At 37.8% G+C, this 72,089-nt stretch overlaps 1 long non-coding RNA gene across 1 annotated transcript; it reads right to left on the bottom strand.

Moving 5' to 3' along the window:
* Window positions 1–22,439: 22,439 nt before the first annotated feature.
* Window positions 22,440–56,004, bottom strand: LOC129635267 (uncharacterized). The gene is made up of 3 exons (XR_008706194.1): window positions 55,539–56,004; window positions 23,434–23,570; window positions 22,440–22,821 (listed from the first exon to the last, which is right to left on the bottom strand). It is a non-coding gene; the product is annotated as an uncharacterized LOC129635267 (long non-coding RNA).
* Between the last annotated feature and the right edge of the window lie 16,085 nt (window positions 56,005–72,089).

Below are 72,089 nucleotides of genomic sequence, written 5' to 3'. Positions count from 1 at the left end.
GCTTGTCTGTAAAGCTTTTGATTTCTCCTTCATATTTGAATGAGATCCTTGCTGGGTACAGTAATCTGGGCTGTAGGTTATTTTCTTTCATCACTTTAAGTATGTCCTGCCATTCCCTCCTGGCCTGAAGAGTTTCTGTTGAAAGATCAGCTGTTATCCTTAGGAGACTCCCCTTGTGTGTTATTTGTTGTTTTTCCCTTGCTGCTTTTAGTATTTATTCTTTGTGTTTGATCTTTGTTAATTTGATTAATATGTGTCTTGGGGTGTTTCCCCTTGGGTTTATCCTGTTTGGGACTCTCTGGGTTTCTTGGACTTGGGTAATTATTTCCTTCCCCATTTTAGGGAAGTTTTCAACTATTATCACCTCAAGTATTTTCCCATGGTCTTTCTTTTTGTCTTCTTCTTCTGGGACTCCTATGATTCGAATGTTGGGGTATTTAACATTGTCCCAGAGGTCTCTGAAATTGTCCTCATTTCTTTTAATTCATTTTTTTCCCTCTCTGATTCATTTATTTCTACCATTCTATCTTCTATCTCACTAATCCTATCTTCTGCCTCCATTATTCTACTATTTGTTCCCTCCAGAGTGTTTTTCATATTATTTATTGCATTATTCATTATATATTGACTTTTTTAATTTCTTCTAGATCCTTTTTAAACCTTTCTTGCATCTTCTCAATCCTTGTCTCTAGGCTATTTATCTGTGATTCCATTTTGTTTTCAAGATTTTGGATCATTTTCACTATCATTATTCAGAATTCTTTATCAGGTAGATTCCCTATGTCTTCCTCTTTTGTTTGGTTTGGTGGGCATTTATCCTGTTCCTTTACCTGCTGGGTATTCCTCTGTCTCTTCATCTTGCTTATATTGCTGTGTTTGGGGTGGCCTTTCTGTATTCTGGCAGTTTGTGGAGTTCTCTTTATTGTGGAGTTTCCTCACTGTGGGTGGGGTTGTACAGGTGGCTTGTCAAGGTTTCCTGGTTAGGGAAGCTTGTGTCGGTGTTCTGGTGGGTGGAGCTGGATTTCTTCTCTCTGGAGTGCAATGAAGTGTCCAGTAATGAGTTATGAGATGTCAGTGGGTATCGAGTGACTTTGGGCAGCCTGTATATTGAAGCTCAGGGCTGTGTTCCTGTGTTCTTGGAGAATTTACATGGTATGTTTTGCTCTGGAACTTGTTGGCCCTTGGGTGGTGCTTGGTTTCAGTGTAGTTATGGAGGCGTTTGATGAGCTCCTGTCGATTAATGTTCCCTGGAGTCAGGAGTTCTCTGGTGTTCTTAGGACTTGGACTTAAGCCTCCTGCTTCTGATTTTCAGTCTTATTTTTACAGTAGCCTCAAGACTTCTCCATCTATACAGCACTGTTGATAAAAGATCTCCTTTTGAAGACAATGGGCTGCTTTTCTGGGTGCCTGATGTCCTCTGCCAGCATTCAGAAGTTGTTTTGTGGAATTTACTCAGCGTTCAAATGTTCTTTTGATGGATTTGTGGGGGAGAAAGTGGTCTTCCCATTCTGTTCCTCGGCCATCTTAGGACCACCCCTGGATCTTGTGTTCTGAATATGCATCTCAATGTTCATGAGGAGGAGAACTCTGGAAGAACCTCTTGACAAGCAGTTGAAAGTTCTATTTCAATTACAATTACAACTGCTATCACTGAGTGTCAAACATGTGAGATATGCCTCTGGAGGTAGCAGACCCCTCACCTCCTCAAACATCAGCAGCCGTGACAAGACAGATCAGAAAGAGGCAGTTGCTTTCAGTCTTTTAAAATACATAGGATAGTCACATTCATACCAAATGATTTAAAAAAAGATTAATGTTATTCAATTCAGCATCCGGAAATTAATCATTTCAGCATTATTTTAGGGTGAACAAGACACTTTAGTGGAATCATTTGACAAAGACTATTCACATTAAATCAAGAGGAGAGGCACAGATGTCAAAAGCTAATTAGCAGTGAATGAATTCTACAAAGGATTATGAGCTAAGTCTTAGAAACAGACTCTTTGCTTTTGGAAATCTCTTTACATGACTTTATCTGGTCGAGGCCTTTCTTCGCTCAGTGAGCTATCAAAACCCAACCAGAATATGTCATCTACCTTGATACTCCTATTTTATAAAAAGGTACATTAGGAATCCAATTAAAAAATCATTATCACAGACATGGTTTTTGAACAATTACAGTGTTATAGGAATTGTGCTTAGAACATTATATTACATTTTAATACCATTATTATCCCCATTTTTAGCTAAAGAAAATACAGAGAAGAGAGGTAAAGTAATTTGCTCCAGATCAGGTTATTTAGGCAACAACTGGTTGCTTTCTTATAGATGAAAAATTTCAATTCTAATGCTATTTCAGCATTAGGACTGTGTGTACTCAGTAGCTTTTGAGTCTTTGCTACCCCATTGACTGCAGCCCACCACACTCCTCTGTATCCTTCTATTAAGACATATTCTATTTTCAGAGGACATCAAACTCAAGTTTCTCAAATAAAATACAGAGTGAACCAGTAGGCAATGCAATTTAATTTTGAGGAAAGAACCACATATTCATAAAATACTGTATTTCTCAGTTCTAGAATTTCCATTTTGTTGTTTTTTAATCATCATTCTCTGCTGTGGTTTTCTGACTTTTGATTCATTATGAGCATATTTTTCTTTGTCTCATTGAGCAGTTACAATAGTTACATTAGTTATTGTCTTCTAACACCCAAAAAAGATGTCCTTTTCATTATAGGGGACTGGAATGCAAAAGTAGGAAGTCAAGAAACACCTGGAGTAACAGGCAAATTTGGCCTTGGAATATGGAATGAAGCAGGGCAAGAGTTTTGCCAAGAAAATGCACTGGTCATAACAAACACCCTCTTCCAACAACACAAGAGAAGACTCTACACATGGACATCACCAGCTGGTCAACACCGAAATAAGATTGATTATATTCTTTGCAGCCAAAGATGGAGAAGCTCTATACAGTCAACAAAAACAAGACCAGGAGCTGACTGTGGCTCAGATCATGAACTCCTTATTACCAAATTCAGACTTAAATTGAAGAAAGTAGGGAAAACCACTAGACCATTCAGGTATGACCTAAATCAAATCCCTTATGATTAGACAGTGGAAGTGAGAAATAGATTTAAGGGCCTAGATCTTATAGATAGACTGCCTGATGAACTATGGAATGAGGTTCATGACACTGTACAGGAGACGGGGATCAAGACCATCCCCAGGGAAAAGAAATGCAAAAAGGCAAAATGGCTGTCTGGGGAGTCCTTGCAGATAGCTGTGAAAAGAAGAGAAGCGATAAGCAAAGGAGGAAAGAAAAGATATAAGCATCTGTGCAGAGTTGCAAAGAATAGCAAGAAGAGATAAGAAAGCCTTCCTCAGCGATCAATGCAAAGAAATAGAAGAAAACAACAGAATGGGAAAGACTAGAGATCTTTTCAAGAAAATTAGAGACACCAAGGGAACATTTCATGCAAAGATGGGCTCAATAAAAGACAGAAATGGTATGGACCTAACAGAAGCAGAAGATATTAAGAAGAGGTGGAAGAATACACAGAAGAACTGTACAAAAAAGATCTTCACGACCCAGATAATCATGATGATGTGATCACTGACCTAGAGCCAGACATCCTGGAATGTGAAGTCAAGTGGGCCTTAGAAAGCATCACTACAAACAAAGCTAGTGGAGGTGATGGAATTCCAGTTGAGCTATTTCAAATCCTGAAAGATGATGCTGTGAAAGTGCTGCACTCAATATGCCAGCAAATTTGGAAAACTCAGCAGTGGCCACAGGACTAGAAAAGGTTAGTTTTCATTCCAATCCCAAAGGCAATGCCAAAGAATGCTCAAACTACCACACAATTGCACTCATCTCACGTGCTAGTAAAGTAATGCTCAAAATTCTCCAAGGCAGGCTTCAGCAATATGTGAACCATGAACTTCCAGATGTTCAAGCTGGTTTTACAAAAGGCAGAGGAAGCAGAGATCAAATTGCCAACATCTGCTGGATGACGGAAAAAGCAAGAGAGTTCCAGAAAAACATCTACTTCTGCTTTATTGACTATGCCAAAGCCTTTGACTGTGTGGATCACAATAAACTGTGGAAAATTCTGAAAGAGATGGGAATTCCAGACTACCTGACCTGCCTCTTGAGAAATTTGTATGCAGGTCAGGAAGCAACAGTTAGAACTGGACATGGAACAACAGACTGGTTCCAAATAGGAAAAGGAATATGTCAAGGCTGTATATTGTCACCCTACTTATTTAACTTCTATGCAGAGTACATCATGAGAAACTCTGGACTAGAAGAAGCACAAGCTGGAATCAAGATTGCCGGGAGAAATATCAGTAACCTCAGATATGCAGATGACACCACCCTTATGGCAGAAAGTGAAGAAGAACTCAAAAGCCTCTTGATGAAAGTGAAAGTGGAGAGTGAAAAAGTGGGCTTAAAGCTCAACATTCAGAAAATGAAGACCATGGCATCTGGTCCCATCACTTCATGGGAAATACATGGGGAACAGTGGAAACAGTGTCAGACTTTATTTTGGGGGGCTCCAAAATCACTGTAGATGGTGACTACAGCCATGAAATTAAAAGATGCTTACTCCTTGGAAGGAAAGTTATGACCAACCTAGATAGCATATTCAAAAGCAGAGACATTACTTTGCCAACAAAGGTCCGTCTAATCAAGGCTATGGTTTTTCCAGTGGTCATGTATGGATGTGAGAGTTGGACTGTGAAGAAGGCTGAGTGCCGAAGAATTGATGCTTTTGAACTGTGGCGTTGGAAAAGACTCTTGAGAGTCCCCTGGACTGCAAGGAGATCCAACCAGTCCATTCTAAAGGAGATCAGCCCTGGGATTTCTTTGGAAGGAATGATGCTAAAGCTGAAACTCCATTACTTTGGCCGTCTCATGCGAAGAGCTGACTCATTGGAAAAGACTCTGATGCTGGGAGGGATTGGAGGCAGGAGGAGAAGGGGAAAACAGAGGCTGAGATGGCTGGGTGGCATCACTGACTCGATGGACGTGAGTCTGAGTGAACTCCGGGAGTTGGTGGTGGACGGGGAGGCCTGGTGTGCTGCGATTCATGGGGTCGCAAAGAGTCAGACATGACTGAGCAACTGAACTGAACTTTAATGTTTGGATAATTTGGATAATTTGGCTTTTTTTTTCTGATTTTCTTAAACTGAGTATCTGTTTTCTTAAATTGAGTATTTATTGTATATTTCTGGTTTTTTTGTATGTTGAGTAATTTTTAACTACATCATGGTTATTATGGGTGTTATGTATAAGTTGGCCATTCTGGATTCTGCTATGCTATCTGGATTCAGAAGAATGGTAGCTTTGTGCTTTAGCAAGTACTTAACTTAGTTGAGCTCAAAGTACAAATCTGTCTCTTGGACAAATGAAAACTAATCTTAGTTCTTTTATTCTAATATTGGTTGCTTGGTGTCTGTTCCATACAGATATCCTTTGGGGAAGCAGAGATTTGGATAGAGAATTAGCAGATTCTGCTCTCTCTCTCCTTCTCATACTTCGCTCCCATTGCTGTTCCAAAACTTTCCAGAGTTTGTGAATGTCCCAAACTCTGTCCTCCTGTTTTTTAGGCAAGAAATATCATGGGTTTCAATCACAGTTCTAGGTCATTCTACACGACCCTGAATGTAAACTGCCCTTAGCTTAAAGAGAGAGAAAGCACGTATTGAGTGCTATCTATCCCCAAGTTTTGACTCCTTTCTAGAATCTTTTTTTGTTGTTGTTCACTCTTAGCGCCTTTAGAAAGTCATTTTTTTTTTTGTATAGTGTCCAGAGTTTACAGTTGTTGTATATGGGAGGGTAGGCACTTGTTTAGCCATACTAGGATTTCCCTTCAAGAGCATAAACAAGTTAGAAACTTTTTCCTAATAAATATAAATGTTTCTCATGCAAATGGGTATATGTATTCACACATATACAACTTAGCCAGCAGTTCTTGGAAGTTAACTGCATCTCTGGAAAATGAACATATAGTAGATCTCAGGTCAAAATTCTCTGATAGGAGGCAGAGTCAAGATGGCAGAGTAGGAGGACATGCAGTTCATGTCTCCTCATAGCTTACAAGGTCTTGGTTCCCAGGCAGGGGATGGGGTCTGAGTCCCTGTGGTGTGACCACCAAGTTTTACCACTAGACTAACAAGAGAACTTCAGACCCTGGGAACATTAATCAATGTAACCTCTCCCAAAGGTCCTCCTCTTGGAACTGAGACCGGGTCCATCCAACTGCTTGCAAAGTTCAGTGCTGGACGCCTCAGGCCAAACAAGTAAGACAGGAACACAGTCCCATTCATCAACAAAAATGAGACAACAGAGGAATATTTACAGACAAATGAGCAAAATGAGCAAAGTAAAGACGTACAAGAGCAAACAGACCAAATAAATGAAGAGGAAATATGCAATCTGCCTGAAAAATAATTCATAATAATGATAGTAAAGATGATTCAAAAATCTCAGAAATAGAATGGAGGCATGGACCAAGAAAATATAAGAAATGTTTGACAAGGACCCAGAAGAACTAAAAAACAAGCAAACAGTGATGAACAACACAATAACTGAAATGAAAAATATACCAGAAGAAATCAATAGCAGAATAACTGAGGCAAAAGAATAAGTGAGCTGGAAGACAGAATGCTTGAAATAACCACTGAGGAGCAGAATACACAAAAAAGAATGAAAAGAAATGAGGACAGTCTCAAAGACCTCTGGGACAACATGATATGCATCACCCTTCGAATTACAGAGGTCCCAGAAGAAGAAAAGAGAGAGGATCTGAAAAAATATTTGAAGAGATTATAGTCAAAAACTTAACTAACATGTGAAAGGAAATAGCCACTCAAGGCTAAGGAAGCACAGAGAGTCCCACACAGGATAAACCCAAGGAGAAACATGCCCAGACACATATTAATCAAACTAATTAAATAAAAAATTAAATTCAAAGAAAAAGCATTACAAGCAATAAGGGAAAAGCAATAAATAACTTAAAAGGGAAACCCCATAAGGTTATCAGGTACATTTTCAGCAGAAACACTTCAGGTCAGAAGAGAGTGGAAGGATATATTTAAAGTGATGAAAGACGAAACCTACAACCCAGATTACTCTACCCAGCGAAGATTTTACTCAGATTCTACAGAGAAATCAAAAGCTTTACAGACAAGCAAAAGAGAACTCAGCATCACCAAATCAGCTTTACAATAAATGCCAAAGGAACTTTTCTAGGTGAGAAACAGAAGAAAAAGACCTACAAAAACAAACCTAAAACAATTAAGAAAATGGTAATAGGAATATACATATCAGTAAGTGCCTTAAATGCTAATGGATTAATTGCTCCAACCAAAAGAAACAGACTGGCTGAAAGGTTATAAAAGCAAGACCCATATGTATGTTGTCCACAAGAGACCTGTTTCAGACCTAGGGATACATACAGACTGAAACTGAGGGGGAGGAAAAGATATTCCATGTAAATGGAAATCAAAAGAAAGCAACACTCCTATCAGATAAAATAGACTTCAAAATAAAGACTGTTACAAGACAAAAAGGAGGACACTAAATAATGATCAAGGGATCAGTCCAAGAAGATACAACAGTTATAAACATTCTGCACCCAATGTGGCAATACCTCAATACATAAGCCAAATGCTAACAGCCATTAAAGGGTAAATCAACTGTAACACAATAACAGTAGGGGACTTTAACACGGCAGTTACACCAATGGACAGATCATCCAGACAGAAACTTAATAAGGAAACACAAACATTAAATGACACATTAGACCAGAAAGACTTAACTGCTATATACAGGACATTCCATCTGAAAGTAGGAGGATACACTTTCTTCTCAAGTGCTCACAGAACATTCTCCAGGATAGATCACATCTTGGGCCACAAATCAAGCCCCAGTGAATTTAAGAAATTGAAATCCTATCAAAGATCTTTTCTTACCACAGTGCTATATGAGACTAGATATCAACTGCAGGGGGAAAATGGTAAAAAAAATACAAAAATACATGGAGGTTAAACATTATGCTACTAATAACCAAGAAATCCCTGAAGAAATTAAAAAATTACATAGAACCAAATGACAACAGAAACACAATGACCCAAAACCTATAAGATGCAGCAAAAGTTGTGAGTCTAAAAGGAATGTTTACAGCAATACAATTCCACCTCAACAAATGAGAAAAATCTCAAATAACCAAACTTTACACCTAAAGCAGCCAGAGAAAGAAGAACAAACAAAGGCCATAATTATTAGAAAGAAAGAAAGAAAAAAATTAAAGCAGAAATAAATTCTAGAAATGAAGAAAACAATGGCAAGGATCAATGAAACTAAAAGCTGGTTCTTTGCGACAATAAATAAAACTGATAAACCTTTCACCAGATTCATCAAGAAAAAAGGGAGGAAACTCAAACCAATAAAATCAGAAATGAAAAAGGAGAAATTACAACTGATGCTACCAAAATACAAAGGATCGTAAGAGACTCCTACAAGCAAATATATGCTAATAAAATGGACAACCTGGAAGAAATGGACAAATTCTTAGAAAGGTACAACCTTCCAAGACTAAACCAGAAAGAAATAGAAAATATGAACGGACCAAACACAAGGACTAAAACTGAAACTGTGATTTAAAAACTTACAGCAAACAAAGTCCAGGACCAGGTGGCTTCACAGGTGAATTCTAACAAACATTTAGAGAATAGTTAACACCTATCCTATGAAACTGTTCCAAAAATTGTAGAGGAACGAACACTCTCAAACTCATTGTATGAGGTGACTACAACTCTGATACCAAAACCAAAGACACTGCAAAAAAGGAAGATTACAGGCCAGTGTCACTGATGAACATGGATGCAAAAATCCTCAACAGAATACCAACAAACAGAATCCAACAATATAGTAACTCTAAGATATTGATGAAAGAAATCAAAGATGATACAAACAGATGGAGAAATACACCATGTTCCTCGATTGGAGGAATCAATTTTTCAAATCAAAGATTGTGAAAATGACTGTATTACCCAAAGAAATCTATAGATTCAATGCAATCCCTATTAAATTACCAATGGCATTTTTTACAGAAGTAGAACAAAAATTCTACAATTTGTATGGCAACACAAAAGACCCTGAATAGCCAAAGCAATCTTTTATTTCCTCTTAAAAAAATCAGCTTTATTGAGATGCAATTTAAATACAGCAAAATTTACTGCACAAACACAAATTTTCATTTAATCCTTGGAATAATTAAAAAAAAAAAACATTCAAGTATTTCCCTGTTACAGTTTAGGAAACTGAGTCTCCCAGAGACATGGGGCAAGCCAAAACTAGAAATCCCAACTCTAATGGAATCAGTTCAGTTCAGTCACTCAGTCGTGTCCAACTCTTTGCAACCCCATGGACTACATGCTTTCCTGTCCATCACCAACTCCCAGAGCTTACTCAAACTCATGTCACTCAAACTCATGTCCATCGAGTCAGTGATGCCATCCAACAATCTCATCCTCTGTCATCCTCTTCTCCTCCTGCCTTCAATCTTTCACAGCATCAGGGTCTTCTCCAGTGAGTCAGTTCTCTGCATCAGGTGGCCAAAGTATTGCAGTTTCAACTTCAGCATTAGTCCTTCCAAGGAATATTCAGGACTGATTTCCTTTAGGATGGACTGGTTGGATCTCCTTGCAGTCTAAGGGACTCTCAATAGTCTTCTCCAACACCACAGTTCAAAAGCATCAATTCTTCGGTGCTCAGCTTTGTTTATAGTCCAACTCTCACATCCATACATGACTACGGGAAGAACCATTGACTAGATGGACTTTTGCTGGCAAGGAAATGTCTCTGATTTCTAATATGATGTCTAGGTTGGTCATAGCTTTTCTGTCAAGGAGCAAGCGTCTTTCAATTTCATGGCTGTAGTCACCATCTGCAGTGATTTTGGAGCCCCCCAAAATAAAGTCTGTCAATGTTTCCATTGTTTCCCCATCTATTTACCATGAAGTGATGGGGCCAGATGCCATGATCTTCATTTTCTGAATATTGAGATTTAAGCCAGCTTTTTCACTCTCCTCTTCCACTTTCATCGAGAGGCTCTTTAATTCTTCTTCATTTTCTGCTATAAGGGTGGTGTGATCTGCATATCTGAGGTTATTGATATTTCTTCCAGCAATCTTGATTCCAGCTTGTGCTTCACCAAGCCTGGCATTTTGCATGATGCACTCTGAATGTAAGTTAAATAAGCAGGATGACAATATACAGCCTTGATGTACTCCTTTCTCAATTTGGAACCAGTCTGTTGTTCCATGTCCGGTTCTAACTGTTGCTTCTTGACCTGCACACAGATTTCTCAGGAGGCTAATGGAAAAGACTGTCTCAAAGTAACATCTTCCCATCTCTAGATGTATACATGCATACAACCAAAGGACCAGCTGTCAAAACCATTGGCCAAAATATTCTAAAACTTCTTCCAAATCCAACCATTTACAAACACCATGAAAAGATTCAGTAATGAACAGTCCTCTAGAATACAAGTCTCATGAGGGTATGGACCTTGTCTTTCTTCATTGCTATATTCCATTCCCTAAAACAGTACCTAGCATATAATACTTGCTCCATAAATATTTGCTAAATACAAACAATCCTAAGCACACATATCACTGCTCTGTAATAAATATAAAATATATATAGCACTATTAGATAGCAATGGACCACACCAAAGTATCCAGCAACTAAAAAGCCCAATAAGCAGAATGTTGCTGCTAAGTCACTTCAGTCGTGTCCGACTCTGTGCGACCCCATAGATGGCAGCCCACTAGGCTCCTCTGTTCCTGGGATTCTCCAGGCAAGAATACTGGAGTGGGTTGCCATTTCCTCCTCCAATGCATGAAAGTGAAAAGTCAAAGTGAAGTCGCTCAGTCATGTCCGACTCTTCGCGACCCCATGGACTGCAGCCCACCAGGCTCCCCCATCCATGGGATTTTCCAGGCAAGAGTACTGGAGTGGGGTGCCATTGCCTTCTCTGTCCAATATACGTTAGGTACAGATAAATATGGTTTGATTTCACTTAAACAAAATACCTAGAATAGTTAAATTCAGAGAGTCAGAAAGTAGATGCCAGGGGGTGGGGGGAAGTGGGGCGGGTGACTGGGTAGTTACTTCATAATCGAAACAGAGTTTCAGTTTAGGAAGGTGAAAAATCTGAGAGATGGATGATTGTGAGAGTTCCACAATTATGTGAATGTACTTAGTGCCACAGAACTGAACAGTTAAATATGGTTAAAATAGTATGTTTCTATTACGTGACTTTTATCACAATAAAACACACACACACACACACACACACACACACACTTAAAAAAGATTTCCTGATGGCTGTGCTTGGTACTAAGATTACAAAAATTGACCAAGATGTAGTCTCTGCCCTCAGAGTCCTTGTTCTTGACCATGTGTGTGCTCACTCAGTCACGTCTGACTCTTTGCGACCCCATGGACTATAGCATGCCAGCCTCCTCTGTTTATGGGATTTTCCATGCAAGAATACTGGTGTGGGTTGCCATTTCCTCCTCCAGGGGATCTTCCCGATCCAGAGATTGAACCTGTGTCTCCTGAAGCTCCTGCATTGAAAGAGAATTCTTTACTGCTAAGCCATGGGGTCAGAAAAGTAGCAAACTTTTTTCTTAAACAGCAAGATGGTAAAAATGTTAGAGTTGTGGGTTAGTCATTTGACCTCTGTCACCACTTCTTAACACTATCATTACAATGTAAAAGCAGCCATAGACAATGTATAAATGGTGGGTATGGTATATTCCAGTAGGATTTTTCAACAGAAAAACAGGCTACAAGCTAATGGGCAATAAATAGTTCACTGATCCCTTTTCTAGAAGAGAGAGGAACTATAAAGAAAAAAGTGAGAGATTAAGTGTTAAAGAGAAATACAAAATAATAAAGCAAGAGAGACTGTAATTATCGGAGGAGGATGCTGACATTGTATCTTAGTTAAAAAGCAAAAGAAAATAGCAGAAACTTCATTTAAAAATGTTTCATCTCCTTAGAGCCAAGACTCAGACATCAAACAATCAACCCTTCCCTGGTTTATGAACAGAAGTCACATCTTCATCAGTTCTGCAAAACTCAAACTCCAAATCTAGTTGTGAATTAGCTTTGACATTCTATTTCTCAGTGTTTGTAGCTATTAATTTACAGTCCTTTTCCCCACTGGAACGTGGGTTCATGGTAAGGGTGGTGGGTGGCTTGTCATTTACTAATTTGCTTATGTGGCCTTATATTCAGTGTGATAATCAGATAGTATTCACTAAATATAGAAAATAATTTACTAATAAATTAATATCCATACTGCAGGGTAGTAATCGCTTCCTAAAAGACATACACAGTGCATTAATGTTTCACTAGGATGAAAATCACAAGATCACGCCTAAGCATAAGTAATAATTCCACTGGGAAAAATATTTAAGTTATGTTCTGAAGGATGGATAGACTAAAAAAAACATTCTTTTTATTTTCTTCTCTGTCCATCAAAAGGACACATGTTTACATGGGGAAGAAGATTCCTCAATTCTGTCTTTATAACCCAAGAATACTTCTATTCTTTGTTGACTTCTGTTCTTATCATCTCTCATTCCACTTGAGGAGGAGGAAATAATAATTGGATATGTGAGCTAAGTCGCTCAGTCATGTCCGACTCTTTGCAACCCTATGGACTGCAGCCCACCAGGCTCCTTTGTCCATGGGATTCTCCTAGTAAGAATACTGGAGGGGTTGCCATGCCTTCTTCCAGGGGACCTTCCCAACCCAGGGATCAAACCTGAGTCTCTTATGTCTCCCCTGCATTGCAGGCAGGTTCTTTACCACTAGCACCACCTGGGAAGCCCCATAGACATCTACCATTAGTATCATCCAGCTGTGGAGTTTCTATTAGGGCTACTTTGAACCTGTAGGGGTCACCGTGGAGCAACGGTGTGGGAAAACGCCATAGAAAATTTAAACAGTAAGAAAATGGTGGGAATCACAGAAGCAAAATTTTCGATGTAAAACTTACTCTAAATTTACTAGAAGTCCCTTGAAAAATCATTAGTTGAATGCATGAGAATATCTATGCAACAGATCAGCAATCACATCTTCCCTCGCAGCAGATAAGGCTGTATAAAGAACAGTCTCAGAAACTCAAAGAGATTTGGCTTCTTTTTTTTTTTTTTTTTATCTCCTGGAGACTAGAAAAGTAAGTATATCAGCTAAGATTTAAGAAGTACTGAGAAATGAGTGCCTTTCAGAGAAAACAACTGATTTTCACAAGATTGGGGAAAACATCAGAGTGTTCCAACCTTAAATCCAAAGATTCTTGCATTTCTAGTAGTCAAAGTATTCAGTGACTAGACGTTTTGTGACATTTTGTAAGAGTTACTGAAAGTCAGTGTTAACTTCTCTTCCGATTCTGGTCCATAAAAGGCTTATACATACTTTGATCAGTTGATCAAACTGTGGTGTATGAATTGCCTGCATCTGAGATACTTGTTAAAAATGCTGGCATCTATTTGTCATCCTAGACCTCCTGAATAAAATCTCAAGGTGGAGGTGCAATGTATAAGAATCCAAACATTTTAACAAGCATAGGAGATGATTTTAAAACCTAGGAACACTGGCAGCAACTGTTTAGATCTATGCTTAAACTTTGTCAGTTTTGTTGCATCATATATTCTCAAAAAATCATTGGAATACAGGTTAATGTATTAAGCTTGGGCTAATAAGGTGTTGTAACTAACTGGAATCTAAAGAAATGTTAAATCTAAAGCATGTTAAAGAAATTAAAGCTTTTTTCTTTTCTTTTCTCTGCCCAAGATAAAACATGTAGCATTATAAAATAAGTTTTTGTTTCATTAAATGTAAAATGGGTGTCTTGTATAGAAAGCTTATTTTATTGTCAAATAATAGCCATTTTGAAGCTTCAAGGAAGCAGGTGGGAATGTACAGCACAATCTACAGGAAGATGACAACCTAAAAATTTAATCATCTCACATGAAGACATCCATTAATACCACTGTGGTGATATCATTGCTTATTGGGATGTCTGTATAAATATGTATAAATATGAATACTTCTGCAAGTCTTAAAGCTCCCATTCAACTTTGCCTTGGCAGAATAAAATAGGAATTTACAATATCTGATATAAATGCACTTAGAGTTTGATGACACACTTTTAAACATGACTGTCAAAGAATCAAATCAGAGTATAGATAAGTGACTTTATGGTGGTACCTGTAAAGGCAAATTAAAGTGGGAGGGAGTAAGAATTTTCTGAATAATTTATTCAAGTGAGAGAAATATATAGTTTGGGTTCTGAATTATTTATTCAGCTTTCTATGTTGATTTATCATGGTTATTGCTCAATCCTACTTTTCCTATGTAGCTGAAGGCTGTGGTATATTTCTTCTAGTTTGATTCACAGTTAATGGTGTGATTGGGAATTCCTGGTCGCCTCATTTGTATGCAGTGATAATTATGGTCGTAGTCAACATTTATTGAAACGTTTATGTGACAATCATAGCTCTCATTACTTTACTGCTCATTCATCCTTTGTAACAGTTCTATAAGGTGTATATTAATAATTCTATTTCAGAGATTTATGAAAGGAACTAAGGCACCGAGCATTTAAATAACTTGCACATCTAGCAAGTAGAAGATCCAAGACCAAAAGTTACCCCTCTAATTATAAAGACCTGCTTCTGTCAACTACACTATGCTGAGAGCTTTGAAAAAGAGGTTTGAGTCAAAGGCAACCTTGATATTGCTTTTGCTTCCCATTGTATGGCTTGATTAATAACAACCAGAATGTAAGAGAAAAAGACTGGGACTTAATACAAAATACTGGGTATGGGATCTAGTTTCCTGAGAGACCTCAGAGGAGGACATTTTGCAAGTATGTGAGGAATGGAGGAGGTGGAAGGAACCACGCAGAATAATTTCCCTTCCTTCTTCTCTACCATGGATCATGTCCTGAAGAAACTGCATGGGGCAAGCCAACATATTTGACTGTCCTGCTGATCTCTTAGTAGCCTGTAGTGAAGTGGTTCCTGGCATGGGCATACACTTTTCACATCATTTTCTTTGCTTACTGAGGTTTTTTTTTTCAATCTCACCTTCACTGTCCTGGTTTTACAGTTCACAAATGAAATATCAGCATCTGAATGGGGCTACTTAATAGGCTGACTCAGGAAACCCTTCTTAGAGGTGCTGGGTTAAAACAATGGTCAATATATACATAGAATTTCCATGTGCCAGATTCTGTTCTCAACGCTTCAGACACTTTAACTCATTTAATCTTGGCAACCACCCAGTGAGATATCATCACTGTTTTGTAGTTAAGGAAATTAAGATAAAGAAAGATTAAGTCCTTCTATGGGATCCTGCTTTAAAGAAAAGGTTCTGTACATGTTTGTCACACATGAATACATAAATGAGTAAATGAATGTAAACTTGCTCAAGAGAATGAAATAATTCGGAAATTTTCCTTTTTAATATTCACTGGGTGTTGCCACCTACATTATTCTACTTGTTGGAAAAATAATTATAGCCACACATCTAGCAAAATGCATTGCATAAGATAGATATCCAACATTTGTTTGTTAAAGGAATATATTCAGTATTTCCTAGTTCAGGGTTTTTTTTTTTTTTTTGACAACATCCAAAAATATTTCTCTATGCACAAAAATCAAGGAAATTGAATAGCCATGCTGTTGTATGGTTCAAGGAGCTTAGATTATGAGGAAAAATAATAGTTGGGAAACTCACTTGGGAAATACCTTGCCACACCTTTGTTTTACCTGATATAGAGCTGAGTTGCTGGAATTCCAAGTTCCTTAGCGTTTCAAGACCAATGATAAATAAATTATAAATTAAAGATTCTGCCATGAAAATCAGTGAGGTACCCAGAAAAATGAACAGCCAAGAAATGAGCATCTCTTTTGTGCTCCATGAATCTCCTAGGCATGAATTGATTTTTGTTGATGGTCTTTGTTTCTTATTCATTGTGACTGCTTATGGTGCAGTGGCTTCTGTTCAACTATCGAAAAGAGCTTCAAGAGACTTGAAAAAGGTAAAAGATTTGATGAGGACTAGAAACAAATAACTAAGGAATTAAAATGTTACAACACTGTGGATTGTTAACCCAAAGACCTGGGTCTCTAAAATGGATGGTGTCTCAGATTTCCTTAAGTATTTCTGCATTTTTCTTCCTTTTTCCAGTTATAGATATTTTTGAAGCAGCAAACCAATCTATAAATAAATCGATTTTATGTGAAGAATAGAACACCAGAGTTTGGTATTCAATTAAGCCCCATTTATTTCACTATACTAAGCTGTTTCTTGAAAATCCTTTACAACCTAATATTAAAATTTTAAAATCACACTATTTTTCATTGTAGGGCTTCCCAAGTGGCTTAATGGTAAAGAATCTACCTGCCAAGCAGGAGATATGGCTTTGATCCCTAGGTCGGGAAGATCCCCTGGAGGAAGAAATGGCAACCCACTCCAGTATCTTGCCTGGGAAAGCCCAAGGACAGACAGCCTGGTGGGCTACAGTCCATGGGGTTGCAAAGAGTCAGACACGATTTAGCAACTAAATAACCACATTTTCCACTGCACTGTAATCAAACATCTAACTGACAACCACTTCTACACTGACGTGTATGGGAAACGTTGAGTGTTTTCGTTTCACTTTTGGGGAACTCTCACATACATCTATTGTTAACTTCCAGTTGTATCTTACAGTTTTAACATAAGAATGTGATCTATAAGTCTTTGGATGACTACAACAAACCTCCTCACCCCTTCTTGGAAGGTTTGAGAAATGGCTTTCCTACTGATAATGCTGACTGTGGCTGTAACTCCTTCAAGGACCTATACGAGGCTTATTTGTGTGATTGCATTATTCCATTGTTCTGGTGACTGATTGGACAATTGGCAAGCTTCCAAAATTATAAGCCATCGTATCCTAACTGCTATTATTCTGCTCAAGTTAGTAGAAAAGGCTGTAGAATACTCTTATAACCATATATCCATCCTTGAATTTAGTAATCTGTCAAATTAAAAGTTTCCCATTTATTCAGGCAATTTCTCTTATTTATATTTGTCTAGGTATTTATTTTATTCAAGTTTCAAATTGGTTGGCATACATGGTTCAAATTATTTCTTATTATTTTTAATGTCTGCAGGATCTGTAGTTGTGCTTTTCTTTCAGTACTCTTTTCTTTCAGTACTCATATCATTTAAATACATCTCCCTACTCTCTCTTCCAATTTTGTTAATTTCAGTTGTCTTTGTAAAGAACCAAATTTTGGCTTTCTTGAGAATTTTATCACTTTGTATACCATTTCCATGCTCTAAATTCTGTTACTTTTTATTTTTACTTTTATTAGTTTTATACAATATCTTATTTGGTAATATTTGAGTGGATATTAAATATATTCATATTTAGGTCTTTTTATTTTCTACACTACATAAAGCTAAACATTTATCTCTAAGCACAGACTAACATGACATCATTTTTCTATGCTGTTACCATGCAGTGAAACTTTTTCTAATTTCCATTGTGATTTCTTATTTAGCTCATTAATTACCTAAAGATTGATTCTTAATTTCCAAAACTACATATTTTTCCCAAGTTTCATTTTTATTGGTTGATATTTTGTTTATATTGTGATTTACATGTGTGTGTGTAATATGTTAATGATTTAAGTGTGTTTTAAAAGAATATATATACTGTTACTTTAGTTCAGTGTCCACCATTTATATTTCCATAAAACAAGGTTTTTAACTGAGTTGATCAAATCTTATATATCTTTTTTTTCCTTTTTTCTGTTTATTTTTCTTCTTTTTGGCTTTCTTGTTCTATCAGTTATTAATAGAAATGAGAAAAAGCTTTCTACTATGATGGTGGATTTGCCTAGTTTATATTTTAACTTTTTATTTTAAAATAATTACAGGTTCACAGGAAGTTGTAAAAATAGTATAGAGAGATCCCACCTATACCTGACCCAGTTTCCTTGATGGTTACATTTTCATAACGACAGAATACTATCAGAACCAGGAAACTGACTGTGGTGCAAGATGTGCATAAAGACCCATGGTGTATAACCACATGCATAGATTCATGTAACACCGATTCCACTGCAATCAGGTTACAACACTATCTTAGCACAACCTAACTCTCTGCCTTAAACCAGAAAAAGAACAAACTGAGACCAAAGTTAGTATAACAAAGGAAAAACTAACAAATTTTTAGCCTGACTAACCAAGCAGGAGAGGACTCAAATCAACAAAATCATAAATTAAAAAAAAGATAAATTACAACTAATATCACAGAAATACAAAGGGTAATAAAGATACCATGAACGTCTATGTGCCAACAAACTGGATAATAGAAGAAATGGGAAAAAAAAAATTCTTAGAAATGTACAACCTACCAAGACTGAAACAGGAAGAAATATAAAACCTAAACAGACCAATTACTAGTAAGAAAATGGATCAATAATCAGACATCTCTCAAGAAAGAAAAGCCCCAAACCAGATGATTTTAGTGATGAATTTTACTTAATATGTAAAGCTATCTACAGATTCAATGAAATTCCTGTTGAACTACCAATGGCATTTTTCATAGAATTAGACAAAAATCTCATAATCTGTATAAAAACATAAGAGATCCTGATTAGCCAAAGCAATCTTGAGACAGAAAAACAGAGCCAGAGGAGTCAGGTGCCCTGACTTCAGACTATACTACAAAGTTACAGTCATCAAGACAGTGTAATACTGGAAAAAAAACAGAAACATAGATTTGTTTTTGGTACAGGATAGAAAGACCAGAGATAAACACACGCATTTATGGTCACCTGTGGCTCAGACGGTAGAGCGTCTGCCTGCAATGTGGGAGACCCGGGTTCAATTGTTGGGTCAGGAAGATCCCCTGGAGAAGGAAATGGCAACCCACTCCAGTACTCTTGCCTGGAAAATCCCATGGACAGAGGAGCCTGGTAGGTTATGGTCCATGGGGTCGCAAAGAGTCGGACACGACTCAGTGACTTCACTTTTACTTTTCAATTTTTGACAAAGGAGGCAAGAACCTACAAAGAGAAATGACAATCCCTTCAATAAGTAGTTCTGGGAAAACTGGACAGCTTCATGTAAAAGAATGAAATTAGAAGACTTCCTGAGCTTCCCAGGTGGTACCAGTGGTAAAAGAAGCTGCCTGCCAATGCAGGAAATGGAAAAGATGTGGGTTCAGTCTCTGGGTCAGAAAGATCCTCTGGAAAAGAAAATGGCAATCCATTCTAGTATTCTTGCCTGTAAAATTCCATGGACAGAGAGCCTAGTGGGCTACAGTCCATGGGGCTGCAAAGAGTCAGACATGACTGACTGACTCAGTACACACACACAGAACAATTCCGAACACCATACACAAAAATAAAATAAAAATGGATTAAAGACCTAAATGTCAGACTGGACACTATAAAACTCTGACAGGAAAACAGGAAAAACATTCTTTAACATGAATCATAGCAACAACTTTTTAAATTTACCTCCTAGAGTAACAAGTGAACTCCGGGAGTTGGTGATGGACAGGGAGGCCTGGTGTGCTATGATTCAGGGGGTCACAAAGAGCTGGACACGATTGAGTGACTGAACTGAACTGAGAGTAATGGAAAAAATAGACAGATGAGACCTAATTAAACTTAAAAGCTTCAGCACAGCAAAGGAAACCATAAACAAGATGAAAATACAACCCACAGAACAAAAGAAAATATCTGCAAACAAAGCAACTGACAAGGGATTGATCTCAAAAATATACACACAACTCTTGCAACTCAATATCAAAACAACAAACCCAATCAAAAAAATGGGTGAAACACCTAAAGAGATATTTCTCCAAACAAGACATATAGATGGCCAACATGCACAAGAAAATATGCTAAACACCCCTACTTATCAGAGAAATGCAAATCAAAACCACAATGAAGTATCTCCTTACATTGTCATCATCAAAAAACCTTCAAATAAATGCTGGAGAGGGTGTGGAGAAAAGGGAACCCTCTTACACTGCTGGTGGGAGTGTAAATTGATACAGCCACTATGAAGAACAGTATGGAGGCTCTTTAAAAAAATAAAAATAGAGTTTCCATATGGCCCAGAAATCTCACTATGGGGCATATACCCTGGGAAAACCATAATAGAAAAAGACACACATACGCCAATGTTCACTGCAGCACTGTTTACAATAGCCAGGACACAGAAGCAACCTAGACATCCATCAGCAGAGGAATGGATAAAGAAGATGTGATACATGTATACAATGGAATATTACTCAGCCATAAAAAAGGAAGGGAATTGAGTCAATTGTGAAGACTGGATGGACCTAGAGTCTGTCATACAGACTGAAGTCAGTCCGTGAAAAACAATGATCATATATTAACTCACACATCTGGAATCTAGAAAAATGGTGCAGATGAACTTATTTGCAGGGCAGGAATAGAGATGCAAATGTAGATAATGGACTTGTGGATAAAAGTGGGGGAGAGGAGGGTGAGACAAATTGGGAGATAAGGATTGACATATATATACTACCATGTATGTGGGATAGGTAGTGGGACTCTGCTGTAAAGCACAGCGAGCTCCGTTCAGTGTTCTGTGATGACCTAGAGGGATGGGAAGGAGGTCCAAGAGGGAGGGCATATATGTGTACATATAGCTGATTCGCTTCTTTGCACAGCAGAAACTAATGCAACATAGCAAAGCAATTATACTCTGATAAAATTAATTTCTTAAAAAGAACATTAATGCCAGTCCTTTTCAAACTTCAAAAAAATTAAAGAAGTAGGATGATGATGAGGAAGGTTGCTCAGTTGTGTCTGACTCTTTGCAACCCATGGACTACAGAGTCCATGGAATTCTCCAGGCCAGAACACTGGAGTCACTAGCCTTTCCTTTCTCCAGGGGATCTTCCCAACCCAGGGATAGGACCCAGGTCTCCTGCATTGTAGGCAGATTCTTTACCAGCTGAACCACAAGGGAAGAGGTTGGAGCACTCTGAAATTCACTATATAGGCTAACATTACCATGATACCAAAGCCAGGAAAGGCCATGATCCCAAAGGTGTTAGGCCAACATCCCTAATGAATATAGATGCATAAATTCTCAATAAAATACTGCAAACTCACTTTAGCAGCACAATAAAAGGATCATTCACCATGATCTCCAGAATGCAAGAATGGTTTAACAAATGCAAATCAATAAATATGATATTCACGGGTCCCCAACTTCTGGGCTGTGGACCAGTATCTCCTGTCTCCTGTCAGATCAGAGATGATATTATATTAGAAATAAAGTGCACATTAAATGCTATGTGCTTGAATTATCCTGAACCCTCCCATCCCAGTTCATGGAAAAAGTGTCTTCCATGAAATTCATATCTGGTGCCAAAAAGGTTGGGGACCACTGTAATATATCATGTTATTAGAATTAAGGAAAAAAATCTTATGATTATCTCAATATATTCAGAAAAAGCATTTGACAAAATTCCAAATTTCTTTATGATAAAAAATAATCTCTTAGCAAATTAGATATAGAAGGAACATAACTCAACATAATAAAGGTCACATATGACAAGGCCACAGCTAACATTATACTCATAGGTAAAAAGTTGAAAAGCTTTTACTCTAAGATTAAAAACAACACAAGTGTGCCCACTCTCACTCCTATTTTCCACAGTACTGGAAGTTTTGCCACAACAATCAGGTGAGAAAAAAGAAACAAAGGCATCCAAATTGGAAAGTAAAAAGTAAAACTGTCTTAATTTGTAACTGACAGGATTTTATATACAGAAGATAGGTAAAAACTCCAAAAAACATGACAGATATAACCAATGAATTCAGTAAAGTTGCAGGACACAAAATTGACATATAAAAATCAGTAGCATCTCTTCAAGAGAACAACAAATTGTCTGAAAAAGAAATATAGAAAACTATTCCACTTACAATAGATCAAAAACAACAAAATGCATAGGGAAAATTTCATCAAGCATTGGACAATCTCTACTCTGAAAATAAGACATTGATGAAAGAAATCAAAGAATATACAAATAAATGCAAAACTCTCAAGTTCGTGGATTGCTAGAAATACTATTTTTAAAATGTCCTCACTAATGAAGACACTCATAGATTCAATGCAATCCTTATCAAGATACCAACAACACTTTTTTATAGCAATAGAACAAATCATCCTAAAATTTATATGAAACCACAAAACACCCCAAACAACCAAAACAGTCTTGAGAAACAACAAAACCAGAGTCATCACAGTTTCTGATTTCAACCTATATTACTATACAGCAATAATAATCAAAACAATGTGGCACTGGCATAAAAACACACACAGACCTGTGGAACAGATCATTAGCCAGAAATAAGCCTGAGCATATGTGGTCAACTAACATTTGACAGGAGAAGGCCATGGCACCCCACTCCAGTCCTCTTGCCTGGAAAATCCCACGGACGGATGAGCCTGGTAGGCTGCAGTCCATGGGGTCGCTAAGAGTCGGACATGACTGAGCGACTTCACATTCACTTTTCACTTCCATGCATTGGAGAAGGAAATGGCAACCCACTTCAGTGTTCTTGCCTGGAGAATCCCAGAGGCGGGGGAGCCTGGTGGGCTGCCGTCTGTGGGGTTGCACAGAGTCAGACACGACTGAAGTGACTTAGCAGCAACATTTAACAAGGGAGCCAAGAACACTGGATGGAGAAAAAGTGTCTTCAATAAATGTACAGGGAGAATTGGATATTTACATCTTAAAGGACAAAACTAGGCCCCCATATTATGCCACTCATAAAAATTAACTTGAAATTGATTAAAAACTTAAGTGTAACACCAGAAACTATGAAACTCCTAGTAAAAAGCTAAGAAAAAAAAAAAAAAACACATCCTTAACATGGGTCTTGGTAATGATTTTTTGGACATAACAGCAAAATATAAGCAATGAAATATAAAGTAAATTAGCTATATTATAACCAACTAAAAAGCTTCTGCACAGCAAAAAAAAAAAAAATCAACAAAATGAGAAAGCAGCCTATAGAATGGGAGAAAATATTTGCAAGTCATATATCTGATAAGGGACTAATATCCAAAATACATAAACAACTCAACAGCAAAGAAACAAAATATCCAATTTAAAAATGGGCAGAGGAATAAACAGTCTTTGAAAGAAGATATACAAATGGGCAACAGGTAAATAAGAAGATGCTCAACATCGTTATTCATCAGGGAAATGAAAATAAAAACCATAACAAAATACCACCTCATGCCCATTAGACTGGCCATTATCAAAAAGACAAGAAGTAACAAACCTTGAGGATGTGGAGGAAAGGTAACTCTTGAGCATTCTTGGTAGGACTGTAGACTGGCGCAGCTACTATGGAAAACAGTATGAAGGGTCCTTGAAAAGTTAAAAGTAGATCCAGTAGTTCCATTTCTGATAACATACCTGAAAGAAACAAACATACTATGTTGAAAAGATAACCAAACACTCATATTCATGACCTTATCATTTAGAACAGCCAAGACATGGAAACAACCTAACTGTCCATCAATGGATGAATAGATACATACAATGGAAAACTACTCACTCATAAAAAGATGAAAGTTTGCCACTTGTGATAGTGAAAGTTGCTCAGTCATGTCTGACTCTTTGTGACCCCATGGACTACACAGTCCATGGAATTCTCCAGGCCAGAATACTGGAGTGGGTAACCTTTCCCTTCTCCAGGGGATCTTTCCAACCCAGGGATCAAACCTAGCTCTCTCACATTGCAGGCAGAGTCTTATACCAGCCTTGAGATAGTATGGATGGATTTTAAGGGAAAGGTCCGTCTTGTCAAGGCTATGGTTTTTCCTGTGGTCATGTATGGATGTGAGAGTTGGACTGTGAAGAAGACTGAGTGCCGAAGAATTGATGCTTTTGAACTGTGGTGTTGGAGAAGACTCTTGAGAGTCCCTTGGACTGCAAGGAGATCCAACCAGTCCATTCTGAAGGAGATCAGCTCTGGGATTTCTTTGGAGGGAATGATGCTGAAGCTGAAACTGCAGTACTTTGGCCACCTCATGCAAAGAGCTGACTCATTGGAAAAGACTCTGATGCTGGGAGAGATTGGGGGCAGGAGGAGAAGGGGATGACAGGGGATGAGATGGCTGGATGGCATCACTGACTCGATGGACGTGAGTCTCAGTGAACTCCGGGAGTTGGTGATGGACAGGGAGGCCTGGCGTGCTGCGATTCATGGGGTCGCAGAGTCGGACACGACTGAGCGACTGAACTGAACTGAACTAAGTGAAGTAAGTTGGACAGAGAAAGACAAATTCTGTAAGATCTCACTTGTTTGTGAAATCTAGAACAAAACAAACCAGAATCAGAGAAAAAGAGATCAGATTCAGTGGTTTCCAAAGGCAGGGTTGGGGGAAAGGGGAATTAGAAGGGGTGGTCAAAAGGCACAAACTTATAAGAGAAATATATACTAAGGACATAATGTACATGATGACTACAGTCACATTGGTGTAAGATACATATGAAAAATTTTTAGAGTAAATTGTAAGAATTCTTATCACAAGGCAAAATAAATCTCTCTTTGTATCTATATGAGATGTTGGTCAATAACTAAATTTATTATGGCAATCATTTCATGATATATTTAAATCAGATTACCATGCTGTACATACTAAATTTATTAACTGCTACATATCATTTCAATAAATCTGGAAAAAAGAAAAAACTTTTATTACTACTAAGATCTTTCCCCTGCTATTCATTTATAGACACAGCCAGCCCTAACCCCTGGCAACCAATAAACTGTTTTCCAATCTAAACAATTTTTTCTGTTTTGAGAATGCTGTATAGCTTGAATCTTAAAGTATGCAACATTAAGAGATTAGCTTTTTAAATTCAGCTTAATGTCTTTGAGGTCCAACCAAATTGAATGAATTAACACTTTGTTATTTTTCTGCTGAGTAATATTTTTTGGTGAGGGTTTACTGCATTTTGTTTAACCATGCAAGTATTGAGGAGCATGCTGTCAGTTTTTGACTATTCCAAATGGAGTTGTTATGAGTATTTGTGTGAATCTTTTTGTATGAATATACATTTCTTTTCTCTGATAAATGCCCAGAATTGTGATTACTGGATTATAGAATAATTTTGAAAAAAACTATATAGTTTCTATATAGTTTTCAAAGAAACTGTCAAAATATTTTCCAGAGTATAGTTCCATTTTGCATTCCATGAGAAAATGGATGAGAGATCCAGTGACTTAGCATCATTCTCATAATTTTACACTGTCAATATTTTTAATTTTAGCTGTTCAAAGTAAATCTCATCATGGTCTTTAACATATAGTGACATTTAACATTTGTTTCATGTGCTCATTTGCCATTTGTATATCCTCTTTGGTAAAATATCTCGTTATCTGTTGATGTTCTAATTGGATTGTTTGATTTTTACTGCTGAGTCTTAAAGAATTCTTTATACGTTCTAGACATGAGATCTTTGTCATATATACGGACTGCATCTAGTTTCTCCCAGTCTGTACCTTATCTTCTCATCCTCTTGATATGGTCTTTGGAAGGTCAGATTTTTAAAATTTTGATGATATACAATTTTTAAACATTTTTTTTCTTTTATGGAATACGTTTTTGTTTCTATGTCTAAGAATTCCTCACTGCACTATAGGTCTCAAAGATTTTTTCCCATGTTTTCCTCTAGTAACATTATAGTTTAGTTTGACATAAAGATCTGTAATCCATTCTGAATTAATTTCGCAATAACGTGTGGGTTTCAGATTGAGGGTTTTTGTTTGTTTGTTTGCCTATAGATATACAACTGCTCCAGTACCAGCTGTTAAAAAGACCATTCCTCCACTGAATTGCTTTTGCATCTCTTCAAAAAATCAGTTGGTTTTACTTGTGTAGATCTATTTCTGGGTTTTCTTTTTATAATTCCATTAATTTTTGCTTTAATATATTTGAAGGTAGATTTGGAATTGTTATGTCATCCTATGTAACTATCCGTTTTCTTCTGTATAGTAGTTACTGTCTTAATTTCAGATATTTTTTATGTTCAATTTGTTTTATAGTAATACAGGATTTTAGCTTTTTAAGTTTTATGCTTTCTCAATACATCTTTCTGCTTTTCTTAGTTACTAACTTTTGTTTCTAATTATTTTGATCTGCGTCTTGTAGCACTGTGCGCGTGCTCAGTCATGTCCTAATCTACAACCCCACGGACTGCAGCCTGCCAGGCTCCTCTGTCCAGGGGATTTTCCCAGAAAGAAAACTGCAGTGGGTTGCCATTTTCTTCTCCAGGGGATCTTCCTACCTAGGGATTGAAGCCGCAACCCTGGCGTCTTCTGCACTCCAGGCAGATTCTTTACCATGAGCCACTTGGAATCCCCTATAAACACCATGCTTCCCTGGTAGCTCAGCTGGTAAAGAATCTACCTGCAATGCAGGAGACCCTGGTTTGATTCCTGGTCAAGAAGATCTCCTGGAGAAGGGATAGGCTACCCACTCCAGTATTCTAGGACTTCCCTGGTGGCTCAAACGGTAAAGAACCTGCTTGCAATGCAGGAGACCTGGGTTTGATACCTGGGTTGGGAAGAACCCCTGGAGAAGGGCATGGAGACCCACTCCAGTATTCTTGCCTGGAGAATCCCCAATGGACAGAGGAGCCTGGTGGGCTACAGTTCACGGCAGTCACAAAGAGCTGGGCACAACTGAGTGACTAACACATTCACTTGCATAAACACCATACAACCCCAAATTTTTTTTCATTCACTTGGACAATCTGTGTTTTTAAACTAAAACATTTAATCCATTTATAAATTGCTGATATTTGGGGATTTTTTTTCTATGATCTTATCTTACGTTTTCTACTTTGCCCTACATTTTATTTTCTATTCTTGTTTTCTTTGCCTTCTTTTATATTTTCTTTCCTGAATTCATTTTTCCTTCTACTTGTTTGCAAGTTAAGAGTTTTCATTCTGTTACTCTAGATTTTAACATCTACACCAGTTCATTAAACATGAAGGTCATGATTATCTTTACCCCTTCCTCCAAACACTAAGTCCTTAGAACATTTAAACAATTTTTTTTCTCTCTAAATTTACACACTATTGCTTCATTTGCTATTATTTTTTAACTATATAAGATTTTGTTGTATATAATCAATGTTTTGTTTAATTTGTTTGCTATTCACATCATTCATTACAATTTCTATAGTACAGGAGATTTTTGTGAATTCTCCTGAATACAGATTCACAGGTAGCAAACACATCTTTTTATACATTTCAAAAGATGCTGATTTCATCTATGTTTAAAAAGATATTTTTCTTTAATTGAAGTATGTTTGACTTAAAATGTTAGTTTCAGGTGTACAAGACAGTGACCCAATTTTATACATCACAAAATAATCACCACTGTGTGTCTAGGTAAAACCTGTCACAACACAGTTACTACAATAGTGTTGACTGTATTCCTTACACTGTATTTTACACCTCCATGACTCATTTATTTTATAAATATAACTCTGTACTTCTTAATCTCCCTCATCTACTCTCATCTCTCTACTCCCTTCCTCTCTGACAAGCACCTGTTTGTGAGCCTGTTTGTCTCCCTTGTTTTGCTTTTCAGTTTTCACATATAAGTGAAATCATTTCACTTAGCACAATAGCCTCTAGGTCTATCCACATTGTCACAAACTTCTATATCTTGGCTATTGTAAATAACGCTGCAATGAAGACATATCTTTTTGAATTAGTGTTCTGTTTCCTTTGGGAAAATACCCAAAAGTGGGCTTCCTGGATCATATGGTAGTCCTATTTTTAATTTTTTGAGGAGTCTCCATACTGTTTTCCTGGAGAAGGCACTGGTGATCCACTCCAGTACTCCTGCCTGGAAATTCCCAGGGACGGGGGAGCCCGGTGGGCTGCCATCGATGGGGTTGCACAGGGTCGGACACGACTGACGTGACTTAGCCGCAGCACAGTGTTTACTACGGTGGCTGTACCAGTTTACATCTCCACCAACAGTACAAGCTTTCCCTTTGTTCCACATCCGCACTGACAATGATATTTTTTTTTCTTTTTCTTTTTTACAACAGCCATCCTGACAGGTGTGAAGTGATACCTCACTGTGGTTTTGATTTGCTTTTCTCTAATGACTACAGATACTGAGCATTTCTCAGGTATCTGTTGGGCATTTGTATTCATTCTTGGGGGAAAAATGTCTTTTCAGATCTTCTGCCCATTTTTAAATTGGATTAAAAGATTATTTTTGCCATTGAGTCTTACAAATTATTTATATATTAATATGTGGGACATTAGCACCTTATAAGATACATGATTTCCAAATATTTTCTTGCATTCAACAGGCCATCTTTCATTCTGTTGATAGTGTTCCTCCCTGTGAAAAAGCTTGTTAGTCTGATGTAGTCACAAAAATTTATTATTGCTTCTATTTTCCTTGCCAGATGAGACATACCACCCCCCTCCCCCTAAATACTAATGTCAAAGAGAGAGCTGCCTATGTCAACTTTTAGCAACTCTACAGTTTCAGGTCTTACACTTAAATCTTTCATCTATTTTCAGTTTATTTTTGTATATGATGAGAAAGTAGTCCAGTTTGACTTTTTTGCATATAGCTGTTCTGTTTTCCCAACACCATCTATTGAACATCCTGATTTCTTTTTTCCCCAGTGTCTATTTCTTACCTCCTTTGTTGTAGACTGACTAACCAGATCACTGTGGGTTTATTTCTGGGATCTCTGTTCTGTTGTATTGATTTATGTATCTGTTTTCTGCTAGTACCATACTGTTCTGATTGCTGTAGCTTTGAGTATAATTCCAAACCAGGGAGCTAGATGCCTTCAGCTGTGCTCTTTTTTCTCAAAATAGCTTTGGCTATTCAGGATTTTTCATGTTTCCATACAGATTTCATAATTATTTGTTTTGTTCTGGGAAAAAATGTCACTAGTATTTTAGTAGGAATTGCATTTCATCTGTAGATCGCCTTGAGGACTGTGGCTATTTTAACATTAATTATTTCACTACACGAGCAAGGCATATCTTTCCATTTGTTTTGTCTTCAACTTCTTTCATTCTGTCTTCTATTTTTCCAAGTACAGGTCTTTTTACCTCTGTTGCTATATTCTTCCTAGGTATTCTTGATGTAACTGAATTGGACAGTTTTCTTAATTTCTTTAATAGTTTGTTGTCAGTATACTGAAATGTAACAGTGTTGGTGAGGATGTGCAGAAAATAAAACCCTTGGTCACTGTTGATGGGCTTGTCAGTTGATGCAACCACTATGGAAAACAATATGAAGGCTTCTTAAAACTTAGAACTACCATTTGACCAGCAATTCCACTTGTGGCAACATATCTGAAGGATGTGAAAACACTATGCTGAAGACATCTGAATGCCCATGTTCATAGCCAAGACATGGAAACAACCTAAGTGTTCACTGATGGATGAATGGATAAAGAAGATATGGTGTATATCTAAACACATATACATATCCATATACATGTGGATAAAGAAGATATGGTGTATACCTAAACACATATACCTATACCTACACATAGGTATACATGTATACCTAAACACATAAACACATGTATGTATGTATATATGTGTATACTACTACTACTAAGTCGCTTCAGTCGTGTCCAACTCTGTGCGACCCCATGGACTGCAGCCCACCAGGCTTCTCCGTCCATGGGATTCTCCAGGCAAGAACACTGGAGTGGGTTGCCATTTCCTTCTCCAATGCACGAAAGTGGAAAGTGAAAGTGAAGTCGTTCAGTTGTGTCCAACTCTTAGCGACCCCACGGACTGCAGCCTACCAGGCTCTTCCATCCATGGGATTTTCTGGGCAACAGTACTGGAGTGGGGTGCCATTGCCTTCTCCCATATATGTGTATACACATATATACACATATGTATACTCACACATATATGGATATATACACAGATGTATATGTATACACACATATGTGTATATATATAACGTGTTTATATAGGTATATTCATATATACATATACATACAATGGAATATTATTCAGTCCTAAGAAAGAAGGAAGTTATGCCATTTGTAATGACATGGATGGACCTTCAGATCATTATGCTAAGAAAGTTAAGTATGGGATCATCTCATTTATATAAGGAATATAAAACAAAACAAGCATAATGAGGAGAGACAAAAGCAAAGCAGCTCGTGGATACAGGGAATACATAACTGGTTAGCAGAAGTTGGAAGGTAGAGATTAGGGGTGGGTGAATAGGATTTAAAAGTAAAAAACTCCCAGGTATAAAATGTAATCCATGTTAATGTAAAGAATAGCATGGGGATTACTATTAATAATAGTCCTACATTATTGAAAGTTTTTAAGAAAGTAGATTTGAAAAGATTGCATTGCAAGAAAAGAACTGCAACTATATATGTTGATAGATGCAAACTAAATTTGTCATGGTGACTATTCCACAATATATACAAATATCGAAGCATTATGTTGTATATGTGAAACTCATTTAATAATACAAGTTAAGTATATCTAAATAAAAAAAGACATTTGTGATGAACATACTATTCTGCTGCTGCTGCTAAGTCACTTCAGTCGTGTCCGACTCTGTGCGACCCCATAGATGGCAGCCCACCAGGCTCCCCCGTCCCTGGGATTCTCCAGGCAAGAATTCTGGAGTGGGTTGCCATTTCCTTCTCCAATACATGAAAGTGAAAAGTCAAAGTGAAGTCACTCAGTCATGTTGGACTCTTAGCGACCTCATGGACTGCAGCCTACCAGGCTTGTCCGTCCATGGGATTTTCCAGGCAAGAGTACTGGAGTGGGGTGCCATTGCCTTCTCCGACATACTATTCTAACTACTCTCTAAATATTCATTCTGAAGATATTATTACACTCCTTCTAGGTTCCTCTTTTGTTTCCAAGATATCAACTGCCAGTTCAATTGCCATTCATTGAAAATATGTCTTTTCTCTCTAACTGAATTAGATGCTTCTCTTTGTCTTTGCATTCTGCAATTTTCAATATGGTGTATAAACAGAGGTGGACTCTATTAAATATTTTTCTTTCTTTTTTTGGTATTATGGAATCAATAAATTGTCTTTTGTTTATTCTGAAAAATTATTTGCTATAATCTCCTCTAATATTGTCTTTTCATCATTCTTTATCTCCTCTCCTTTTGGAACTCTGATGAAATGTAATTTATATATTTCAATTCAAATATTTGGCCCTCTTTTTAATTATTTTCTATTACCATAAATTCTATTAGGTTCTCTTTTTTTCTCAAAAATTAAATTTTCTGAGGTCTCTTATACTGATTCATATTTTCAGTTTCTTACTTCATTCAGCATATTTATCATTTTCTTTTATAATCTATATTTTGTAATTGCAATACAGGTTTCCTTTATTAGTCTATTTCTGCTGGTTCTTGTTCTAGTGCCATCCTTTCTGTTTCAGGATCTTTCCTCAACTTTATGAGAGCTTTTGAAGCCTTAGTTGAAAGTGAATCATCTCAGAAAATTCAAATTTGTTTCATACAAGTACCTGGATAGCACCAATAGCCTAGGAAGATTTTATTAGACTTGAGGATTTTAGGATCAAGTAGGAGGTAAAAACTGGGCTTCAAATTCACACGGGTCTAACTTGGGTAAATAAAACATCAGAGTGAATTTCTTTCTTTCCAATACTTTGCAGTTCATTTTAAAATGGGCAGTTTTCTTTGCAGCCCCCTGCAAGGTTAGGCTGACTTCACCTTGACCCCCATAGGAGGGCTCTAGCTTAATAAAGAAGGTTCCCTTTAGACTCTGCTTTGTTCTAATTACTTAGATGGGGCTCATTCTGTCCTGTTAATCTGAGAGGCTGTGACACTTGAACCTCAGGTTCACCAAGTTTAGTCCAAGACCCTCAAGTTTAAAGTCAACTTTTCAGTCTCTGCTTTTATTAAGATTTTGGTCTTTTGAATATTCTTTACTTTGTTTCAGTTTACTAATACCTTTTTTTTTTAAATTTAATTTTATTTTTAAACTTTACAATATTGTATTAGTTTTGCCAAATATCGAAATGAATCCGCCACAGGTATACCTGTGTTCCCCATCCTGAGCCCTCCTCTCCCCTCCCTCCCCATACCCTCCCTCTGGGTCGTCCCAGTGCACCAGCCCCAAGCATCCAGTATCGTGCATCGAACCTGGACTGGTGACTCGTTTCATACATGATATTATACATGTTTCAATGTCCTTCTCCCAAATCTGCCCACCCTCTCCCTCTCCCACAGAGTCCATAAGACTGTTCTATACATCAGTGTCTCTTTTGCTGTCTTGTACACAGGGTTATTGTTACCATCTTTCTAAATTCCATATATATGCATTAGTATACTGTATTGGTGTTTTTCTTTCTGGCTTACTTCACTCTGTACAATAGGTTCCAGTTTCATCCACCTCATTAGAACTGATTCAAATGTATTCTTTTTAATGATTGAGTAATACTCCATTGTGTATGTGTACCACCGCTTTCTTATCCATTCATCTGCTGATGGACATCTAGGTTGCTTCCAAGTCCTGGCTATTATAAACAGTGCTGCGATGAACATTGGGGTACATGTGTCTCTTTCCCTTCTGGTTTCCTCAGTGTGTATGCCCAGCAGTGGGATTGATGGATCATAAGGCAGTTCTGTTTCCAGTTTGTTAAGGAATCTCCACACTGTTCTCCATAGTGGCTGTACTAGTTTGCATTCCCACCAACAGTGTAAGAGGGTTCCCTTTTCTCCACACCCTCTCCAGCATTTATTGCTTGTACACTTTTGGATCGCAGCCATTCTGACTGGTGTGAAATGGTACCTCATAGTGGTTTTGATTTGCATTTCTCTGATAATGAGTGATGTTGAGCATCTTTTCATGTGTTTGTTAGCCATCTGTATGTCTTCTTTGGAGAAATGTCTATTTAGTTCTTTGGCCCATTTTTTGATTGGGTCATTTATTTTTCTGGAGTTGAGCTGTAGGAGTTGCTTGTATATTCTCGAGATTAGTTGTTTGTCAGTTGCTTCATTTGCTATTATCTTCTCCCATTCTGAAGGCTGTCTTTTCACCTTGCTAATAGTTTCCTTTGTTGTGCAGAAGCTTTTAAGTTTAATTAGGTCCCATTTGTTTATTTTTGCTTTTATTTCCAATATTCTGGGAGGTGGGTCATAGAGGATCCTGCTGTGATGTATGTCGGAGAGTGTTTTGCCTATGTTCTCCTCTAGGAGTTTTATAGTTTCTGGTCTTACGTTAAGATCTTTAATCCATTTTGAGTTTATTTTTGTGTATGGTGTTAGAAAGTGTTCTAGTTTCATTCTTTTACAAGTGGTTGACCAGTTTTTTAAAGGTTTTAATTAAAGTATTTGATCCACTACTTCAAAAACTGGAAACAACCCAAGTGCCTTTCACCAAAGGAATGGAGAAATACACTGTTATATACATACACTATAAACACACTATTAACAATGAAAAGGAATTAACTATGCAGAACAGTCAATTACACACAGCAACAAAGAGCATTTTTACATTTTGTTCAGTAGGGAAAACAAACACTGAACACAAAGAGTATGTACTGCATAATTCTACTTATATGACAGGCAAAAGGAATCAGTGTTAAGAGAAGCCACATCAGTAGTTAGTAGGATTAGGGGGACTGCCATTAGTCATTCAGTCGTGTCCAACTCTTTACAACTTCTTGGACTGCAGCTGCCAGGTTTATCTGTCCATTGAATTATCCAGGCAAGAATACTGGAGTGGGTTGCAATTCCCTTCTCCAGGGGCTTTTCCTGACCCAGGGATTGAACCTGGGTCTTCTGCATTGTAGGCAGATTCTTTACCATCTGAGCCACCAGGAAAACCCTTTGGGGGTTGTGGGGCTGGTTATTGACTAGAGAGGGCCATGAAGGAACTTTGTGGCGCTCTGGAAATGTTCCATATCTTGATCTGGGTGGTGATTATACAGGGATTAAAAACTCATCTAACTGTATGCCCAGGGTTAGTGCATTTTACATGCTGTAATGTATGCACGTTACACCTCAATAAAATAAAATTATCCTCCAATTTTAGTTGCTTTGGCCAGGGTACCTCACCTGTCTTACTACTGCAAATAAAAACCCAAGTGCTTTACAAATATATAAGGGATTTATATTCATTACCTACATTACCAGAGTGAAGTAGAAGATCGGGTAGTTATTTAGAGAAGGCAATGAAAATACAAAACTGCCACTTCTCCCTGTTTGCCAATAAGGTTTTAAATTTTTTTTATCATAACTTAAACTCCACATTTCACTTTGCTTTTATAGTCAGTATCTGAATGAGTGGAAACATCTCATAGAGAAAATGTATTGGAACAAAATATTAAGTAATATAATTGCAGATATAATTTCTAAGGGTATAGTAAAGCTATCATTTTTGTAACAAAAGTCCTGAAAATAAATGTGCTTTTAATTCTTTAATAAACACCACCATGAAGACCACTGGCAGTTAGATCCGAAGGATTGTGATTAATTTTTCTAGTGTCTCACTTCTAGATACCTATATCATTTTTAGCACTGCACACTCAGGGCATGTTTTTCATGTCTAAGTGCAATTCATCTATAAACTACATTTGTGCACAGAAGTTTATTAATAGAGAAGATTTATTTTATTAGCAAAAGGAAAGAGGTAGTGAAATGGATGTATTTATGCTTTAATAGCCACTGTTAACACATTTACTAACAGAATCATTCTCTTTGCAAATGAAGAGAATGAAGTAGATAACACATTATAGATGACTCAAGATATTTATCCTCCACATAGTGAATTTCGCAATTAACACTGTACTGTTGGAATGACTCCTATGTCTTTATACATCTTTGCCTTCTTCAGCAAGTTTAGCCAAGCCTTAACATAAAACAGGATCCCACCAATGCTTGTCAGATAAATAAACAATAATGACAACTTACCCCTTTTTTTTAAATTATTTTTTACTTTACAATATTGTATTGGTTTTGCCATACATTGACAGGAATCCACCATGGGTGTACATGTGTTCCCCATCCTGAACCCCCCTCTTACCTCCCTCCCCATCCCATCCCTCTGGGTCATCCCAGTGCATCAGCCCCGAGCACCCTGTATCATGCATCAAGCCTGGACTCACAGTAAACTAATCATAACATCATTCTTTAATACCTCTCAAGTAAGTTTCACAGTACTGTGATGGGAAAAGAGTAATATTGTAACCATTGTTCTAATGAATCAAGTATAAGCTTGCTATTATTTTTTTCTAATACAAAAAATGCTTCAGTGGATATGAGAGAATGTGTATAATGACTGGAAATTAATTGTTAACCACTTGATTCCTAAGCATCAAAAACTGAAATAAACAAATATTCACTAAGGGCAATATTCACAAGGTACTCCCCTGAAATGCTGCTGCTAAGTCCCTTCAGTCGTGTCCGACTCTGTGCCACCCCATAGACGGCAGCCCACCAGGCTCCCCCATCCCTGGGATTCTCCAGGAAATGAGTAGATCCTAAAACTCCTAAGACATTACCTCAATCTACTTGGGAACTGGCCCCTTGATATTAAATGCTTTGAAAGACACTTTTGGTGTGATGCTCTAAGGGGATCCTAGAAAAAACAGATGAAGCTCTTTGACTTAGCAACTAGATGGCTAGGACAGACCCTAAGGAATTCTGCAAAAATGTTAATGGAAGTAGTCAGTATTTTCCCCGTTAATTTGTTTACTTCTGTTTGGTTATTTCCTCACATTACTCCAGGCAAACAGGGTTTTCCTTTGTGTTTTGCTACATAATTTCTTCATATTCCTTTCATTCCTCAGAAGCCAAAGATATGGATATGGTTACCTGCCTGGTGAAAACTTAGAAGTACTGGTTCTGATGTAGTAGAGGGGACTCACTGTGTTCAAGGAGAACACATCAAATGACCATTCATAAGACATAATTTGTGGGACTTCTCTGGTGGTACAGAGGTTAAGCATCCGCTTTACAATGCAGGGGAACTAAGATTCCACATGCCGCAGAGTACTAAGCCCATGTGCTACAACTACTGAGCCCACAGACTCTGGAACCAGAGTGCCACAACTAAAACCCCAACTGTATTAATTAATTAATTTCTACATCCCTTGGTATTCATCACCTAATATTAAAAATTTAGGTTGACAACAGTATTGATCTCGCAGGGTAGTTATTCTAATGCAACAAGATTATAATCTATGTCAAGTATCTTGCACTTTGCTTGAAACACACACACACACACACACACAATGCCAAACACACATTGGCTATCATTGCTACTGTCTTCCTCTTCATCATCATTTATATTACTAAGTCCTGGATAAGAGTCTAGATTTTGAAGTCAGGCCTGAGATCTTGTCCCAGAACTGTCACTTGATGGTTAAACAACCTTAAAAATGACTTCACATCTCTTATCCTCAGTTTTTCCACCTTTATATTAGGAATTAGCCCTTAATGCATTCAATTGCTCCAATCATCACCTGGTGTGATGCCTGCGATAGTTCAGTTCATTTGCTCAGTCATGTCGGGCTCTTTGCGACCCTATAAAGCTCAACATTCAGAATACAAAGGTCATGGCGTCCGGTCCCATTACTTCATGGGAAATAGATGGGGAAACAGTGGCAGACTTTATTTTTGGGGGCTCTAAAATCACTGCAGATGGTGACGGAAGCCATGAAATTAAAAGACACTTACTCCTTGGAAGAAAAGTTATGACCAACTTAGACAGCATATGAAAAAGCAGAGACATTACTTTGCCAACAAAGGTCCATCTAGTCAATGCCTGCCACAGAGTAACTGTCTAATCAATGAACATGATGATTATGCCATCTCTCTACAGGACGGTATCTCCAGGGCAGACTATTCATCTCTATTATACGGTTTATGTGTGAATTCACAAGGCAAGGCACTGATGAAGAGATTTAGAAGGGATATGCAATGTGAGACAGCATTTTGTATCATGGGAGCAGACTTTAAGATCAAGGAAATAAGGGAAGGAGAGGAGGCAAGAGCTTGATTTGAGTGACAGGGCCTTGTAAAGGATTATTTATTACAACTTTTTCTAGTCCAAGGAAGTATTGCAGGGTCCTTCACTAGAGGAGTTTTCCAAATCAGCCAGGCTTAGAAAATATTAGTGATAAAGAAATTGAATTTCAGTAGCTTGTTGGAAAAACATACCGAAGGATCAATACATCTGTGAGGCCATTTTAAATTCAAGACTAACTTAGCTTGAATTACCTAGATATCTGCCCTAGTATCTCACTTAAAATCTCCACATTCTGAATGAAAGCCCTGTGAACTAGTTAAGCGTAAGTGTACTTTGAACCTGCAGAAATACTGGCACTGAAGACTCTGCCAAAGGCAACAGAAAAACAAGGACTAATGAACTCAAATCTGGGGAGTCAGTCATTCCTGCCAGTCCCTGGTCTTTCATTATCCTAGCAAAAGGCAATTTACATAAAATTTTAGTTGTCCTTTATGTTTACATTCTTTGCTTGAAACTATCATCTTCTGGGTTTTTGTCTTAATGGCAAAATGCCCTCTTCCATGGCCTTAATAACACTCCTGTCTCTTCTTCCTCCAAATATGCTTCCATTTTCCTTGCACTCTGCTTGTTTGATAGCCGGCAGCATTGCAGATAACTTCAGGTGGTCATGCAAATGGGATTACTCCAGCCTTATCCCCAAACATGCAAGAATAAACTCGGCAGGACACTGAGAAATGAGGAGAGATTCATTCTTGGAGGGTTGAATTCTCTTATCCCTGTCAATATCCTTCCCTGATTTAGAGGTTTTTCTCCCTCTTTGCTGTCACATTTTCTTCTGTCACAAAGGCAAACCTGAAAAAAGACACACTATCAAGGGCGTCTCACTATCCTGTGTAGGTGATCTTATTGAAGAAATTAAATCACTTGGAAAATGAGTGGAGAGGAACAGCAGTCATTCCGTAACTCCCAAAAGCATTGTGCACCCTAGGCATTTTGTTCTGGGGGGAAAATAGGTTACACAAATTAAAGCACTTTTTTTTTTTTTCTTTTTACTACTTGACTGCTGAATGCTTCAGAGCTTTGTAATTTGGAAAGAGTGGTTCAACTCCTTTTGTGCCTTACTTTATCATGCTATATAATTACATCTGCTAGAACCCAGCATCTAATTCTGCTTTTCAAGTATGCGTACCGTGTATCATTGCAAACGACATTTCTCTTAGATGTTGCTGGTTGCTTAGCTCTTTCATTTTGTACTTTTTATATCAGTACCAACTCCAGTCAACAGTTTTACAAGGCATCTTCTCATTGTGACTTGCCTTACTTCCACAGAGAAAAAAATTACTGCAGATAATACATTATAAAGTCTGTATACAGAGGTTTCAAACCAATTGTTCCTTTCCTGTCTTCTGTCCTTCCTTTCTTCCTTCCTTCCTCCTGAATGCTTTATACATAATACATTTGAACTAGTGGCCAACATTTTGAAATCGGGACATTTCAGCCGGACCTGATTAGGGACGACTCTATAAGACGGGGCTGGATAGGGCGGATGGTGATGGCACACTCCATTTTTTGTATAGTTTCTCTCTCTTCCTACAGGCTCCCTGATCACCTTGCTTGATTAATTTGTACTCCCTGTAAGAACTATGAGGGCATTAGAAGCTGTGATCCCTACTATGTAGAGAGATGAAAACTGTTGTTCCTCTCTATTTGCTTCAAGCTAAGGAACCACCATGCTGCTGCTGCTAAGTCGCTTCAGTCGTGTCTGACTCTGTGCGACCCCAGAGACAGCAACCCACCAGGCTTCCCCGTCCCTTGCCTGGGATTCTCCAGGCAAGAACACTGGAGTGGGTTGCCATTTACTTCTCTAATGCATGAAGGTGAAAAGTGAAAGTGAAGTCACTCAGTCATGTCTGACCCTCAGTGACCCCATGGACTGCAGCCCACCAGGCTCCTCTGTCCATGGGGTTTTCCAGGCAAGAGTACTGGAGTGGGCTGCCATTGCCTTCTACGGAGGAACCACCATGCATGCTTGCTATCCTCAAACAATTGAAACTCAACTGACAGGCTTCAGGCTTTCCTTAACAGCCTGCGGTTCAATCTTGAGTTGAAATCACTGTACTCCTGCTCTGTGACCAGGGAAGTAAATTACCTGGCATTTTGGAAGACACTATAATATTACAGAGTCACAACCGTAAGGGTGGTTGGTTTGATTGGTAAAGATAACCTACTCCCAAGAACTTTAAGCATGATTTCAAAATCAAAAATACATAAATAAAAAGACACTCAGTGGAATGTCCATTTAAGCCAGGAAGATTTAAAAATGCTAATTAGGAAGATTATGTTGAAACATGAAAAACATGTTAAGCAAAAAAGGGCAAATGCAAAATGGCATACACACAGTTACAATAACTACACCTCTAGAGATAGATGAAAATACAGAGCAGTCATGTAAAACTTTAGGAAGTGTTGCTTTTTAAAACTGTCACAAATTTTATCAATTAGTTTATTTAGTAAAACAACCTTGAATTAATATATTTATCAAAGGACAAATATGCCTCTTAGAGTCATTTCCATCTTGGAAAATTTGGCATAATAATATCTATGCTTAAAAGAGAAATTCAGACCTTGGTAACTTTCATCTCCTCAGCTGGAACCCTTTTTCTTAGTACCTGCCCTCCTCACTCCAAAGACAGGGAAAGCCCTATGTCTAAATGAAACCACTCAGTGATCACCAACCCAATTCTTCTTCACCCAGAAATCACTTCACTTTGTCACTTCTTTGAACATGAATATACAATTGCTTTATGTTGAAAGAAAACTGCAGGAGATCTAAACGTAAAAAAAGCTCCAAGAGAATTGGAAACTTCAGAAGCCCTCTGAATCTTACCCACCAAATTCAAACAAGTAGATTGGTGAGTGTGGGCTCTCTCATCCTGTGAGTCTCGGCATCCCAGAGGATACTGTATAGATTAGCCTTTTTGAATTGTAAATGTACTCCTTAAGACTTTAATAAAATGAAAAAAAAAGCAAATTTCATATAATCACCTTAATAGATGTGTAAAATACATTTGATAAAATTCAACATCTGTTCATGATAAAAACTTTTAACAAATTATGTATAGATGGACCATACTTCAGTGTGACAAAGGGCATAAGTGACAAACACAAAGCTAACACCATACTCAATGGTGAAAGGGTTGCAAGTTTTTCCTCTAACATCAGGAATGAGACAGGATGTCCACTTTCACTAGTGCTACCCAACACAGTACTAGTCCTAGCTAAAGCATTCAGATGGTAGTAAGAAATAAAAGGCATCAGAATTTGAAAGGAAGAAGTAAAACTGTCCCAATTTGTAGATGACAATTTTATATATAGGAAATAATCAACAAATTGAGTAAGGTTGCAGGATACAAAATTAACATACAAAAATCAGTAGCATTTCTATACAAAAACCACATATGATCTGAAAAATAAATAATGATAACAATCTCATTCACAATAGCATCAAAAATAATATAATATTTAGGAGTAAATTTAACCAAGGAGGTGAAGCATCTACACTGAAAGCTATAAAACACTGATGAAAGAGTGAAGAAGATACAAATAAATGGAAATATATCCATGTTCATGGATTGGAAAAATTAATGTTGTTAAAATGTTCATATTACCCAAAGCCATCTATAGGTCAATGCAACCCCTATCGGGATTCCATGGCATCGTTTTTACAGAAATAGGAAAAATAATTCTAAAATTTATATGGAACTGCCAAAGACCCGCAAATAGGCAAAGCAATCTGGAGAAAGAAAAATAAAGCAGGAGACATCACACTTCCTGATTTCAAACTATACTATAAAGCTACAGTAATCAGTAAACAGTACAATACTGGCATAAAAAGAGACATGCAGACCAATGGAAAAGAATGAAGAGCTGAGAAATAAATTCATACATATCAAGTCAACTAATATTTGACAAAGAAGCCAAGAATACTCTGAGGAAAAGATAGTCTCTTTAAAAAATGTGCTGGGAAAACTGGATATTCACATGTAAAATAATAAAACTGGACTCCTACTTTATACCACTCACAAAAGTTAACTCAAAATGTATTAAAGAATTAAACATAAGTCCAGAAACCATAAAACTCCTAGAATAAAACCCAACAAAAATCTTATCAACATGCGTCTTGGCAATGCTTTTTTGGATATGACCCCTAAAGTGTAAGCAACAAAATAAGAATTAAACAAGTGGGACTACATCAAAATAAAAGGATCTGCAGAGCAAAATATATGATCAATGAGAAAAAAAAAAAAAAAGACAACCAAAGGAATGGGAAAACATAGTTGCAGATCATGAATCTGATAAGAGATTAATATCCAGAACATATACGGAACTCAACAGCAAACCAAGAAATAATCCAATTTTAAAAATGGGCAAAAGCCCTGAATAGTCATTTTTCCAAAGACGATATACAAATGGCCAAAAGGTACACAAAAAGGTGCTGAAATCACTATCATTAGAGAAGTATCAGTCAAAATAACAATGAATTATCACTTCCTGCCTGTTAGAATGGCTATTATCAAAAAGATAACAATCTCTGGCAAGTATGTAGAGAAAAGGAAACCTGTGTGCACCGTAGATCGGAGAAGGCGATGGCACCCCACTCCAGTACTCTTGCCTGGCAAATCCCATGGACGGAGGAGCCTGGTAGGCTGCAGTCCATGGAGTCGCTAGGAGTCAGGAACGACTGAGCGACTTCACTTTCTCTTTTCACTTTCATGCATTTGAGAAGGAAATGGCAACCCACTCCAGTGTTCTTGCCTGGAGAATCCCAGGGACGGGGGAGCCTGGTGGGCTGCCGTCTATGGGGTCGCACAGAGTCGGACAGGACTGAAGCGACTTAGCAGCAGCGGCAGCGCACCGTAGATGGGAATGTGTACTGGTGCAGCCACTACGGTAAACAGCATAAGTGCCCCTCAAAAAATTAAAAATAGATCCAGCATTTCTGCTTCTGGGAATATATGCAAAGAAAATAAAAATACTATGTTGAAAGTATGTCCACCTCCAAATTTGTAGCAGCATCATTTACAATGGGGAAGACATAGAAACAAAGTATCCATTGACTGGATAAATGGATAAAGGAGTTGTGTTATCTACATACAGTAGAATACTACTCAGCTATAAAAGATGAAATCTTGCCATTTGAGATAACATGGATAGATCCTGTTAAACTTGTAAAAAAAAAAATATCAGATTTGAGGTTACAGAGGTGGAAGATAGGTAAACGGGATTTGGATGAAGGTGGTCAGAAGGTACGAACTTCTAGTTTTAAGACAAATAAGTACTAGAGATGTAATATACAACATGATGACTGGTTAACACTAGAATCCAGTGTAACTGACAGTTATTGAGAGCAGAGCCTAAGAGTTCTCAAAACAAGGAAAAAAATTTATTTTTTTTTCATATTCCTAGGAGATAATGATATTAACAGAAGTTACTGTGGTAAATTTATTACACAATATATTTAAGTCAAGTCATTATGCTATATGCCTTATATAATCCTACCAATTCTATCATATATTCTATCAAGTATATGTCTGTAAAACTGGAGGAAAATCCAACCTCACAGAATAACCCCTAATACTTGATATTCTTGGCTTTTCAGACAATAATAAAAACTTATTCATAGCATTTTATAGTTTTGTTTTTTTAAGACACTTCAATGTATGTTCCTTTTAGCAAGTTTCCATGAGTCTTTAAACATGCTACCACAAAACTACTGTGGATTTTGTCACCAATTCTGAATCCTAGTTTTCATACATGGAGTCAGCATCTTTAAAGTTCTTATTGCTTAAAATTGAATTTCTATATAATACCTTTTTGGTAATAAACTATGAGCTTAAAAAAAAAATAGAACTTGGGGAAAGTCAAATCCCAGAAAACAAGTGGAATCTTGGTTTGTAAATAAAAGCAGAGCGGCTACACTCTTTTTCTGTAAGGCTATGTTTAAATCAGGAAATGAAATTATTATCAGAAGGAAAGAGTATGATCTATGCGGAAAAGCATTTACAGTTAGAGTTGAAGTCACTTCAATGAAGCAAATATGATATAATCATTGAGGGTGCAGTATATCCTAGATGTCTGAGATAATTTGTCCACAAATTATGAAACAAAAGACTTTTTTTTCTTGGTTTTCTGGTAGAAATCTGTCATTGAAAAAGAAGTCTTGTTCCCAGGGTTGGATGCAGCTTATCTCAGAGGTCTTGCCTTGCCAATCGACCCTCCTTTCAGTGGCTGCCTGTTAGGTCAGGCTTGTGGTTTAATTTTGTCTTTTTTTTACAGCTTCATTCAAAGAGTCTTTATGATAATAATACAGCAAGCATTTTTCTCAGCATGAGTCTGTGCCAGGCACCGGTCTAAATACATTTGCTAGGGCCTGTAGTCTTCAAAGCAACCCTTTATAGCGGATACTGACCTTAACTTCCTATACAGGCAAGAATCTAAAGATTCAGACAAGTTCAGTGACTTGCCCAAGGTCACACAGCTAGTCAGGACCTGTATGACTGCAGCAGGGATCTTAGCTACATTGCCTTGCTGCCTTTGATCACTACATTAAGGGTAACAGCAAACAGCCCATTTCAGAATGTGTCAAACTGCACTGACTTGAGGATCAAATGGATATGTTTTGTGTTTCCCAAAGAAAAATGAAATGTACATGTATACAGACTACAAACATTTGCTCATCCACGGGGGAAAAAAAAAGTCCTACCCCAAACCAACAATCCCTGAATTTTTTTAAAATAAAATTTCCATTTTTTTTTCCAGCAAACTATCTTTCTCTATTACTAATTTATTTTAGGTGGTCAGTACATTGTAATAGCTTGGACTATCAGAAGGTTCCAAACTCCTGACCACTAAGAAGTGGCCCAAATCTATTGGAACAAAGGAGATGCCAATAATTTGGTGGAAATTTGAAGAAAGAGGGGTATTCATTTCACTGGGATTATGGAATTTAGTAGAGATGCCACCATATGGGAAGAGTACTTGTGATGGAAGATGACATAAAAGAGAAACTCGGAGATGGGAAGAAAGCCCTAAGTTTTATCCAGGCCCAACTATGAGTATTTTAGTTCCTCTATTGGGTTAATCTACTTTGAGTTTTTAATTCCACCTCCCCCCGCCGCCAAAAGGTCTGATTTCTATAGCATTTCATACAATTGTCAAACAGAAAACAACCTCAGCAAAAGCTGTTGTGAATCTCTTTTTTCTGCTCAGAAAAGTTTAATCTAATTATACTTGCAGAAAAAAGGGAGAGAAAGCTATTTTCCAACACAAAACAACAGACAATGCTTCTTTACTGGCAGAGTTTTACTTATCAAATATGAAGTAAACTTCAACCCAGACATCCTGGAGTGTGAAGTCAAGTGGGGCTTACGAAGCATGACTATGAACAAAGTTAGTGGAGGTGATGGAATTCCAGCTGAGCTATTTCAAATCCTAAAAGACAATGCTGTGAAAGTGCTGCACTCAATATGCCAGAAAATTTGGAAAACTCAGCAGTGGCCACAGGACTGGAAAAGGTCAGTTTTCATTCCAATCTCAAAGAAGGGCAATGCCAAAGAATGTTCAAAGTACCACACAATTGCACTCATTTCACACACTAGCAAGGTAATATTCAAAATCCTTCAAGCTAGGCTCCAACAGTACATTAACTGAGAAATTGTGTATGTTCAAGCTGGATTTAGAAAAGGCAAGAGGAACCAGAAATCAAATTGCCAACATCTGTTGGATCATAGAAAAAGCAAGGGAATTCCAGAAAAAACATCTACTTCTGCTTCACTGACTACACTAAAGCCTTTTGACTGTGTGGATAACAACAAACTATGGAAAATTCTTCAAGATGTGGGCATACCAGACCACCTGATTTGCCTCTTGAGAAATCTGTATGCAGGTCAGGAAGCAACAGTTAGAACCAGACATGGAACAACAGACTGGTTCCAAATAGGGAAAGGAGTATGTCAAGGCTGTATATTGTCACTGTGCTTATTTAACTTAAACATAGCCAACATCCGCTGGATCATCAAAAAAGCAAGTGAGTTTCAGAAAAACATCTTTTCTGCTTTATTGACTATGCCAAAGCCTTTGACTGTGTGGATCCCAATAAACTGTGAAAAATTCTGAAAGAGATGTGAATACAAAACCACCTTACCTGCCTCCTGAGAAACCTGTATACAGGTCAAGAAGCAGCAGTTAGAACCAGACATGGAACAATAGACTGGTTCCAAATTGGGAAAGGAGTACATCAAGGCTATATGTTGTCACCTTGCTTATTCAATTTATACGCAGGGTACATCATGTGAAACGCCAGGATGGGTGAAGCACAAGCGGGAATCAAGATTGCCGGGAGAAATACCAGTAAGTTCAGATATGCAGCTGACACCACCCTTATGGCAGAAAGATAAGAGTGAAAGGCTGGCTTAAAACTCAACATTCAAAAAACTAAGATCATGGCATCTGGTCCCGTCACTTCATGGAAAATAGATGGGGAAACAATATAAACAGTGACAGACTTTATTTTCTTGGGCTCCAAAATCATTCTAGACAGTGACTGCAGCCATGAAATTAACAGATGCTTACTCCTTGAAAGAAAAGCTATGAAAAACCTACACAGCATGTTAAAAAGCAAAGACATCACTTTGCTGACAAAGGTACATATAGTTAAAGCTATTTTTTTTGGTACTCATGTACAGATGTGAGAGTTGGACCATAAAGAAGGCTGAGCACCAAGGAACTGATGCTTTTGAACTGTGGTGTTGGAGAACACTCTCTTGGACTGCAAGGAGATCCAACCAGTCCATCCTAAAGATCAGTCCTGGGTGTTCATTGGAAGGACTGACACCGAAGCTCTAATACTTCGGTCACCTGATGCATAGAGCTGACTCATTAGAAAAGACTCTGATGCTGGGAAAGATCGAGGGCAGGAGAAGGGGGTGACAGAGGATGAGATGGTTGAATGGCATCATTGACTCGGACAGGAGTTTGAGCAAACTCCGGGAGATAGTCAAGGACAGGGAATCCTGGTGTGATGCGGTCTATGGTTTGCAAAGAGTCATATACAACTGAGCAACTGAACAACAAAAAAGATCAGTTAGGTATTTTCAAGACATTTAGATACATTAAAAAAAGTCCTTAACGTATTTTCAAAAAAGTATCAGATAATTATTTCTTTGAAAATCAGCCAACATTCAGGGATGGCATTTTATATCTACTGATTACTGGGAATGGTTTTAATGCCCACGATCACTGATGGGACAGGATAGTTACTCATACAAATATTGTGTAACAAGTGTGAAGCAGCCTCATTTTAAAAACTCTTGTCTTCATGTATAACGCTTATCTGGAGAGTGAAAACTGACAGCAGCCAGTATGAAAATGAAAAAAGCAACCAAAAATGTGAATGACTCACAAATTATCTTTGCCAATCTCTTGATGTTTAGTAAGTTTCTGGAAGAAAGGAAAGAAAAGCTTTTTAACTTAATTTTATGTGGGTATCTGGAAGTATTAAGAGAAGGGCTAAGTCAGCTGGAATAAAACAAAGTAGAGTACTGAGAATTATTTGGAAGATTAATTCCTAAAGAAAGTTATTATGGAACAGGAATATTAATTTTGGAGACAATTAAACTAGCTATGCATATTAAATTATCTGTGTAGCTTCTCTACTACTTTGCCAGAAAGAGCTCATGGTTTGTGAATTTTCCAACAAAGCCTGATACAGTATAGGCTTCATAATTAGGGACTTAGAACACTAGATCATAATTAAGGACTTAGATTATTCTTACTATTGCAGATAGGTTGATCAGGTGAGGAAAAAAGGTATAACACAATGTAGGTATTGTAATACATACATACATATATACATATAAAGAGAGCATATATTATATATAAATACAATTTTTTCCAGTAGTCATGTATGGATGTGAGAGTTGGACTATAAAGAAAGTGAGCAGAGAAGATTTGATGCTTTTGAACTGTGGTGTTGGAGAAGACTCTTGAGAGTCCTTTGGACTGCAAGGAGATCCAACCAGTCCATCCTAAAGGAAATCAACCCTGAATATTCATTGAAAGGACTGATGCTGATGCCGAAGACCAATGTCCAGTACTTTGAACCCCTGATGCAAAGAAATGACTTATTTTAAAATACCCTAATGCTGGGGAAGACTGAAGGTGGGAGGAGAAGGAGATGACAGAGGATGAGATGCTTGGATGGCATTACTGACTTGATGGACATTGAGTTTGAATACACTCTGGGCATTGGTGATGGACAGGGAGGCCTGGCGTGCTGCAGTCCATGAGGTTGCATAGAGTCGGAACCACTGAGCAACTGAACTGAACTGAAACACATATTGGGCTAGTAGTAAAGAATCCATCTGCCAATGCAGGAGACACAAGAGATGTGAGTTCGACCCCTAGTTCAGTAAGATACCCTGGAGTATGAAATGGCAACCCACTCCAGTATTCTTGCTTGGAGAATCCCATGGACAGAGGAGCCTGGTGGGCTACAGTCCATGGGGTCTCAAAGAGCTGGACATGACTGAAGCAACTTAGCACAGCACAGCATGTATAATTTCCAAGTAAGATATATATACACAAAATATGTGTACATAGATATATATTATACACATAAATCATACATTATATATACACATATAATTTCCAAGATATACATATAAAATGTATATACATTCTAAAGTATACATATAGTATATAGATATAGTATATCTATTGTACATATTCATGTAATATACACAAGCATATTAGATGTACACATATGTGTATTTTACATATACACATAATTTCCAGTTAAGATTCATATGGCTATGATTCACAGGCTAATGCAGAGGGAAGTAAAAGCTGAAGTAACTGGTAGTGGGTGGAGAGTATGCAAAGACAAAAAGGTCTAGACCAACTACCATGGAATGTTTGCTTTTTGGGTCTGCATGCTTGAGACTGTGTCAGCTTCATCTCTCTGTGATGTGCAGATCTCTGCTAAGAGATCTTTCTCCTTCATGCAGGTCCATTACTCAGGGCTGACCAATCTCCAAGGAAAATGATAATTAATCATTCAAGCGTTTATTTATTCTTCAAACTAGAAAAAAAAAATAGTGTCATATTACTCATCCCCTTTTAGGGCCCTTAGTAGACTCCCTCCCTGAGCCTCATGTACTGATTCATTTTCAAAGTACATTTTTCTCATCTGCAAAATGGCGAATCATTATTTAAGGGGTTTGCAATAAAAGTTACAGGTGTTTCTCTTAATCTTTAAGGTATTTTCATTTATGTAGGTTCAAGAACACTATACTTTCTATACACTGTATTTTGTTGTTGTTGTTGTTGTTGTTCTTTTCCTTTCTCACTTGTTATTTTCTGTATCCTTTGCTGGTTCTCTGCTCAATTTTTACTTTGGAGTGCTTCAGGGTTCAGTCTTACAACTCATGATTCTTCTCTTACTAAGCGAACTCATCAGACTTCAGGGCTATAATGTCATCAGTAGGCCGACATTCAAACAAATTTTCCTCATCATGACTGCTCTCAATCTCAGGGCTCAATTGCTCACTTGATTCTGCCACTTGACTATCTTAACAGGCACCCAGAACAGATATAAAATAGAACTATTGATTTCCAAGATCCCTACTCCTTCATCTATTAGGTTGGTACAAAAATAAGTGCACTTTTACTCTGTTGAATTTTCCTGTTTGATATTGGAATATATTCTTAAATAAATACCATGTTATACTATGTATGTGTGCATAGTTGTGTCCAACTCTTTGCAACCCCATGGATGATACATCATTTTAATGCAGAATTTTCACTTTGTTTTTTTGCTGATTAATTATTACTTTGTTTATTTTATATTTAGACTATACAAATGATGTTAGACAAAAAGCAAATTCAGGTGATTTTTAAATTCGATTTCAAAATGGGTTATAAAGCAGCAGAGACAACTTGCAACATCAACAATACATTTGGCCCAGGAACTGCTAATGAACGTACAGTTCAGTGGTGGCTCAAGAAGTTTTGCAAAGGAGACAAGAGCCTTAAAGATAAGGAGTGTAATGTGCATCCATGGCTGATTCATGTAGATGCATGACAAAAACCACCACGATATTGTAAAGTAATTACCCTTCAATGAAAATAAATTTTTAAAAAATGAAATAAAATTCAGGTGAAGGAAAATATTAAAAAAAAAATGATGAGGGGTGTAGGGTCAACTATTGGAAGCTGACAACAACCAAATGAAGGGAAAATCCAAACAGATTCTCTTACAACTACAGAAGAAGTTGCCAAAGACTTCAACGTCAAACATTCTATGGAAGTTCAGACACTTGCAGCAAACTGGAAAGGTGAAAAAAGCTTGATAAGTGCGTGCCTCATGAGTTGGTCGAAAAATCAAAAAAATCGTTTTTTGAAGTGTTGTCTTCTCTTATTGTATGTAACAACAACAAACCATTTGTCAATTGGATTGTGACGTTTGACTAAAAGTGGATTTTATATGACAACTGGAGATGACCAACTCAGTGGTTGGACCAAGAAGAAGCTTGAGAGCATTTCCCAAAGCCAACTTCACACCAACAAAAGGTCGTGGGCACTGTTTGACGGCCGGCTGCTGGTCTGATCCGCTACAGCTTTCTGAATCCTGATGAAACCATTACATCTGAGAAGTATGCTCAGCAAATCAATGAGATGCACTGAAAACGGCAATGCCTGCAGCCAGCATTAGTCCACAGAATGAGCCCAATTCTTCCCCAGGACAACACCTGACCTCATGTTGCACAACCAATGCTTCCAAACTTGAACGAATTGGGCTACCACGTTTTGCCTCGTCTGCCATATTCACCTGACCTCTTGCCAACCAACTACCACTTCTTCAGGCACCTCAATAACTTTTTGCAGGCAAAATGCTTCCACACCAGCAGGACCCAGAAAATGCTTTACAAGAGTTCATCAAATCCTGAAGCATGCATTTTTACACTAAAGGAATAAATAAACTTTTTTTTGCTGGCAAAAATGTGTTGATTGTAATGGTTCCTCTTTCAATTAATAAAGATGTTTTTGAGCCTATTAATAATGATTTGAAATTCAGTCTGAAATCACAATTTCTTTTTGACCAAGCTAAAACTTCTTCCCTAGAATTCCCCATTTTAGAAAATGGCAACACCTGTGCTCACACCAAAACCCAAAGAATTTAGATTCCTTTATTTTACCCTTTCACATCTTTTCAGGGACTAGTGTCCTGGAAGACAATTTCTCCACAGATTGGGGGGTAGTAGGGGAATGGCTTCAGGATGATTCAAGTACATTACATTTGTTGTGCATTTTATTTCTATTATTATTACATCAGCCCCATCTCAGATCATCAGGCATTAGATTATGTAGGTTGGGGACCCCTGTTTTAAGGCATTAGGAAGTTCTGTTGATTTAATTTCCAAATTACATCCCAATTTCCAGTGCTTGCTTTCATGTATACTGTTATATTCCAAGGAGAGCCACTGTCTCTTAACTTGATTAAAAACTTGAATGGAACTACTTTTAATGGGTCTTACTGTCTCACTGTTGCCCTTGAAACTATGCTCTCAGCTGCCAATGACTTCTTAAAATCTTCATAAGGTCAAGTAATCATCTTATTTAAGACTTTCCACTGACTTTCTACCACTCCCAGAATAAAACCATGATTCCATTTCTGATAAACAATAAAAGTTATCTGGGCTCAACCTCCAGCCACAGCCTCCCATATTTCCATGCTCTACGTCTACTGGCTTACCTTCTTTCTCAGCCTCAAAGGTGCCTCAGTAGTTCCTCTACTCCTGCCAGGGCCTTTACCCCTGATCTTCCCCTCCTGGGTTCACTTCAGTTCTTCCCATTGCTGTGTTCTCATGTTTCAGCTCTCAATCAACCACTACTTCCTCAGGGAGGCTTTCACTATGACTCCACCTAAACTAAGAACATAGTGATGCTCCAACACATTACCGTATTTTATTAATTTCATGTAATATTAGTGTAACCACAAGAAGTGATTTTATTGGAGTATAATTGCTTTACAATGTTGTGTTAGTTTCTGCTGTACAATGAAGTGAATCAGCCAAGTGTATACATATATTCCCTTCCTCTTGGACCTCCGTTCCACCCCACCCTCTTCCCATCTCTCCAGGTAATCACAAAGCTCCCTGTACTGTACAGAAGCTTACCACTAGGTATCTATTTTATGCATGGTCGTTTTTATATGTCAATCCTAATCTCCAAGTTCATCTACCCTTCTCTTCCCTCCCAGTGTCTACATGTCTGTTCTTCACATCTATGCCTCTTAGAATGATCCATGCTCAGTCGCCCAGTTGTGTCTGAATTTTTGTGGCTTCATTGATTGTAGCCTGCCAGGCTCCTCTGCCCATGGGATTTTCCAGACTGGGATGCTGGAGTACAGTACCAGTGCCTACTGCAGGGGATCTCCCCAGCCCAGGGATCAAATCTGTGTCTCTTGTGTCATTGGCAGGCGGGTTCTTCACCACGAGTGCCACTCAAGAAGCCAAATTATTCATTATTCTGCTTAGCACTGAAACAGAGCTAGGACTCTATGGTCCTTACCCCACCCTCCATCCCCATCCTCCACTTGCCTTTAAAAAAAAAAAGAATTATTGAAGAATAGTTGATTTACAGTGTTGTGTTTCTGCTGTACAGTAAAGCAAATCAGTTATACATATATCCACTTTTATATTCTTTCCCCATATAGGTTATTACAGGGTATTCAGTCATGTTTCCTGTGGTATACAATAGGTTCTTATTAGTTATCTATTTTATATATAATACTGTATATATGTCGATCCCAGTTTGCTTGCCTTTTGCTTGTAGAAAAACTTTAGCCAAAAGATAAGTTTCATCGGAGAAGTGAGAAAATACAGAAGCAAAGGAAAGTAGTCAAATAGGAAAAAATAACGATAACTTAATCAGTAAGCAAATTCAAGTGAATTTGATTGGTTCCTCCTCAAGAGCTACAGATAATATTCTGAACCATATATCCTGTGAGCTGTCTTGTTGATACTAAAACCCCCAGCAGGTGGAAGGAGTTAACTACATGATACCAGACTATAGCGATGACATGAGCTCTCTGCCACAGTCCCAAGAACTGGCCTCAACGAAATGGAAACTAACAGACCCTAGAATGAAGACTAACTGTACTTACAGCAATAAAGTTAATGCTGAGCAGACCACACTGTGACCAATTTCAAGACGACTGTCAGAGTTGATTGTATACAGCCCCCTCCCTCCATCCATAAAAGCTCTTGCCCACGGGGCAGGCAGTGGGGTGGGGGAGTTGACCTTTGGACAGGAGTCTGCCCTGACCCCTCATCACGTTGTTGGCCTCTAAAGCATTCTTTTCTACCAACTTTGCCTCTTTAGAGTAGCTTCAGAGGGGTAAGCAGCTGGACCCCACTTTCAATAACAGCACAATGGAAAATATTATGTTAAGAGGAGAGACCTTGCTCGTTACATATCGTGTGTTCCTGATACAAAGAACTGCGCCTAATACAAGGAAGGAATTAAAAATAGATGTACCCCAAAGTGAATGAACGGAGACTATATGAATCAAGAGTAGGGGGATTTGGCCTCCTCAGAGAAGTCAGAAGGGCTACCATTAGGAGGTGACATTGATGACTTGGTGGGCATGATGTAGCTTGCCTTCTGAGAGTGAGTTTCAGGGGAGCATGAGGCTGGGGAGTTGAACACTTTTGACAAGGGAGATGGCATATGTCAAGACTCCGTGGCAAGAGGAACACTGGTGCGCTACAGCAGGGATCTCCAACCTCCGCGCCACAGACCTGTATGTCCTGTCAGATCAGCAGCAGCGTTAGATTAGAAATAAAGTGCATAATAAATATAATGTGCTTGAATCATCCCCAAACCATTCCCCTCACCCTCAGTCTGTGAAAATTTGTCTTCAATTAAATTGGTCCCTGATACCAAAACAGCTGGGGAGTGCTGCTCCAGAGAAATAAACAAAGGGCTTGCGTGCCAAGAGGGCTGGTGTTATAGGTGGTGAATCAAAGTCGCTCATTTGTGTCCAGCTCTTTTTGACCTCATGGACTGTATAGTCCATGGAATTCTCTAGGCCAGAATACTGGAGTGGGTAGCCTTTCCTTTCTCCAGGGGATCTTCTCAACCCAGAGATTGAACCCAGGTCTCCTGCATTATAGGCAGATTCTTTACCAGCTGAGCCACAAGGGAGGCTCATAGGTGGTGACCTCTGAGCAAATTGCTTCTTTCTTCATTTATAAGCAAAACTTTATGTGGAATTATAAAGCATTCTCAAGGCCCACACACACTTCCTGTCCCTTTTGTTCTGTAAGGATCCCCAGAAATCTGTACAGCCTACCAATTAAAAATTGCTAATTTGAAAAAGCATAAATTGTACTAGTGGGGAACACTTCCTGGGATTCATTTATTGGGCTATACTCCTCTGCAAGGGAGGTGCTCTCTCTCTAGACAGTGCTAAGCCTAGTTCTGACATGCTGGGAATTTGATATTAGAATCCTCTCGGGGAGCTGAGATGGCAGTCCTTAACTGGGAGTTAGAACATGTGGGCCTTCACCCCAGGGTTGTTATGCAAGATCAGGACTCTCAGGCCTTGATGGCATTGAAACCCACTGATCTGGTTTACCTCTATGACTCATGCATCATGCAAACCCTACCTCACAGAACTTCAGCTTTCTCAAAAAACATTTTTTTTTAAATGGCACAGTAGGGACTTCCCTGGTGGTCCAGTGGCTAAGAATCTGCACTTCAACTGCAGGGGGGTCCAGATTCAATTTCTGGTTGGGGAATTAGATCCCACATGCCACTACTAAAGAACAACAAGATCAAAGATCCCAAGTGCCACAACTAAGATGCTGCAGAGGCAAATACATAGATAAAGATAAATATTTTTTTAAAAAAGACAAAAGGGCACAGTATAGAGACTATTATTCCAAAGAAAGACAGAGAATGGAACCCCAGCTGTCAGTTATTATCAATACAACCATGAGTGAATTATCTCAACTCTCTGAGTGATGAGAATTAAATATAATCATATACCCCCAATCCTGAAGCAGTGCCTGGCACACAGTGATAGCATAATTGAAATTATTATTCATTAGTTATGGTGGTTTTTAATACCAATTTTCTGTAAAACTGCTACAGTTGAGAAACTCTATCCTAAAAAAATCTGTCCTTGTAATGTTTTGATGGGAGCAGAAAGCTTGAGTATTTGTTTTCATATTTGTTTACCTTCTCTGTTTCCTACTAACTCAAAAAATAATACTTTGCCTGGGACATAGGAGGCAGTCAATAATATTTTAATCATACGAAGTGAAAGGAATGCTTTGTGAGCCCTATTTCAACCCAGTTACCTTTGGCAAAGAATACTTGACAAACTGAGACTACTTCTGTAATTAGAACTCATATTACAAGGTTTCAGGATTAAGTTAAATTGGCCTCTGTGCCTCTTTCTCTTAACTCTTCTAAGTATTTAGAAACAGGAGTAAATTTTAATAAATGCAAAGCTTGTGGACAAAAATTTCATCTCTTGTGTATGTCATCAATGTAACTATAGGGTTAAACTGCTTTGTTTTTGCTTCGGAGCCCTGCAAGAAAGGCACATTTGGAAGAGATTTTATGCCTGAGAGACTGTTACAAAAGTGGCCTGTCATACTCTTGAAGGGGAAGATGCTGACTTAAGGGAAATGACAATTTCATGCGCTGCACCTGAGGCTTAAAATCTCACCTGAAATCAAGTGAGAAGCCTATTTTTGAGAAGCCTATTTTCGAGAAGCAAAGAGCCCGCAGGTAAGTATCAATGAGGCTCTGGTACCACATGATGTGGCTGCTGCTTCTCAGCCCTGGCTGCACATGACAATCACCTGGGGAAATTAAACACCATGGAGATGCCTAACCCTCTAACCCTCAGGATTTTAAACAAAACCTCTGAGTTGAGCTAGGTAGCAGATTACAAGGTTCTGGTGTCACTTGTATACACTGCCAGGGCTGAGAACCCCTGGTTAGGAGAAGAAGTAAAGGACCATTATAATATTTGAGCTGTTTGGGAGAGCTACATCAGGCAATATTGCTGGCTTTTTACTTTGCAATATTAATTAGCTGTCCTAATATGTAGGCTGCCAACAAATCTTATACAACATCCTTAGAACAACACCTGACATCTGTGCTTTTGTCAGTTTCCAGAGGCACGTATATATTATGTTTAATTCTCAAAACTGCCCTTAAGAATAACCAGAAAATATATTCATTTTTTAAAGGTTAAAAAAAAAATGAGCTCAGACAACTCACTTGACTCACCCAAATTTCAGTCAGTTGGGTCCTTCTTTTTTGCCACTTATTTCTTCAATAATACATTAAGTACGTGGTATGTGATGAAGGCTTATGTGTTAACTAGTTCTGGGATGCCAGCAGCAGGATGCAGAATTCCAGGCAAGAGGAGGCTCCATGGTGACAGGAACAGGGCATCACCAAACAAAGTGAAAGACTGTTTTGTGATAAGAGTTTTGTCCGAGGGTGTTGGGGTAAGGACTTATGCAGGTTTGAAATCACTGGAACTGGAGTCCACTGCTCTTCTGGTTTCAGTTCCGTGTCTTCAGCAGTCATACTCTTCTCTCTACATCCCAGGCATTTAATCTCCATTTCAACACACAGTCTTCTTTGTTAGATACTATGTTTTCCTGTCGTGGTGCCGACTACCCCTGCATATACTTCAGGGGCACCTTCATGCAAAGCCATCAATTTTCTCGCAGCCACTATATGAACATGTGACCAAGGGCTGGCCAATCCTGTGCCTGCTCACTCTGTTCAGTGATTGGTCTAAAATATGGGCGTTACCAGTATGGCCAACATAGACCTTCAGTGTGATTTCATTCGAGGATACCGGGAGACAGTTCTGTCTTCCCGGTGGATCATGAGCTGTGAGATGTCTTCTCTTTTGCCTCTTGAAGAGTCGTCTGTTGCAGGAGACACGAGTGCAATCTCGGACCATATTGTGCTGTGCCTCGAAACCACCTGTCTTGGATTTCCCAATTACTTTAGACAATAAATTACTTATACTGCATCAAGACGTATGAGTTTTATTTGTCAGTTTTGCAACAGAAAATAATCTGATCATTACACCATATGTCTCAATAAGGACTTGGGGCGTTTGAATGTGTTTTTGATGAACCAGTTTAGCTTGGAATGGGGCTGTTAATGCATACTTGAAAAATCTTAAGGACCATTCCTCTGCAATCATAGCCTTTGGCCTTGGCTACAAAGGACTTTTCTCAGAGCATCATGGAGTGTGAACCTACATCAGTGCAGGGCTTCTTTAGGTGCACTTCTGGACCAACAGTATCAGCATCACTTGTTAGAAAGGCAAAGTCTCAGGCCCTTTCTAGGACTTACAGTAGCAGAAACTCTGAGTGGAGCCTGGCAATATGGGCTTTAACAAGCCCTCCAGGTGATCTCGATGCAAGCTGAAAATAGAGAATTGCTACTGTAGAGTCCAAATATGTCCCTCTGTTTTAATCAGAGGTAGCTACAGCATATTTTTGCATTTATTACATACACACAAATCTTCCTTGTCTAAACAATTTTCCAGACCTATAGAATCTGAAAGTGTCTTAACCTGTTTCTGTTAATAATGACAATAAACAGTAAAAGTCACAGTAGCTGTGAGTTGAATGCTTCATTCAATGCTTCTAACAGACAAAGAATCATACCACTTTCTGTACACGTATTACTTTCTTTTTGACTATTGGCACTGTGTGATGTTTTTGGTTTCAGTGTTTCCCCAAATGAATAATTCACAGTACCCTGGAAACCGTTCCTGGATTAGGACTCAGGAGGTACATCTCCTATATTTATTTGTGGGATGCATTTTTGTGGCCCTTTTTAGTCTTTCAGGAGAGATAATATCATTTGAAAGAATCAGCAAGAAGCTTCTGATGGTAAAACAAGACACTTTTGCACGGAGGTTAGGGATAGAAAGTTTTTGCAAATAATTCATTATTTGCCTGTTATCACAAAAGCATGTCTAACCCACGTGGAACGTTGCACAATTTACAAGTCATTTGTTTTCAGCATGGCAACTTGAAGCTAGTAAAAGTACTCTGGTACTGTGGGGAGGGAATCATAAGTTATTTATTTAGTGGTGCTGATTGTTTAGACAGATTCAACTAGAGTAGTTTCAAATGCTGATTCAAATCAGCCAACTGGGCACCTCAAGAATTATCCAGGGGCTTGTGGAAAGTATGGTTTTCTGAGATTCTGAGTCCAATGATCTGGAAGAGAGCCCAGAAATCTAAATTATATGCAAAGGCTTTGAAGCTAGATCAGGGTCCTCTCTAAATCAAGACCATTGGTTTACAAACTATGCATTAATTATTTGGAGGAACTGTCCTAAGGCCTATGGGCAATCCTTCAGTGAGGTGCCACTTTTATCTGTTTTATATTCTGAATTTTGGTGTAAGGTTTAATTTAAAGAAAGGAATATGCTATGATTTTTTAAAATCACTATTTTGATTTATTCTTTTGCTTAATGTTGTAGGAGCTTTGGGACTGGAGTCCAGGCCTCTCTCTACCATTACAAGGCTCCTTCTGTCTGCACCAAAGAACCAACAAGGATCCAGGACTATTGAGAGGGAAAAGAGTTTTCTCAGAACTGTCTAGCTTCCAGCTACAAAGCAGGTTTAGGGGTATGATAATATGATCAGGTCCTCTATGTCTTCTAACTTATGATGCTCACCATTTAAAAGCTGGCTCTTTTTGAACTTGGCTTGTTCATTCACAGAAATCTGCAGAGAGGTGATGCTGACTCTGTGTCAGTTTGCTGAGGTCCTGTGAGTGACAACTAGAGAGAGAATGGTTAAAGTTGTCATAGGCTTTGGGTTTAAAGCAGAGAAAGCTGAAACTGTCTTTCTTCTTCTTTGGGGGATCTCCTATTGCTTCTGATTGTGCATCTTTTTGGTTTTAAGATTTTAAGACACAGGTTTTAAGATTCTTGTTATGGAAATAAAGAAGCACTATTTTATCTAACACTATATATTTAAACACTATTTTATAAAACTCTGAGAGGGGCAATTTATGATTATGAGACCTCGACACAGATTTTGGAGAAGAACTGAAAAGTATCCATTAACAAATATGTATTTAAGGCATAGGCTGAGCAACTGAGGTTCATGGGAAAGCAAGGAAGAGATTGTGCAAACATGTACATATAATATGCTTAGAACCAACTACCCCACAATCACACATAAAACACATTCTGTCTCACAGAGATGGTTTCTAAGTTTCCTTTGTAAACATGAGGCAAGCAACAGGAAAAAAATATTGTAAAACCCCCCTTACTAACTGGGATACAATCCGCTGGTGGCTACATTTGTCCTTCTAAGAAACCACAAAAGGCTGGTTTTGTGCTCAAAATATGACCATGGTGTAATGTGATACTCCTTTTCATACAGAGCATAGAACTTTGATAGTTCTGTTTAGTTGCTTTATTTTTTTAAGAAAAAAACAAAAATAAAAACCTTTTGCTTTTAAACCTGAAGTAAAGAATTAATAAGTTATTTTGCCAAAAAATGTTCAAGTTCTTGCCCCAAACAGATCCAAGTCAGGGTGTTAGGAACTGTGCCCTTATAGACAACATGTTCCTTTATTACCCGAAAGAGAGAATAATTAGGATTCTTCAGAGAAACAAAGCCAACAGGATGTGCATCTACAGAAAGAGATTTATTATAAGAAATTGGTTCATGTAATTAGGAAGGTGGACAAGTGTCAAGACTGCTGGGTGAGCTAGAGACTATTGTTGAGTCAGTCAGTGGTGTAGTTCCTGTTCTAATCCAAGCTGAGAACCAGGCCTTACAGCGTATAGGGAGTGGATCTTTAATGGGCATCCAGCCCAGTAGAGAATGATCAGACCTGGACATTAGAAAGACTCAAAGGTTAAGTGGTACTGCAGGAAGTGTTCTAAATTATATTCTTCAATCCCCATTATTAACAGAGTAAGGTCACGATAGTATTTAAACTATTTTCTGCATACTTAGTATTCATGAGTTGGGCTTTAAATGGTTGGACACAACTTTTGAAATAAGCTTGTGGAATCAAAACAAATCACTTTTGTCTTTAAACTGTCAAGAGCCAAGAAATATGATGTAAGAGGAAGGGTAAGAGGAAGACTTGTTTCCCTCATAGCACAGTAATTCGATTTTACTTTGACCTGTAATAGTAATACATTTTCCCTTCTAAGGACCCCCAACCACATATTCCAGTATAGAGCCCACTATGTATTCAGGGTACTTGTATATGAAAATTCTCTGTTGTTTTAGGAGATTATATCTAAACACCTTTATTCTTTTGTGCCAGCTTCAGAAATCCTCATGCTGCCAGACTTTGAATGTGATATAAGCATCAACCTCCAAATAAGAAAGTAGATTCTGACAGAGCTATATAATCAAAAATAATTTTCCTTTTGCAACCATTCCACAAAGAAACAGAAAATATTTGAAGTTCTTCAACTACTTCTACTGTCTTACATTAGTATTCTTTTTCGAGAGTTGTCATATGAAGCTAGGTCAAAGCTGAAATAATAATATCTCGCATCATTTTATTTTTTATTTTGGTACTTCTCCCCTAACTTACAGCCTGTCTCTTTTCAATATTCCCACTATCCTTTCATTTTGCTTTCTGGGCAATCTTTTCTCAAATCAAGGAGTGGAATTTTCTTGTTATGTTTTAAATACTTTAGAGCCACCCCTGTATTTCTAGGCAACAGTCTCATGAGCTCCAGTCTACACAAGGAAAAACAGAACGCATAGCCTGGGGGATTTGGGAAAGGAAGCGAAGACACCAGTGCTGGGATCACCCATCTGCTGCCTTTGACTTTGAAAACGAGTGAGCCCAAGGAGAAGACCAAGACAGGCCATATATAATAAAGGCATCTGGAAATTTTCAAATGATGCAAATGTATCTTCCAATTAAAAATAGAAACCTAAGTTTTAAAAAATAAGCCTTTGGAGAGGAAGTATCTCACCTCACCTCTAAACCAGAGCACAGCACATTCTAAGTTCAAAGATAGAGATACATCTGTGGTGCTTTTTAGAGGTGACAGAAAAGGTGATAAACCAGAGAAGCACTGATAGCTGAGGCTTGGCCTGGTTCGAAGTGTGGGTACCAGTGCTACTGGGAAGCAGAGGAGGAAGGCTTAGGGCATTTTCTCATGCATCCAGAGGGCTGTGAGGGAAGATTTCATAGAGTAAGAGGTATTTGCCTTATGGCCTAGATCATATATTCTGTGTACTGCTGCCCAAATTCTTTGACTAGGGAACTATGCAGCTGTAGGTATAGATGTGATCTGCCCGCCTAACACTCAAGAAAGCTGGTGGCAGTCTCCTGTGTCTCAGCACCCTGCATAACCAGAAATAACAACAGAGACCAGCCTTCACTGCATACTTAATACTTCTTAGGCACATGGGTAAGTGCTTCGCATACATTATCTCACTGACTCTTCCAGGAAATACAGTGAACTATCACCATGACCACTTAACACATGAGGAGATGAAGTTGAAACATATAAAGTATTTTGTCCATTCAGCTAGAGAATGTGAGCAAAGGAATACAATTCCAACAGAACCAGTGACGTAATCTGTGAGGCCCTCTGTTTATAAAGCTTATTATTTTCATTATTTCTAAAACCACTTTTAATACAAAAAGCTACACATATTTAATGTACGTAATTTGATGCATTTGGACGTGTGCCTATACCCACAAAACCATCACCTCCAAAATTTTCCTTGTGTCTCTTTGTTTTTGGTTGTGTGTATATATGGGTGTGTACATATTAACACTTGACATGAGATCTACTTTGCTAACACATGTTTAAGTGCTCACTGCTATATTGTCAACTATAGGCAGAATGTTGTACACGCAATTTCTAGAACTTATTCATTCTTGCATAACTGAGACTTTATACATGTTGAACAACATCATCTCATTTTCCTCTCCTCCCAGCTTCTGGCAAATGCCAATCTATTCTTCCTTCTATGAATTTGCCTATTTTGGATACCAATGTGGAATCATGCAATATTCGGCCTTCTGTGACTGGCTTAGGAGCAAGCATCTTTTAATTTTAAGGCTGGAGTCAACATCTGCAGGGATGATGGAGCCCAAGAAAATAAAGTCTGTCACTGTTTCCATTATTTCCCCATCGATTTGCCATGAAATGATGGGACTGGATGCCATGATCTTCGATTTTTGAATGTTGAATTTTAAGCCAGCTTTTTCACTCTCCTTTCACTTTCATCAAGAGAATCTAGTTCCTCTTTGCTTTTGCCATAAGGATGATGTCATCTGCATATCTGTGGTTATTGCTATTTCTCCCGCAATCCTGATTCCAGTTTGTGCTTCATCCAGTCCCGCATTTTGTATAATGTACTCTGCATAGAAGTTAAATAAGCAAGGTGACAATATACAGCCTTGACATACTCCTTTCCCAATTTGGAACCAGTCTGTTGTTCCATGTCTGGTTCTAACTGTTGCTTCTTGACCTGTATACAGGTTTCTCAGGAGGCAGGTAAGGTGGTCTTGTATTCCCATCTCTTCAGAATTTTCCACAGTTTATTGTGATCCACACAGTCAAAGGCTTTAGCATAGTCAGTGAAGCAGAAGCAGATGTTTTTTCAAGAATTCTCTTGCTTTTTCTATGATCCAACAGATGTTGACAATTTGATCTCTGGTTCCTCTGGCTTTTCTAAATCCAGCTTGAACATCTGGAAGTTCTCGGTTCACGTACTGTTGAAGCCTAGCTTGGAGAACTTTGAGCATTACTTTGCTAGCATGTGAGATGAGTGCAATTGTGTAGTGGCTTGAACATTCTCTGCCATTACCTTTCTTGGGGATTGGAATGAAAACTGACCTTTTCCTGTAGCTTTGTTATGTATTTTGAAATGAAAGAAGTATGATGGCCCCAGCTCTGCTGTTGTTTCTCAAGACTTACTTTGTCTATTTGTGGTATTTTGTGATACCACATTAAATTTTGGATTAGTTTGTTTCTTTGCCTGAGAATAATGCCATTGGGTTTTTGATTTGGGATAGTACTGAATCTTTAGATCACTTCGGGTAGCGTGGGCATTTTAATAGAAATATATATATATTCCAGTCCATGAATGTTGGATGTATTCTCATTTATTCAAGTTTCTTTATTTTATCAGTGTTTCATAGTTTTCAGCATACAGACCTTTTAACACCTTGGTTAAATTTATTCCTGGGTATTTCATTCTTTTTCAGAATATGATAAATAGAATTGTTTTCTTCATTTCCTTCTTGGATAGTTTATTGTCATTGTGTAGACATAAAACTGATGTTTGTATGTTGAGCTTGTATCCTGCAACTTTACTGAATTTGTTTATTAGTTCTAACAGGTGTGTGTGTGTGTGTGTGTGTGTGTGTGTGTGTGTGTAACGTTTTGGGTTTTCCATGTATAAAAATGTGTTATCTGAAAACAGAGATAATTTTATTTCTTCCCTTCTGATTTGGCTGCCTTTCATTTCTTGATATTGCCTAATTACTGTGGTTAGGAATTCCAATGCACTATATTGAATAGAAGTAGCAACAGTGGGCATCCGTGATTTGATCCAGATCTCTGAGGAAAAGTCTTCAGCATGTGAATTACACTCAATGATAACATGCTGAAGGCTTTTTACATGGTCTTTATTATGTTGAGTTAAATTCCATCTACATCTCCTTTGTTGAGTGTTTCTATTATAAAAGTGTGAGTTAGTCAAATGCTATTTTTTTGCCTCTGTTGAGATAATCATATGATTTTTATTCTTAATTATGTTAATATGATAGATAGCATTTACCAATTTTCATATGTCAAACAATTCTTGCCTCCTAGAAATAAATCCCACTTGATCATGGTGTATGATTCTTTTAATGTTCTGTTGAATTTGGTTTAGCTAGTATTTTGTTTGAGACTGGCTGCATTTATGTGCATCAAGGATATTGGTCTGTAATGGTCTTACTTGTATTTTCTTAGAGTGTCCTTATTGGCTTTGCTATGAGGCTAATGCTGACCTAGTAAAATGAGTTTGACTCTACTAAGGATTGTTGCTAATTCTTCTTTAAATGTTTGGTAGAATTCACCAGTGGAACCTTCTGATCCTGAGGTGGTGGTTGCCATTGTTGTTGTTGTTGGGAGACTTTTGATTATTGATTCAAAGTTCTTATTTGTTATTGATGTGTTCAGTTTTCCATTTCTTCATGATTCAGTCCAGGTCAGTTGTATATTTCTAGGTATTTACCCACTTTTTTCCCTAGGTTATCTGATTTGTTGGCATATAATTGTTCATGGTAGTCCTTTTTTGAACGCTTTATTTCTGTCACATCAGTTGTAAAGTTTCCTTCTTCTTTATAAAATTTTATTTATTTGGTCTTTTATCTCTTTCTTTTTTAGTTAGTATAGCTTAAGTACTGTCAATTTTTTTTTTGTCTCTTCAAAAAGCCAACTTTTTAATTCAGTGACTTTTTTTATATTGCTTTTATAGTTTATTTCATTTATGTCTTTTGTGATTTTTGTTTCCTTCCTTCCCTAACTTTGTGCTTGGTTTCTTCTTATTTTTCTAGTTCCTTGAGGTTTAAAGATAGGTTGTTTATTTTAGCACTTTCTTATTCTTAAATGTAGACAAAGTGAGCTCTTCAGGTTGAAACAAATAGTATTAAGCAGCAACATGAAAGCATATGATAGTATAAAACTCACTGGTAAGGGGATGCCGTCTATGGGGTCGCACAGAGTCGGACATGACTGAAGCGACTTAGCAGCAGCAGCAGCAGCAAGGGTAAATATACAGACAAATATGAAAAACAGTAATACTGTAATACTGGTTTGTAAATCATTTTTAATTTTAATGTAAAAGTTAAAAGACAAAAGTATTAAATTGTATACATAAAACTTGATAATAGGTTTATAACATTAAAATGTAAATCTCAATATTAATAATATGATGAGTTATTTTTTCCATCTCTACTGATCTGTAGTTCTGGCCATTTATTTGCCATCCTGTAAGTCTCTAAGATGGAGAAGGCAATGGCACCCCACTCCAGTACTCTTGCCTGGAAAATCCCATGGATGGCGGAGCTTGGTAGGCTGCAGTCCATGGGGTCGCTAAGAGTCGGACATGACTGAGCGACTTTCCTATCACTTTTCACTTTCACACATTGGAGAAGGAAATGGCAACCCACTCCAGTACACTTGCCTGGAGAATCCCAGGGACGGGGGAGCCTGGTGGGCTTCCGTCTATGGGGTCTTACAGAGTTGGACATGACTGAAGCGACTTAGCAGCAGCAACAGCAGCAAGTCTCTAAGAGAAGATATTCATCTTTAAATTAGAGACCAGTGTTTTACAGCTGAGGTATTTGTGTTCTGGTAATTGTGAAATTTTCCTATGCAGACACAGTAAGGTTCCATGAGATATACCAAAGTGTATGTGCCCTTGAGCTTTCTGAAAGAGAGGTGCTATATAAATCAAATCAGGTATTAACATTGTCACAACTTTATGTGATAGCATAACCAGCAGCAGCTGGTAGCAGCAACCAGCAGCAGTCTGCCCTGAAAGTGTTTATTCTCATCTAGGCATGATCATGCATTAATGAGTTGATATTTAAATATGACAGGGCTCATTTTTAACTTAATTTGAAAATAGTAAATTGTTAGTGGTTTTATATTTCCATTTCCATTGCAGAGGGGCCACAACTGGTATATACTGTGGTCCAAACATGCATATTACTGAAATATGTCTGCTGTTTTATAGCTATGGCTTGAAGACCTCTTACATTGCTAATGGGATGAAGTTATATGCTCTCTTTTAGTTTCTGATGAGTAGTGACTCTCATATCAATTGTGGGGTCTAAAAAAACATGCAGGAAGTCATTGGTGAACAGTTGTTCCAAGTAGGTTAGTCTTTTTTACTTTCTTCTTACTCTTATTTTTTTATTTACATATATTAAGCCTCTGTGGGTCAAAAATCTCTCATTGGGGTTAGGTTTGCTCCAAGGAAGGTAAGACTTTTGAAAACAATTATATCTCTCAAACTTTGTAGAGAGGGGGCCAGAAGAGAGAGAGTAGGGAAAGTCAGGAAGAAAAGGAAGGTGGTGATTACATAAATGAATTAGGAGATAAGGAAGATTTCAGAGGAGACAAGAGATCTATCAATCAATTTTCTCTCTCTTTGAAAAGCATAGCAATGTGATTTATGTCTTTTAAATAGCGTCTAAACAGTATTCTATTCTTCTAAATTTAAAAAAGCTGAAAAATAAAGAAAAAGAAACAGACTAACTTTTGTATTAAGTACACCTTAGCAACGAGATAACCCTGGGTAGGAGGAAAGGGGTGGAGGAACAGATTTTTTAAAACACCAATATTCTTAGTTTTGTTTTATAGTTGAGCCATGAGTTAAAATTTTTGAATTGGTTACTAAAGGAATCTATTACTGGCTTTATTGCCATGATCAAATATTCTAGGCATACTTAGGCTTAAGTTTTCAATTTTACAGAAAGCTCTTTCAATTGCCATCTCTGGAAGAGATTACTTTATGAGACGAGAGCAAACTCAATTTGAAAAAAAGTTTTTTTGAGCTCTTATTCTGTATATAGCACTGGGCATCATGGAGCATACAAAGAAAAGAAAACATCATGATTGGGCATATCAGCAGCACATGTGGAACAATTAAAGGCAGCAGAGGCAGCTCATGGTGGGATTCGAGTGTGGCATCACTCTAAGCACTTAGGGAGATAAGAGGAAGGACCAATTGCCTCAGGTAGAGCGAAGCTTAAACAAATGTTAAAAGAGTGAAAAGGTCTCAAATACAAGGGAAAGAAGCCTTTCCAAACTGAGGCATTAAAAAGACAACAGGGAAAAGAAAGAGTGGGATGAATTGAGAAAGTAACATTGACATATATATATACTATCATGTGTAAAATATGTAACTAGTGGGAAGCTGTATATAACACAGGGAGCCCAACCTGGTGCTCTGTGCTGACCTACAGGGGTGGGATGGGAGAGGAGAGGGGGGCTTAACAGGGATGGGATATATATATGATTGATTTGCATTGTTGTAGGGCAGAAACCAGCACAAAATTGTAAAGCAACATTCTGTCAATTAGAAAAATAAATAAATAAAGATGGATTGACATAAAAATTAGCCTTGGGCCAATCTGGAGGTGGGTAGATCAGACCTGAGTTTACAGGGCAAAGCAAAGATTACTGCTGGAAGTCTTAGAGGATATGAACTAGAGAAAATGGGGAAATGAAGTTATCTGTGCATAGGAAACGTTTATTAAATGCCTAACGTGTGCTGGGCACCACTTTAACATTTGTAGTTACAAAAACAAGTAGGATTTTATACTCCAGAATCTCACTGTTTCATAAAAGAGACAAACAGGTAAGTTAATACAAAATTAATGTAATATACTTGATAATCGAGGCTTTAAGATTTTCTAGGGGCAATAAGAAAGGGTATCATCTACGTAGGAGTTGCTACAAATAAATATAATCTCTTTCCCATTATAGCGTTCAGATCAGAAACTTGGATTTAGGCATTTCTGTGTAGATGTAATGGGAAAAATCCTAAATGCCAAAGATTTGAACTGTCCTTCCTGCAAATCAAGTTTTAGTGTCTTCTGACTTAAAAGCAGTGGTTGTTTCATTGGGTATGTTCAGCCTTAGCATCACCACTGACAATTCAGTGGTTTGACAAACCTAGGAGGGAGAAAAAAGACCTGGAATCAAAGAATGTTTTCAATGCTTTAGGATGTATTTACAATAGAACACATCTCCATTTAGAGCAACATAAGCTCTGCAGACTCAAGCTTCTGTAGTTTGAAAGCCAAATGGATTGTTTGAGAGAATGTGGTTTCTGCTGATAATTGGAAGAAGGATAAGAAGGTTATAAACAATGGGCTAAAAAGTAAATAATGTTTAGGGAACAATTTTACTCGGTATCTCTACTTCTTATAATTAAGTCTCAGCTCAGTAATTTGTTTGGAACTCAATTTTCAGTAATTTTTTGCAAGTCATAGGATGCTAGGTCTATGGGTATGCTGGTTGTGTTAAACTAACCTACTGAAGTTATGGCTAAAGAAATTTAGAAAAGTCATGGTAAAGTTTTAACTATTGCATACTATCTACATTGGAAAACTGTTGTCATATGGAAGTAAGGAGAAATGGGTCACTTTGTCTGTAGACTTTACAATAAATTCAATATTCATTCATTTATTCATCTACTCACTAAATTTTACTGAGTATTTTCCATTGACTAGACATTGTGTTGGTTTCTTGTTAAGATTTTAGGATTGGGCAAGTTTCATCTTTTTGTTAAATTGAAATGTAGTAGATTTACAATGTTTTGTTAGTTTCAGCTGTACAACTAGAGCAAAGTAATTGTTATGCAAATATATGAAAAAGAAAACTGAAACTATTAGTGATTCAGTCATATCTGACTCTTTGAGACCCCATGGACTGTAACCCACCAGGCTCCTCTGTCTGTGGAATTTTCTATGCAAAAATACTGGAGTGGGGAACCATTCCCTTCTCCAAGAGAATCTTCCCGACCCAGAGATCAAACCCATGTCTCCTGCATTGTGGATTCTTCATCATCTGAGCCACCAGGGAAGCCCACACACATATATGTCTATGTTTATATTCTTTTTTCTATTCTATTCCACTATAGGTTATTACAAGATATTAAATGCAGTTCCCTGTACTATACAGTAATTTCTTGTTGCTTATTTTATATATAGTATTGAGCATTTGTTAATTTCCTACTCCCTGTTTATCCCCCCTTCCCAATTTGGTAAGCATAAGTTTGTTTTCTGTGTCTGTCTTTTTCTGCTTTGTTCCTTTGTACTGTTTTTTAGATTCTACATATAAACGATATCATTCAATGTTTGCTTTTCCCTGTCTGACTCCCTTCATTTAATATGATATTCTTTAGGTCCATGTTTCATCTTTGAAATCCCATTAAGCAGTTTGCAATAGTGCATTGTAGTAATAATAAAGCTAACTAAAACTTATTGTACACTCACTGTGTGCTAGGCTCTTTTTAAAGTATTAACTCATTAAATAAATATATATATTTTGTGAGTATATTATTATTTTTGCCTTTCTTTTACAATTGAAGCAACTGAAGCTCAAGAGTAAGAGACTTGCCAAGATCACAGAGCCATACGGATTCCGATTCAGGCAGCTAGAATCTAATCTCTTAAATATTTTGATAAATAGAGTATGCATCTTTTTCAACAATCAGCAAGAATGTATTGAGTATATCCACTGACATGTGAACATTTCCAGAGAAAAGACTTTTCCTATGTTATCTCCTTATGCTCAAAAACTAGCAAGGAAAGCCATTGTTAGATATTTGCATGTGTGTGTGTTTGTGTATGTGTTAAGTCGCTTCAGTCATCTCTGACTCTTTGCAACACTATGGACTGTAGCCCACCAGGCTGTCCATGGAAAACTCCAGGAAAGAATATGGGAGCGGATTGCCACGCCCTCCTCCAAGGGATCTTCCTGACCCAGGGATTGAACCTGCATCTTTTTACATCTGCTGGATAGGCAGGCGGGTTCTTTAACACTAGTACCACCTGTGAAGTCCTTATTAGATATTTATTTAATGTTATTGCATATATACATCAAGGAATACTCAAAACATAGAAGATAGGGTTTCTACTTCAACATATTTATATCCTAACTACCACTGTAACTAGACTTTATATTTGTTAACAAAAAATTTTCAAAACTTGGAATAAGGCAAAAGTGTATATAATATGTCCACTGAAAGTTATGCTGCTTCATTGTGTAATAGGGCCACCCAAGAATTATCTCATTCTCTAGGAAAACATGCTGGTGTTTGAATTTGTTACTTATTGAAATTAATTAAATGCATATACTACAAACTTACATATTGACTTGTAGATTTCTCTGTGGTAGACAAGATGACCCCAAAGGTTATAGCTTTATTTTTCTGTAGGGGACTAACTGTTTTTCCTAGTAACTGCAGTCTAACATTGATTGTCCTGATACTTTGAAATAAATATTCAGTTCCTTACATAATCTTGGGACCAACTTTATCATCTTGTTGTCATTTAGCCACTAAGTCATGTCTGGCTCTTTGTGACCCATGGACTGTAACCCACCAGGCTCCTTTGTCCCTGGGATTTCCCAGGCAAGAATACTGGAATGGACTGATTTCCTTCTCTTGGGGATCTTCCCAACCCAGGGATCGAAGCTGGGTTTCTGACATTGCACTTATTTTTTGCTCTTACACTACTAAAATTTTCTCAAATGCAATTCTGTCTGGTGAGCCGCATGATGACTCCAAAATTTATTAAAATTATGGGAAGAAACTAGACTGTTCTGAAAGATGCTTACTGCATGGTTGTGGAGAAAAGACAAGACTGCACGTGTACACAATGGTGCAGGAAATGGCCTCAGAGCCAGACTTTGACGTAACTAACTAGGAAGTGGGAAGAAGTGAGTGTTCAACAACTAGTCAGTCTCACTATCCTTTGACTTTAATGGCCCTTATCAGAGTAAATGCTATTAGACTTACTCTTGAGTATAGAAATCATGTCACATCCATCTTTGTATCCCTTTGGCCTGAGAGGGTGCCTTGATGTTTATGCTTTCAGGAAATGATTGCTGAGTCAATGTCCCAGTTAATGCCAATTTGAGCTTTGTGTGAAACCTTTAGTTCTATTTTACTCTCTCACACACACAAAAGGAAAACATGGAACCATTTTTGCATACGGACTTAAAGCTGGTAATGTCATGGAGAATTAAATAGAGATACTATATCTATGGTTAAAATAACCATAGATTTAACAATGCAGAAGAAAAGATTATAACATTAGATGGGACAGAGACCACATAATAGTTTCCTTGAAAGTATGGTATCACTCTACTTTTTACAAAGGGAGAGAAACAAAATTAGTATCACAGCCCCTGAATAAAAGAAATTTGATGATATCATCATCACTGCAGTTAAGAAAGACAATTCTTAAAGAAGCATGACAGAGAGAAAGAGCGAGGGAATAGAGAAGAATGAGAGAGAAAATATGAAGAAATAAAAGCATTCCCGGGATTAATTCTTACCCTGGGCACATAGTATATGCAGCCTCTGAAATCGCCTAATTCATCTCTGTCTGTTACTCTGATTTGGATGATAGAGTGGCTCAGTTAAATTGAAATTGAGTTAACTTGACAACCAAAGACTGGCATTGTTACTGGCTGAAAATCATTAATTTTGATGTGATAAACTCCTTTCTAATGGGGCATTTTTTATTACCTCTGGTGTTTTTTTGTTTCGGTGACTTTTTCCAATAATGTCAATATTTCAAGTGTGCCAGAGGAAAAACAAAACAACCATATACTCCTTTCTCCATTATTATTATATTTAAAAACTCCTTGCTGCCCTTGTTTGCTTAATGTAAAATGAAAAATCAACAAGATTAAGAACAACAAATTGTGATAGTAATGTATTGATTAATTCACAGGTTTTATCAACATATAAACATGGAAATAAGTATGAAATATATGAAATATACTAAATCTGGATATCAGATGGAAGTTTAAACCTACTGGAATACAACCCAGTCATCTGACAATGTCTTAATCAGTAAATATCTTCCTTTGGGAGCCTGCTGTATGAATAGTGTCTTTGTACCAGAAGTTCAAAGAAGCATTTCTTGTTTAGGCACAATGGGTCACAACCTTGGCTGCATATTGCCATCTCCAGAACTTCATATATATATATACGTATATATATATGTATATGTAAGTATATACATATATATGTATGTATATTGGGCTTCCCAGGTAGCCCAGTGGGTAAAGAATCCACCTGCAATGCAGGAGATGCAGGAGACACGAGTTAGATCCTGGGTCAGGAAGATTCCCTGGAGGAAAGCATGACAACCCACTCCAGCGTTCTTGCATGGGAAATACCCATGGACAGAGGAGCCTGGAGGGCTATAATCCTTAGGGTTGCACAGAGTCGGACATGACTGAAGCGACTTAGCATGCACGCACAAATATAAGTTAACTCTCTCTATATATATGATTATTCCTAGAGATTTGTATTTAATAGGTGTGTGGTGCATCTGGATAATGGAATTTACCAAAGATCTCCAGGTGATTTACATAAGGATAACACGTTAACTGAATGACAGCTTGTCTTAAGATGTGTTCTGTCAACTCAGAAGGGTAGACTCAAAAATATTAAATGAGAATCCTTCACTCCAACAGGCTTCCCTGGTGGCTCAGAGGTTAAAACGTCTGCCTGCAATGCGGGAGACCTGGGTTCTATCCCTGGGTCGGGAAGATCCCCTGGAGAAGGAAATGGCAATCCACTCCAGTATTGTTGCCTGGAGAATCCCATGGATGGAGGAGCCTGGTGGGCTACAGTCCATGGGGTCACAAAGAGTCGGACACGACTGAGCGACTTCACTTTCACTTTCACTCCAATATGATGGTGAGCAGGTCACCTCTTGGTAACCTGATAGACTGGCAGTGGCTGCCTGGAAAGCAGTATTAAAAAAGACATTAAAGCCACCTGTGACCTCAGGAGGACATGGTACTCTGATGTACTAGGGACAGGAAGAGTAAACACCATATATTGCCCATCCCTGATTTTGCAAAAATATATATGTTTAGATTTAATTCAGATGACCTAATAAGTGACCTCAATTCAGCAAAGAATCAGCACCTTCTTCTTCCCCTAGTTTTGATTTTGTGAGGCAAAAGTGCTCTTTGTCCTGATTCTTTTTTGCTTCCTCTTTCTCTGTTTTCACAATTTCAGCCTTGACTAGGTGGTG

The sequence above is a fragment of the Bubalus kerabau genome, chromosome 20 (assembly GCF_029407905.1).
Source record: "Bubalus kerabau isolate K-KA32 ecotype Philippines breed swamp buffalo chromosome 20, PCC_UOA_SB_1v2, whole genome shotgun sequence".
Taxonomy (NCBI): Eukaryota; Metazoa; Chordata; class Mammalia; order Artiodactyla; family Bovidae; genus Bubalus; species Bubalus kerabau.
The sequence above is the reverse complement of the archived record's forward strand: the minus strand, read 5'-3'. Positions and strand labels throughout refer to the sequence as shown.